This window comes from Trachypithecus francoisi, unplaced genomic scaffold (assembly GCF_009764315.1).
Source record: "Trachypithecus francoisi isolate TF-2019V2 unplaced genomic scaffold, Tfra_2.0 Lachesis_group5, whole genome shotgun sequence".
Classification (NCBI taxonomy): Eukaryota; Metazoa; Chordata; class Mammalia; order Primates; family Cercopithecidae; genus Trachypithecus; species Trachypithecus francoisi.
The window spans coordinates 146,707,952-146,764,583 of record NW_022681470.1 but is presented as its reverse complement, the minus strand read 5'-3'; the positions used below and the strand labels follow the sequence as shown (position 1 = coordinate 146,764,583).

Genomic DNA, 56,632 nt, shown 5'->3' with positions numbered 1-56,632 from the left:
GGCTGTGAGCCAAGGAGGGACGGGCCCTGATTCAGGTTTGAATTCAGTTGTGAAGGCTGGGTATGGTGGCTCATGCCTGTAATCCTGGCACTTTGGTAGGCTGAGGCAGGAGGATCACTTGAGATCAGGAGCTCGAAACCAGCCTGGCCAACATGGTGAAATCCCGGCTCTACTAAGAAATACAAAAATTAGCCGGGCATGGTGGCGCGCATCTGCAGTCCCAGCTACTCAGGAGGCTGAGTCACAAGACTCGCTTGAAGCCAGGAGGGGAAGGTTACAGTGAGCCGAGATTGCACCACCGTACTCCAGACTGGGCAACAGCGTAAGACTCCATCGGAAAAATAAATAAGTAAATAAATAAATAAATACAAATAATTCAGTGTGAATTTAACAGGAAGAGGCTTCCCCACGAAATCCATGTCTGCAGAAACCAGGCAGGAGCTGTCCCTGGCTGTGCGTGGGCATGTCTGTGGATGTGCAGACCTCCCTGGGCTCAGAATCGGCTTGTTTCCAATGCATCTTCCTGGGGCTGACTCTCTGCACGGTCTAATTCAGCAAAGGCGGGGCAGAGTCTGAGCTGTGACCCCATGTCCTGCGTGTTTCCCGAATCATAAGATCAGATGAGCCTGTGGGCAGAAGCTTTGTAGGAGGCCGTGTGCATGGCCAGAGCCTGCAGCCCTGGGTGCAATCTGTTTTGCCCTTACTTGGGAATAAGAAACTCAACCTGCTCACAGGACGAAATGGTTTCTAATGTTTGTTTTTTTTTAAAACAGAAAGTCTTGGCTCAGTTATTTGCCCGAAGCCAGAATTGGGATAATCAAGGAACTTAACCAAAACATTCATTCATTTGTTCGGATTTAGTGCATTTCTTTATTTTTATTTTTTTAGAGACAGGGTCTTGCTCTCTTGCCTGGGCTGGAGTGCAGCGGTGCGATTATAGCTCACTGCAGCCTTGGCCTCCTGGGCTCAAGTGATCCTTCCTCCTCAGCCTCCTGAGTAGCTGGGATTAAGGTGTGTGCTATGGCACCCTGACAGATTTACTATACACACACACACACACACAACACACACACACACACACACACACATATATATTTGAGATAGAGTCTTGCTCTGTCGCCCAGGCTGCAGATCATAGTGTGATCTCGGCTCACTGCGACCTCTGCCTCCCGGGTTCAAGTGATTCTCCTGCCTCCTGCCTCAGCTCCCCAGTAGCTGGGACTACAGGTTTGCATCACCATGCCTGGCTAAGTTTTGTATTTTTAGTAGACACTGAGTGATCCTGACCTCAGGTGATCTGCCCGCCTTGGCTTCCCAATTTTTTTTTTTTGAGACAGGGTTTCCGTCTTGTTGCCCAGGCTCTGATGCAATGGCATGATCTCGGTTCACTGCAACCTCCGCCTCCCGGGCTCAAGTAATTATCACGCCTCAGTCTCCTGAGTAGCTGGGATTACAGGTGCCTGCCACCATGCCTAGCTAATTTTTGTATTTTTAGTAGAGACGGGGTTTCACCATGTTTGCCAGCCTGGTCTCAAACTCCTGACCTCAGGTGATCTGCCTTCCTCTGCCTCCCAAAGTGCTGGGATTTCAGGCGGGAGCCACCACACCTGGCCACAGGTAACTCTTATATCCCTGTTTTGCTAAAAGGAAATGGAGGCTGAGGAAGGCTGAGTCCCTGGTTCAAGGTCACAGCTCAAGGTCATGGAGTTGGGAGGGACCGCAAGGAGGGAGAGTGGGGATTTGAACCCAGGGATTGTGGGTGCAGGGTCTGTGTTGTTATCTGCCCCAAAACTTTTCCACACGTGCACAGCCTCCACCTGGGCACAGCCCTATCCTCCCTCACCTTGACGAGCCAAGTCCTGTCTGCCCTGGTCCCCTTGATGCAGGACAGGTGAGCCCCAAAACTGGGGCTTAGCCTGGGAGGGTTCTTGGCTTTACCCAGGAAAGATTGCAAGGGCAGGTGGAATTAGAAAGGAAGTTTTTGTTTGTTTGTTTGTTTTTTGTTTTTTGAGACGGATTCTCATTCTGTCACCCAGGCTGGAGTGCAGTGGCAAGATCTTGGCTCACCGCAGCCTCCGTCTCTTGGGTTCAAGCGATTCTCCTGCCTCAGCCTCCCAAGAGCTGGGATTACAGGCACGCGCCACCACGCCTGGCTAATTTTTGTATTTTTAGTAGAGTTGGGGTTTTACCATGTGGGCCAGGCTGGTCTCGAACTCCTGACCTCAGGTGATCTGCCCACCTCGGCCTCCCAAAGTGCTGAGATTACAGGCGTGAGCCGTGGTGCCCAGCCTGTTTATTTTTTTGAGACAGGGCCTTGCTCTGTGGCCAAGGCTAGAGTGCAGTGTTGCAATCATCGCTTACTACAGCCTCAACCTCCCAGGCTCAAGCAATCCTCTCACCTTAGCCTCTTGAGTAGCTGGGACTACAGGTGCATGCCACCACACCTGGCTCCTTTTTCATGTTGTATTTTTAGTAGAGATGGGGTCTGGATATGTTGCCCAAGCTGTTCTTGGACTCCTGGGCTCAAACGATTCTCTGGTCTCAGCCTCCCAAAGTGCTGTGATGCCAGGTGTGGGGCACTGGGCCTGGCCAAGCATCTTTCCACGTGCCCATTGGTATACGGAAATTTTTATCACTACTCTTGTTTCACCAATGAAGAGATGGAGATTCAGAGAGGGCAAGCCACCCCCTGAAAGTCACACAGCCTGGGGAGGGTGTGCTAGCTGAGAACCAGAGAGCCGGACTCCCAGCTTCCAGCAGTGTAAACTATGGCTGTTGTTAGTATGGAGCGTAGGCGTCTGTATTTACATGTCTTCATTTCTGTTGGCAAAATAGCTGGGAATGAAATGGCTAGATCCTGTTTACTTACTTAAAATAAATATAAATAGATCCTGTTTATTTTATTTATTTATCTATTTATCTATTTATTTATTTAATTTTTTTTTTTCAGACCAAGTCTCACTCTGTTGCCCAGGCTGGAGTGCAGTGGCATCCAAGCTCACTGCAACCTCTGTCTCCTGGGTTCAAGCAATTCTCCCGCCTCAGCCTCCCGAGTAGCTGGGATGACAGGCGCCTGCCAGCACGCCCAGCTACCTTCCTTTTTTTTTTTTTTTTTTTGAGACAGTGTCTGGCTTTGTCACCAGGCTGGAGTGCAGTGGCGCGATCTCTGCTCACTGCAACCTCTGCCTCCCTGGTTCAAGCGATTCTCCTGCCTCAGCCTCCCGAGTAGCTGGGACTACAGATGCGTGCCACCACACCCAGTTAATTTTTATATTTTTAGTAGAGTTGGGGTTTTACCATGTTGGCCAAGATGGTCTCGATCTCTTGACCTCGTGATCTGCCCACCTCGGCCTCCCAAAGTGCTGGGATTACAGGTGTGAGTCACTATGCCCGGCCACTTTTGTATTTTTAGTAGAGACGGGGTTTTCTCATGTTGGCCAGTCTGGTCTCGAACTCCTGAGTTCAAGTGATCCACCCACCTCGGCCTCCCAAAGTTCTGGGTTTACAGGTATGAACCACAGCGCCCAGCCCTAAATCCTGTTTAAATTTTTAAGAATCCGGCCAGGCGCGGTGGCTCATGCCTGTAATCCCAGCACTTTGGGAGGCCAAGGCGGGTGGATCACGAGGTCAGGAGATCAAGACCGTCCTGGCTAACACGGTGAAACCCCATCTCTACTAAAAAATAAAAAAAAAATTAGCTGGGCGTGGTGGTGGGTGCCTGTAGTCCCACCTACTCAGGAGGCTGAGGCAGGAGAATGGCATGAACCCGAGAGGTGGGGCTTGCAGTGAGCCGAGATTGCACCACTGCACTCTAGCCTGGGCAACACAGGGAGATTCCATCTCAAAAAAAAATTTTTTTTTTAAATGTGCTAGACGTTTTTCCAAAGTAGCCGCACTATTTCACATTCCCACTAGTCACGGAGGAGAATTCCAGTTTGTTTGTTTTTAGATTAGAGGTTCTCATTTTGTATGCCAGGCTGGAGAACAGTGACGTGATCATAGCTCACTGCAGCCTCGGACTCCTGGGCTCAATCGATCCTGCCACCTCAGCCTCCCAGGAAACTGAGACCACAGGCATGCACCACCATACCTTACTCATTTATTATTTTTTGTAGAGATGGGGTCTTGCTGTGTTGCCCGGGCTACTCTTGAACTCCTGAGCTTAGGTGATCCTCATGCCTTGGCCTCCAAGTAGCTGGGACCAGAGGCATGTGCCACATGCCCAGCTTGATGATTTTTTAATTTTTTAATTTTGAGACAGAGTCGCTCTGTCCCCCCTGGCTGGAGTGCAATGGTGCAATCTTGGCTCACTGCAACCTCTGCCTCCCGGGTTCAACCGATTCTCCTGCCTCAGCCTCCCAAGTAACTGGGATTACAGGCACCCACCACCATGCCCGGCTAATTTTTGTATTTTTAGCAGAGACAGGGTTTCACCTTGTTGGCCAGGCTGGTCTTGAACTCCTGACTAGGTGATCCGCCCACCTCGGCCTCCCAAAGAGCTAGGATTACAGGTGTGAGCCACTGTGCCTGGCCTGATGATTTTCTTTTTCTTTTGAGATGGAGTCTCTCTCTGTTGCCCAGGCTGGAGTGCAGTGGCGTGGTCTTGGCTCACTGCAACCTCCGCCTCCTGGGTTCACGCCATTCTCCTGCCTCAGCCTCCCGAGTACCTAGGACTACAGGCGCTTGCCACCACGCCCGGCTACTTTTTTGTATTTTTTTTTAGTAGAGATGGGGTTTCACTGTGTTAGCCAGGATGGTCTCCGTCTCTTGACCTCGTGATCCACCTGCCTCAGCCTCCGAAAGTGCTGGGATTACAGGTGTGAGCCACCGTGCCCAACCTTTTTTTTTTTTTTTTTAAATTTTTGAGACGGAGTCTTGTTCTGTTGCCCAGGCTGGAGTGCAGTGGCGTGATCTCAGCTCACTACAACCTCCGCCTCCCAGGTTCAAGCCATTCTCCCACCTCAGCCTCCTGAGTAGCTGGGATTACAGGCACCTGCCAACATGCCCGGCTAATTTTTGTATTTTTGTAGAGATGGGGTCTTGCTGTGTTGCCCGGGCTACTCTTGAACTCCTGAGCTTAGGTGATCCTCATGCCTTGGCCTCCCAGTAGCTGGGACCAGAGGCATGTGCCACCATGCCCAGCTTGATGATTTTTTAATTTTTTAATTTTGAGACAGAGTCGCTCTGTCCCCCCTGGCTGGAGTGCAATGGTGCAATCTTGGCTCACTGCAACCTCTGCCTCCCGGGTTCAACCGATTCTCCTGCCTCAGCCTCCCAAGTAACTGGGATTACAGGCACCCACCACCATGCCCGGCTAATTTTTGTATTTTTAGCAGAGACAGGTTTCACCTTGTTGCCAGGCTGGTCTTGAACTCCTGACTAGGTGATCCGCCCACCTCGGCCTCCCAAAGAGCTAGGATTACAGGTGTGAGCCACTGTGCCTGGCCTGATGATTTTCTTTTTCTTTTGAGATGGAGTCTCTCTCTGTTGCCCAGGCTGGAGTGCAGTGGCGTGTCTTGGCTCACTGCAACCTCCGCCTCCTGGGTTCACGCCATTCTCCTGCCTCAGCCTCCCGAGTACCTAGGACTACAGGCGCTTGCCACCACGCCCGGCTACTTTTTTGTATTTTTTTTAGTAGAGATGGGGTTTCACTGTGTTAGCCAGGATGGTCTCCGTCTCTTGACCTCGTGATCCACCTGCCTCAGCCTCCGAAAGTGCTGGGATTACAGGTGTGAGCCACCGTGCCCAACCTTTTTTTTTTTTTTAAATTTTTGAGACGGAGTCTTGTTCTGTTGCCCAGGCTGGAGTGCAGTGGCGTGATCTCAGCTCACTACAACCTCCGCCTCCCAGGTTCAAGCCATTCTCCCACCTCAGCCTCCTGAGTAGCTGGGATTACAGGCACCTGCCAACATGCCCGGCTAATTTTTGTATTTTTGTAGAGATGGGGTTTCACTGTGTTGGCCAGGCTGGTCTTCAATTTCTGACCTCAAGTGATCCACCTGCCTCAGCCTCCCAAAGTGCTGGGATTACAGGCGTGAGCCACCTGGCCCGGCTGATTTTCTTTTTTTTTTTTTTTGAGATGGAGCCTGGCTCTGTCGCCCAGGCTGGGGTGCGGTGGCACAATCTCGGCTCACTGCAAGCTCCGCCTCCCGCGTTCAAGCGATTCTCCTGCCTCAGCTTCCCAAGTAGCTGGGACTACAGGCGTCCACCACCTTGCCCGGCTAATTTTCTTGCATTTTTAGTAGAGACAGGGTTTCACCATGGTCTCGATCTCCTGACCTTGTGATCTGCCCGTCTCGGCCTCCCAAAGTGCTGGGATTACAGGTGTGAGCCACCGTGGCCGGCCGCCCGGCCGATTTTCTTTATGCCAGGCAATGACTGCCCATTTCCACCCTGAGGCCTGGAGGGGGCTGCTATTTGGGTGCGGAGGGTGCTGCCCCCTGACTCCGGAGCTGTGGTTCTGGCAACAGGTGCCCCTGCACCCTGCCTGTCCTCAGCCCGGGTCCTCGTCACCTTTGTCCTCACTCGCAGCTCTGTGCCAGGAAATGGCCTTGTTCTCGCCCCGGGCCCTCATAAAATCCAGTTCCTCAAAGTCCGGGAGGCGAAGGCCACAAGGAAGGGAGGAGGCAGTGGGGAGCTGAGGAGGGAGGGACGGGCCTCCAACACCATGAAGGCACTGCTGTGAGTGTGGACTTTGTCACTCTGGGCTGCTGGGTGGGGATGCTGGAGTCAATGTTCAGCTCCGGGTTGGGGCCCAGGGTCAACTTCCCATCTCTTGATGGGCCTCAGTTTCCCCATCGTATCCACCAGAGGCTTTCTGGGTCCTGGCCCAGTTCCTGGCACACAGTGGGCACTGAGAATGGAAGACCCCCGTGTTGCTCTGTTGTTTCTTTTCTTTCTTTCTTTCCCTGCTCCCCTCCCCTCCCCTCCCCTCTCCTCTCCTTCTTTTCTTCCTTTTTTTGAGGAGTCTCACTCTGTTGCCCAGGCTGGAGTGCAGTGGCACGATCTTGGCTCATGGCAACCTCTGCCTCCTGGGTTCAAGAGATTCTCCTGCCTCAGCCTCCCAAGTAGCTGGGATTACAGATGCCCACCACCACACCCAGATAATTTTTGTATTTTTCGGTAGAGACGGGGTTTCACCATGTTGCCAGACTAGCCTCAAACTCCTGACCTCAGGTGATCCACCCGCCTTGGCCTCCTAAAGTTCCAGGATGACAGGTGACAGCCAACACGCCTGGCCTTTTATTTTTCTTTCTGCCAGAGTCTCACTCTGTCATCCAGGCTGGAGTGCAGTGGCACAATCACAGCTCACTGCAGCCTCAAACTCCTGGCCCCAGCAATCCTCCCACCTCAGCCTCCCAAAATGCCGGGATTATAGGCGTGCGTCAATACACCCAGCTACTTTTTAAATTTTTTGTAGAGATGGGTTTTGTGGTGATGGCCAGGCTAGTCTCCAACTCCCGGCCTCTAGCGATCCTCCTACCTCAGCCTTCTGAGGTGCTGGGATTACAGGCGTGAGCCCCTGTGCCTGGCCCAGACTGTTGTTCCTGCTTCCCACTGGATCTCCTCCCAACAATGCCCAGGGCAGCCCTGCAGCCAAGAGAGGGTTTCTACAGAGTTTGTTTAATAAATGCTCAAGGCTGGGCATGGTGGCTCATGCCTGTAGTCCCAGCACATTGGGAGGCTGAGGTGGGCAGGTCACAAGGTCACGAGTTCGAGACCAGCCTGGCCAACATGGTGAAACCCCATCTCTACTAAAAACACAAAAATTAGCTGGGTATGGTGGCACACGCCTGTAATCCCAGCTGCTTGGGAGGCTGTGGCAGGAGAATCGCTTGAGCCCAGAGGCGGAGGTTGCAGTGAGCCAAGATTACGCCACTGCACTTCAGCCTGGTGGACAGAGCAAGACTCCGTCTCAAACAAACAAACAAAAAAATTGCTCAAGGCCAGGTGCAGTGACTCACACCTGTAATCCCAGCACTTTGGGAGGCTGAGGCGGGCAGTTCACTTGAGGTCAGCTGTTCAAGACCAGCCTGGTCAACATGGTGAAACCCATCTCTATTAAAATTACAAAAATTAGGCCGGGCGCGGTGGCTCAAGCCTATAATCCCAGCACTTTGGGAGGCTGAGACAGGCGGATCACGAGGTCAGGAGATCGAGACCATCCTGGCTAACACGGTGAAACTCCGTCTCTCCTAAAAAATACAAAAAACTAGCCGGGCGAGGTGGCGGGCACCTGTAGTCCCAGCTACTCGGGAGGCTGAGGCGGGAGAATGGCGTGAACCCGGGAGGTGGAGTTTGCAGTGAGTTGAGATCCGGTCACTGCACTCCAGCCTGGGCAACAGAGCGAGATTCTGTCTCAAAAATAAAATAAAATAAAATAAAATAAAATAAATTAGCAGGGCGTGGTGGCAGGTGCCTGTAATCTCAGCTACCTGGGACGCTGAGACATGAGAATCGCTTGAACCCAGGAAGCAGAGGTTGCAGTGAGCTGAGATCACACCACTGCACTCCAGCCTGGGCAACAGGCAACAGAGTGAGACTCCATTTCAAAACACACAAAAAAATCAAAAGTAAGTAAATAAGTAAATATCCAGTCTAGTACCTGGCCCATAGCAGATGCTCAATCAATAATCATCAATAAATAGATCCATTTCAAATTGTGACAAAGTCTCTGAAACAAAAGAATGGTATTATGGCAGAGACTGGTTGAGGGGGGAGGAGTGTTTGAGCCCAGGAGTTTGAGATCAGCCTGGGCAAGCTAGTGAGATCCCATCTCTACAAAAAATTAAACAAATTTAGCTGAGTGTATTGGTGGGCACCTGTAGTCCCAGCTACTCGGGAGGCTAAGGCGGGAGGATCATTTGAGCCCATGAAGTCGAGGCCGCGGTGTGCTGAGATCGTGCCACTGCACTGTAGCCTGGGCGACAGATCAGGATCCTGTCTCAAAAAAAAAAATAAAATAGCCGGGCGCGGTGGCTCAAGCCTGTAATCCCAGCACCTTGGGAGGCGGAGACGGGTGGATCACGAGGTCAGGAGATCGAGACCATGCTGGCTAACACAGTGAAACCCCGTCTCTACTAAAAAAATACAAAAAACTAGCCGGGCGAGGTGGCGGGCGCCTGTAGTCCCAGCTACTCGGGAGGCTGAGGCAGGAGAATGGCGTAAACCCGGGAGGCGGAGCTTGCAGTGAGCTGAGATCCGGCCACTGCACTCCAGCCTGGGCGACAGAGCGAGACTCTGTCTCAAAATAAAATAAAATAAAATAAAATAAAATAAAAACTGGGCATGGTGACTCAAGTCCGCATTCCCAGCACTTTGGGAGGCTGAGGCGGGTGGATCACCTGCGGTCGGGAATTCAAGACCAGCCTGACCAACATGGAGAAACCCCGTCTCTACTAAAAATACAAAATTAGCCAGGGTGGTGGCGCATGCCTGTAATTCCAGCTACTGGGGAGGCTGAGGCAGGAGAATCGCTTGAACCCGGGAGGTGGAGGTTGTGGTGAGGTGAGATTGTGCCATTGCACTCCAGTCTGGACAACAAGAGTGAAACTCTGTTTCAAAAAAAAAAAAAAGAAAAGAAAAGAGAAAGAAAGAAAGAAGGAAAGAAAGAAGGAAAAAAAGAAAGAAAGAAAGAGAAAGCAAGAAAAAGACACCCTATATCATGGCGGGAGAGGTAATCAATGAATAAAGAGATAAATAAGATGCTTTCAAGCTGTGAAAAGGCCTATGAAGGCAACTCAACAGGATGTGACAGGAGGGAGGGCTTGGGGTGGGGGTGGCATTAGTTAGAGGTATTCAGGTAGGACCCATTGGAGGAGAGGGTATTTTTAGCCGAGGCCTGAGTGACAATATTGGTGTTGTTTTTAACAGAGACAGGATCTCACTATATTGTCCAGGCTGGTCTCTAACTCCTGGGGTCAAGCCGTCCTCCCGCCTTGGCCTCCCAAAGTGTTGGTATTACAAGCATGAGCCACTGTGCCTGGCCAAGTGAGTGACACTGTTTTGACCACAATTTGCCCTCTGCTTGTACGTTTCACATGCAATTAGAGCTTTTATCTATTGAGGCGGGAACTCCAGGAGCCCCCTGGCTACATGCAGCTGAGGTGGGGTTGGAAGCCCAGAAGATGAGCTTTTCAAGGAGCTAATCTTTCAGCCAGGCACGATGGCTCACACCTGTAATTCCAGCACTTTGGGGGGCCGAGGCGGGTGGATCACCTGAGGTCAGGAGTTCAAGACCAGCCTGGCCAACGTGGTGAAACCCTGTCTCCACAAAAATACAAAAATTTTCCGGGCATGATGTGGGGGTGCCTGTAGTCCCAGTTACTGGGGGAGGCTGAGGCGGGAGAATCGCTTGAACTTGGGAGGTGGAGGTTGCAGTGAACTGAGATCACGCCATGGATTGAACTCCAGCCTGGGCCACAGAGCAAGGCTCTGTCTCAAAAAAAAAAAAAAAAAAGTGAGCTAATCTTCCCACACACCCAAGGAACCGATAAACGGAGACTTTGACCCTCCCTTCGCTCTCTTATCTCAAGACAAGGGAGAAGAGTATATCAAGGTGTACCTCTGAAGATGAGGGATGGGCTCCTGGTATTTGGAACCTGGGAAGGGCCAGGTAGAGGGAGGAGGTGGTGAGGAGGTCAGGTAGCATCAGGGGCTGGGAGAGGTGCCGCAGTCAGGGAAGTTGTGTGCAATGGTGCCTCAGTTCCTTCCTTTTTTTTGTTTTTTTTTTTGAGACGGAGTCTTGCTCTGTCACCCAGGCTGGAGTGCAATGGCCAGATCTCGGCTCACTGCAAGCTCTGCCTCCCAGGTTTATGCCATTCTCCTGCCTCAGCCTCCCGAGTAGCTGGGACTACAGGCGCCCGCCACCTCGCCCGGCTAGTTTTTTGTATTTTTTAGTAGAGACGGGGTTTCACCATGTTAGCCAGGATGGTCTCGATCTCCTAACCTTGTGATCTGCCTGTCTCGGCCTCCCAAAGTGCTGGGATTACAGGCTTGAGCCACCACGCCCGGCCTCAATTCCTTCTCTTTAAAATGAATTTCCAGCTCCAAGAACAATCCAGGCTCTAGTATTCATTTTTAATATCTTCCTTTTTGTCTTTTTTGTTTGTTTGTTTTTTTGTTTTTGTGTAGAGACAGGGTTTCACTATGTTGCCCAGGCTGGTCTTGAACTCCTTGGGCTCAAGTGATCCTCCTGTCTTGGCCTCCCAAAGTTCTGGGATTACAGGCGTGAGCCACCGCACCTGCCTTAATTTCAATTTTTGAGACAGGGTCTTATTCTGTCACCCAGGCTGGAGTGCAGTGGTGCAATCATGGCTCACTGCAACCTTGACCTCTTGGGCTCAAGTGATCCTCCCGCCTTGGCCTCCTGAATAGCTGGGACTACAGGCACATGCTACCATGCCCGGCTAATTTTATTTTGTTATTTTATTTTATTTTATTTTTTGAGATGGAGTCTCACTCTGTCGGCCAGACTGGAGTGCAGTGGTGCGATCCCAGCTCACTGCAACCTCCACCTCCCGGGTTCAAGCGATTCTTCTGCCTCAGCCTCCTGAGTAGTTGGGATTACAGGCACCTGCCACCTCGCCCGGGTCATTTTTGTACTTTTAGTAGAGACGGGATTTCACCATGTTGGCCAGGCTGGTCTTGAACTCCTGACCTCAGATGATCTGTCTGCCTCGGCCTCTCAGAGTGCTGGGATGACAGGCATGAGCCACCGCGCCCAGCCAATTTTAATTCTACTTGCGTAGAGTGTGTGTGTGGGGGGGTCTTGCTATGCTGCCCAGGCTGGTCTCAAACTCCTGGCCTGAAGCAATCCTCCTGCCTCGGCCTCCCAAAGTATTGGGATTACAGGCATAAGCCACTCTTCCCAGACCAGGCTCTTTTATTCCTTTCCCATCATTCCAAACACATCGATTGAGCACCTAGTGTGTGTTAGGGCCTCATTCTAGGTCTCTTTCTGTAAGGGACCATGTAGGAAATTTTTAAGATTTCTTGTAATGCTGCCCTGTGGGGTAACAGTAGCCAAACTCAGTATGGAAATCAATGGATGTGACTGGCTTCCAACAAAACCCTATAAATGGACACTGAAATTTGAGTTCCATATAATTTTTTCTTTTTTTTCTTTTTTGAGACAAGAGTCTCCCTCTGTCACCCAGGCTGGAGTGCAGTGGTGTGATCTCGGCTCACTGCAAGCTCCGCCTCCCGGGTTCACGCCATTCTCCTGCCTCAGCCTCCTGAGCAGCTGGGACTACAGGCGCCCGCCACCTCGCCCGGCACATTTTTTGTATTTTTAGTAGAGACGGGGTTTCACCGTGTTAGCCAGGATGGTCTCGATCTCCTGACCTCGTGATTTGCCCTCCTCGGCCTCCCAAAGTGCTGGGATTATAGGTGTGAGCCACCGCGCCAGGCCGAGTTCCATATAATTTTTACGTGTACCGAAAGTTTACTTTCTTTTGATTTTTAAAAACTGTTTAAAAATGTAAAAGCCATTCTGAGCTTATGGACCACAGGAAAACCTAGTGGTCAGCCAGAGCTGACGGAGGTTTGTGGTTTGCCAGTCTTTGTTCTAGGTGACCCAGACAGGCTCTGACCTCATGGAGCTGATGGCCAATTTGGGAAACTGAGTCTACAGAGAGACGCTCAGAAGAGTATATAATTTCTTTCTTTCTTTTTTTTTTTTTCGGAGATGGAGTTTCACCCTTGTCACCCAGGCTGGAGTGCAGTGGCGCGATCTCTGCTCACTGCAACATCCACCTCCTTGGTTCAAGAGATTCTCCTACCTCAGCCTCCCGAGTAGCTGGGATTACAGGCGTCCACTAATTTTTGTGTATTTTTAATAGAGATGGGGTTTTGCCATGTTAGCCAGGCTGGTCTCAAACTGCTGACCTCAAGTGATTTGCCTGCCTTGGCCTTCCAAAGTGCTGGGATTACAGACATGAGCCACCACACCCTGCATTTTTTTTTTTTTTGGACGGAGTTTCACTCTTGTTGCCCAGGCTGGAACGCAGTGGTGTGATCCCAGCTCACTGCAACCTCTGCCTCCCAGGTTCAAGCGATTCTCCTGCCTCAGCAAAAGTAGCTGGGACTACAGGTGCCCACCACCATGCCCGGGTCATTTTTGTATTTTTAGTAGAGACAGGGTTTCACCATATTGGTCACGCTGGTTTTTTGTTTTATTTTGTTTTATTTTTATACAGGGTCTTACTCTTGTTTCCCAGGCTGGAGTGCAGTAGCTCCATCTCTGCTCACTGCAACATCTGCTTCCTGGGCTCAAGTGATCCTCTCATCTCAGCCTCCCGAGTAGCTGGAATTACAGGCATGTGCCACCACGCCCAGCTAATTTTTTGTATTTTTAGTAGAGATGGGTTTTCGCCATGTTATCCAGGCTGGTCTCGAACTCCTGAGCTCAAGCAATCCACCTGCCTTGGCCTCCCACAGTACTGGGATTACAGGCATGAGCCACCGCGCCCAGCCAGAATACACAATTTCAAGTTGTGGCTCAAGAAAAGGTACCTGGCTTGGTCTCAGGGGTCAGAAGCCTCCCTGAGGAGCTGACGTTTGAACTGAAACGGAGAGGATTTGCAGGGGTTGGCCAAGGAGGCCAGAGAGGGAAAAGGGTTTTCAGTAGTCTGCAAGGTGGTGGGAACACACATGTTTTTACAAATTCTGGTGGCCCCTTCCATTTCACCTGCAAAGTAAGGATAAAGATATGGCTGGGCAAGGCGGCCCACGTCTATAATCCCCACGCTTTGGGAGGGCAGGTCACTCGAGGCCAGGAGTTTGAGACCAGCCTGGCCAACATGGCGAAATCCGGTCTCTAGTAAAAATACAAAATTAGCCGGGCATGGTGGCAGGCGCCTGTAATCCCGGCTACTCCGGAGGCTGAGGCAGGAGAATCACTAGCGCCTGGGAGGCAGAGGGTGCAATGAATCACGCCCCTGCACTCCAGCCTGGATGACAGAGCAAGACTCTGTCAAAAATAGAAAAAAAACAAAAAAAAGATATCACCTGGGTAGGCTTAGCTTAACGGGTTTACAACAGTGCCTGGTATCCAGTAGGCATTTCATTAATGCGTATGCCTGGCGTGGAATAGCACAGGCACTGCAGTAAGGCCTGATTTACACCTGATGTATGTACAGTAGGCACTCCATTAATCTCTGGTCCGTGCCTGGTATATAGAATGTATCTCATTAATGCCTGATACACAGTATGTGTCCTATAAAGGCTTTTTTTTTTTTTTTTTTTTTTGGACGGAGTTTCACTCTTGTTGCCCAGGCTGGAACGCAGTGGTGTGATCCCAGCTCACTGCAACCTCTGCCTCCCAGGTTCAAGCGATTCTCCTGCCTCAGCAAAAGTAGCTGGGACTACAGGTGCCCACCACCATGCCCGGGTCATTTTTGTATTTTTAGTAGAGACAGGGTTTCACCATATTGGTCACGCTGGTTTTTTGTTTTATTTTGTTTTATTTTTATACAGGGTCTTACTCTTGTTTCCCAGGCTGGAGTGCAGTAGCTCCATCTCTGCTCACTGCAACATCTGCTTCCTGGGCTCAAGTGATCCTCTCATCTCAGCCTCCCGAGTAGCTGGAATTACAGGCATGTGCACCACGCCCAGCTAATTTTTTGTATTTTTAGTAGAGATGGGTTTTCGCCATGTTATCCAGGCTGGTCTCGAACTCCTGAGCTCAAGCAATCCACCTGCCTTGGCCTCCCACAGTACTGGGATTACAGGCATGAGCCACCGCGCCAGCCAGAATACACAATTCAAGTTGTGGCTCAAGAAAAGGTACCTGGCTTGGTCTCAGGGGTCAGAAGCCTCCTGAGGAGCTGACGTTTGAACTGAAACGGAGAGGATTTGCAGGGGTTGGCCAAGGAGGCCAGAGAGGGAAAAGGGTTTTCAGTAGTCTGCAAGGTGGTGGGAACACACATGTTTTTACAAATTCTGGTGGCCCCTTCCATTTCACCTGCAAAGTAAGGATAAAGATATGGCTGGGCAAGGCGGCCCACGTCTATAATCCCCACGCTTTGGGAGGGCAGGTCACTCGAGGCCAGGAGTTTGAGACCAGCCTGGCCAACATGGCGAAATCCGGTCTCTAGTAAAAATACAAAATTAGCCGGGCATGGTGGCAGGCGCCTGTAATCCCGGCTACTCCGGAGGCTGAGGCAGGAGAATCACTAGCGCCTGGGAGGCAGAGGGTGCAATGAATCACGCCCCTGCACTCCAGCCTGGATGACAGAGCAAGACTCTGTCAAAAATAGAAAAAAAACAAAAAAAAGATATCACCTGGGTAGGCTTAGCTTAACGGGTTTACAACAGTGCCTGGTATCCAGTAGGCATTTCATTAATGCGTATGCCTGGCGTGGAATAGCACAGGCACTGCAGTAAGGCCTGATTTACACCTGATGTATGTACAGTAGGCACTCCATTAATCTCTGGTCCGTGCCTGGTATATAGAATGTATCTCATTAATGCCTGATACACAGTATGTGTCCTATAAAGGCTTTTTTTTTTCTTTTTTTTTTTTTGAGACGGAGTCTCGCTCTGTCGCCCAGGCTGGAGTGCAGTGGCCGGATCTCAGCTTACTGCAAGCTCCGCCTCCCGGGTTGACGCCATTCTCCTGCCTCAGCCTCCCGAGTAGCTGGGACTACAGGCACCCGCCATCTCGCCCGGCTAGTTTTTTGTATTTTTTTAGTAGAGACGGGGTTTCACCGTGTTAGCCAGGATGGTCTCGATCTCCTGACCTCGTGATCCGCCTGTCTCGGCCTCCCAAAGTGCTGGGATTACAGGCTTGAGCCACCGCGCCCGGCCTTTTTTTCTTTTTAGACAGAGTCTAGCTCTGTCACCCAGGCTGGAGTACAGTGGTGTGATATTGGCTCACTGCAAGCTCTGCCTCCCGGGTTCATGCCATTCTCCTGCCTCAGCCTCCCTAGCTGCTGGGACTAATGGTGCTCGCTAATTTTTTATATTTCTAGTAGAGACGGGGTTTCACCGTGTTAGCCAGGACGGTCTCGATCCCCTTACCTCATGATCCACCCGCCTCAGCCTCCCAAAGTGCTGGGATTACAGGCATGAGCCACCGCGCCCGGCCTTTTTTTTTTTTTTTTTGGAGACGTAGTTTCATTCTTGTTGCCCAGGTTGGAGCGCAATGGCGTGATCTCGGCTCACCGGAACCTCCGCCTCCCGGGTTCAAGTGATTCTCCTGCCTCAGCCTCCCAAGTGGCCCTCCCGGGTTCAAGTGATTCTCCTGCCTCAGCCTCCCGAGTAGCTGGGATTACGGGTATGCACCACCACGCCCGGCTAATTTTGTATTTTTAGTAGAGACAGGGTTTCTCCATGTTGGTCAGGCTGGTCTCGAACTCGCGACCTCAGGTAATCCGCCCGCCTCGGCCTCCCAAAGTGCTGGGATTACAGGCGTGAGCCACCACGACCGGCCTCCATTAACGCTTTTTAATGGATGAGTGAAGGTTCCTGTCAAGCGATGTCAGGGCGCTTCCCGGGCGTCTGGAGACCCAGAGAGGGCAGCGGCCGCGTGCGCGCCTCCAGGACCCGGCCTGGGCCGATCGGGTCGAGCCGAGCGGGGCCGAGCGGGGCCGAACGGAGCCGAGCGGAGCCGAGCCTGGCCGGCCGAGTCCGCCACATTCCCACAATCCCGGGCGGCCCCGCCCCGGCTCCCGGCTGCGCGTCCCCCTTCCCACGTCGGCGCAACCAAACCCGCGGGCCCCCCGCCCTCGCCCCGCCCCGCCCCTTTCGCGCCCGCCGACGCCCCGCCCTGGCCGCTAGTCCCGCCCCCACGGTGGGCGCGCGTGGCCGCCGGCCCCTCCCATTGGCCACACCGTCTGCCCGTCGCGGGCTGCGCTCCCAGCCTGGTAGGTTGTCCGGCGCTGTTGCTCGGTTGCGGCGGCTGCGGTTGGCGGTGGCTGCGGCGGCGGCGCGGGCTAAGTGCGGCCGCGCGGGAGTCCGCGGCTGGCGCGGCCCGAGCGGGGACCCGGCGGCTCGCCAGGCGGCGGCCGAGGCGGGGCGGGCGGCCCGGGGCCGAGGGCCGGGGGCCGAGGCCGGAGGCCGCGGCGGGCGGCGGCAGAGGCGGCTCCGGCCAGGGCCGGGCCGGGGGCCGGGGGGCGGCGGCGCGCAGGCGGCCGCGGCGGCCGGGGCCGGGACGATGACTCTGGAGTCCATGATGGCGTGTTGCCTGAGCGATGAGGTGAAGGAGTCCAAGCGGATCAACGCCGAGATCGAGAAGCAGCTGCGGCGGGACAAGCGCGACGCCCGGCGCGAGCTCAAGCTGCTGCTGCTCGGTGAGTGCGGCCCCCGGGCCTGCCGGCTGCGGGCCCTGCCCTGCCTGTGCCTGCCCTGCGTGTCCGGGTCTGGCTGGGACCCTCTGGGGTCAGCCCTGCCTTTCCCGTCCGGGTTGCGGGACCCTCCGGGGTCAGCCTTGCTTGTGCCTTCCCTGCCTGTCCGGGTCGCGGGACCCTCGAGAGTCAACCCTGCCTGTGCCTGCCCTGCCTGTCCGGATCGGGGCGGGGCCCTCCTGGGTCAGTCCTGCCTGTGTCGTCCAGGTCGGCCCGGGACCCTCCCGGATCAGCCCTGCCTTTGCTGTCTAGGTCGGCACCTGGGACCCTCCGAGGTCAGCTCCGGGCCCCAGATTCCTTTGGGTTCAGCCCCTGCCTTAACTGTTCATATTGGCACCTGGGACCCCTGGGTCAGCCCCTGCCTGTGCTGTTCACGTTGGCACCAGGGACCCTCCGGCGTCGGCCCCTGTCTATCCTGTCTGGATCAGGCCCGGAATCGCTCCTAGGTCAGCTCCCAGTTTCTGCTGTCCACATTGGGCCTCCAGGACTCCAAGATTTGCCTTCTGTCACTTCTCAAGGGACCAGTCCCTCCCTGCTCAGGGACCCTCTGACCTTACCCCACCCGAGTACCCACCCCTCGCTACCCCTTCAGGGCCAGACCTTTGGGCTGTAACCCACAGGGCATACTCGCCTCTCACTTCTCAGGGCCCCGCGTTGACCCTTCCCTCCAGGTAGAGCCCTGTACCCTCCATGCAGGCCCCATACACCCCCCCCCCCGAAGACTCCTCCGTGCCCCCTATCCCCCCATTCCCTTCAGGGCCATTCTCCTGCCTTCCCGTTCCGGGAAACCCCACACTCCTCTTGGCTGGAATGCGTCCTGTGGGAAAAAGACAGTCTTTCCTCTCCTCAGGGTTCTGCTCAGCCGAGGGTGGGGCGATTGACACCTGAGGGAGCCTTTGCCTGTCGTCCGAAGCAGCTGTCTGGGCAGCCTCCCCTGCCCCCTTCCTTAGAGTCTTGGTGGGAGCCACACTGAGTCCCCGTTGGGAGCAGGCCCCCACCTCCCGGCTCCTCCCCACCGTCCTGGAGAAGGCAGTCCTGGAGAAGGTTTGCCGGTGAACCTTCTTCTCCCCAAGGCACACCTGCTGCAGGGAGCCAGTCGGCCAGCTGTAAAGTGTTGTCACCCCAAATAAGGGTCCCTGCAGTCGTTTACAAAACAGAAAGCTCTTGCCCTGCCCCACCCCTGCCCTCCCGAGCTCCTAGGTTAGCTCCTGGCCCGGGGGCGGGGGGCAGGGGCGGTGGGGAAGGTCAGAAATGGGTGCAGAGGCAGCAGTGACGGACGAGGGGGTGTGCTGGTGGCGGTAGCTCCTGGGGAGGAGGCAGGGTGTGTGTTGTGTGGGGAACACGTTGCCTCTCTCCTGCTGTGACCCTCTTGCTGGCCCTCCATGTCCCTGGTTAGAGAGGTGCCTGGATGAGATGCCTTCTTGATTTTTTTCTTCAAACTTGTGTTTTTATTTACCTAAGGGTTCTAAAGTGGGCCATCTTTCCAGGGGACGCGGGTAGGCAAAGCCGTGTCCCTCACATTTGGAGGAAATGTGCAGTGGGCCCGCGTGGTGGCCTTTGCACAGAGTGGCACTGGCTGGCTTTTGTAGTGGGTCATGGACTTTGTTTCGATGGAGGGGAGTTAGGAATTACTGGTGTCATAAAGATCTTACCAGATGGCCTTGCCCTGTGGCTCTGTGATCTCCAGGATCCCCGCCACCTTTTCTGCGTGCACCCAGGCTTCTGTGCCTGCACTTTGGACTTGAGATTGACACAGGGTTCAAGGACGAAGGTCAGGGGCTCCCGTGTCTACAGCCTTGGCTGCTTGGAGCAAGTCGAAGTGATTCGGCCCTTCCTGCATCCTCTGTCCAGTGCCCAACTGTGGCCTGGGGTGTCTGCTGCCGGAGCACCTGTGTCTGCACCCCCACCCCTCCCACTCTTTGAGCCTGGAAGTTGACCTCTATCAGCTGCTAAGATGGGAGGCTGCTGTCAGGCTCAGGGCCAGGCGGGGCAGATAGGACAGTGAGGAAGACGTGAGCTTGTGGACGACCCAAGGAGGACTGATGTCAGTGCCACACAGAGGGCCCGGGCTGCCAGGGGATTGGGAGGGCTGCACACTCTGGGTGTGGGGGCCAGGGACCCCCTTGGGAATCTGATGCGACAGACCCTCAGAAAACTTCCCCTCCAAGCAACCTTGTATCCCAGCTGGAGGGCCCCTTGCTGGGAGGACTTTGACCACCTGAGGTCCAGGGGCTGGGGCTCCAGGGTACAGGAGAGGGGACCTCTGTCAGGCTCCCTGCCTGCTTGTGGGAAGTCATTCCGCTCTCCCAGTAGGCCAGCCCCGAACTTGCGATTGCCCCCATTTTTCAGGGAGCGGCTAGAGGGTGGGGCCGAGGCTCCCCAGGAGGGGGGCTGTTGGGCTGCAGCAGGTGGCTATGGTGCCTGCAGCCCACAGAATGTTCGGAGACCTCTGGGCGGAGGTCCTAGCGCTCCACAGGAGGCCCAGCCAAGCCGGGTCTGCCTCTCCCTAGAATTCTTTCCTCCCCTGCCCCTTAGCAGTGGGGACTCCATCCCTCCAGCTCCCCTATGGCTCCCGTGCAGCGTTGTGGAGGGGATGTCGGGGAGGGAGGCAGGGGCCTGCCACCGCACCCCTGTGGCATCTGCGGCCCAGGAGGGTCTCGTTGATGTGGGTGGTGCTGGTTCCTTCCAGGCTCGGGGGCAGCAGGGCTCTAGGACTCTGCCCTGACTTCTGGGTTTGCAACCAGGTAGAGCATGTTCTGGAAGAATGCCGTGTCTGCTTGCTCTCATCCACTGCCTCCCTGGGGCTGCACACGGCCTGTGAGGTCGGTCAGCCTGGTGAGGACGTTCCATGCCCTGTTTTCGGGGTGGGGAGGGACCTCATGGAGGTCCCTAGAGCTGGACGGGGCTCGCTGCTGTGCTGCCTCTCTTGTGGTGGCTAAAATGTGCTGTTCACGCCTCAAATGGGCCTCTCCATTACACACACAGGTCTCCCCAGAGCCCTGTGCACATTGGGCCGGATCGGTCTCCGGGGTGGGGCCGCCCTGGGCACTGCAGGGTGTGAGCAGTGTCCGAGACCTCCACCCACTCCATGCCAGGAGCTCCCCCAAGTCGTGACAACCACAGATGTCTCCAGACAGTGCAGTGCCCATTGTGCCTTGGGGGGCACGTTGCCCCCATTTGAGACCATTTACTGTGTGGTAGCATACGGTGTAAAATGCTCGTGGCAAAGCTGAGGGATAATCAGTGCAAATTATTTTCACGGTTTTCATGAGTGCTTATAGAGTCTTTTTCTATGCACAATCAAAGCCGTGTGTGTGTGAGTTCGCTACTCAGTGTATGCAAGGGTGTGTATGCATATATTGTTTTATACCCGGGGTGTTCCGGGTTTGTCGTTATGAACCGTCTGTCCATGGTGGTGACAGCTGTGGATGGGAACAGGAGTGGCAAGAGTGTACCGTGCACTTAGCGCACACACTGCTCCAGCCTCCGTGCCGCGCGGCTGCCATCCCGGGGTCCGCCCTGTGGCCCGGAGACCTCTTGCAGGCCCCGCCAGGAGCTCCTGGATCTGGGTTCGCATTCCCCAGGCCCGCTGGGCCTCTGCCTCTCACGGGCAGCCCTTGGCTGCTAGGTTTCCGTCTCACTGGTACACTGTGGAGGGCCCCGTAGAGTTCCTTGTAGCAGGTTTGTGGTGGGAAACGTGGGGACTTCCATGGGAATGCCTGTTCCCGGGGCCAGAGGCTGCTAGCGAGGCTGAGCCGGAGTGGCTCCAGGCTTTCTAAATAAAGCAGGATGGTTAGTTCCGGAGGCTTCCTGTCCGGCCTGCGCCGGCCCCTACGGGGCAGTGACAAGGCCCGGGATCCAGCATGGGGTGCGGTGGCCCCACGGGAAGGGCCGGGCCTCTGTTGGCCCAGTGTTGGGAGGCGTGGAGCGTGGCCTCTGGCGCCTGGCAGGGTGGCTGTGCCGTGTCCCAGAAGACTCTGGGAGCAGGAAGCGCCCTTGGATGGCCTCGTCCAACCTTGACTTCCCAAGCCTTGAGCCCAGGCTGGGGAGACGTGGGGACTCGGTCCGGGCCTGCTCTCACGTCCTCTGCGTTTGTATGTAAGCAGTTATGATGATGGTGGCTGGAAGGGTCTGCTTTTCCCGGGCATGGTCCGGGAAGCTCTCTGGAGCTTCCGCCCGAGCCTCCTGCCCGGCTCTGCCGGTGCCGCGGTGACAGTGGAGGAAGTGCTTCCCTCCGAGATTTAACCACGAGAGGTTTCACTTTCTGAGTCTTGTGGCGGAGCCTGTCTTGGTCTGGGACCGGGACCCTGGGCAGCACGGGGAGGATGCCCTGGCATCAGGAGGTTGGAGAGGTGTGTGGTGGAGTCTGACTGATCTTAAGAGGGGTGCTTGCGGAGCCCGCTCGGCCCTACCCTGTAGACAGAGCTGGTACCTGGCGCCCCTTCTGGGTCCCCAGCAGGACTCTGTTCTCCCCGCTGGGCACCCCAGCTTGTGAGTAGAGGATGGGAAGCCTTGTGTGGCTTGCCCACCTAGGTGACTGAGAGCGGTGGATGCGATTACGGGCGGCCAGGGGCTCTGGGAAGGCTCATGTGCAGGGTCATTATTTGGCAGAAATTAAGTCCTTTTGCAGAACCGGGATCCTAAGTGCCGGGTTGCTCGTGTGTGGGTGGTTGCAGGTGCATGTAGCTTCCGCCACCAGGCCCTGCGTGGAGCATTCCCCCCCTCTCAGGGAGCCTCCCAGTGTGTCTGTCCTCTGTAGGGCACCTGGCAGGTCTTCAGGACTGCCTGGAATTGGCTGTCCTGGATCCAGACTCTTGCTGTCATCGGGGCCTGGGCACATTCCTCCCCCGTCAGGATGTCTGTGGTCCAGTCTCCCACCCTCCATCCGCACTCCCTGCCTCTGGGTCGGAAGCCTCCGATGGTCTCTACTGTGGGGGTTCCTGGTCCAGCCTGGCCTCCTGCGGCTGACCGGCACTCTCAGGACAGCACGGGTGGGTGGCACCTCGGGCCATCCGCAGGGCCTGGGAGCAGTGTGGTGTCTGGGTCAGGTACGTGGCCTGGGGAGACTCAGGTTCAGAGCGCACCCCTGCTACTTGCAACTGTGGGACTTCCGGTCTGCGCCTCAGTTTCCTGAGGGGGCAGTGGGGTGAGGACTCAGTGGTGATCCCCATCCCACTGCAGGTGGGCACCTCCTGAATGCTGGCTGCTGCGCCCGCTGCCGGCGTGGTGATATCTTGTCGCGCCCACAGCACCTGGCGTGTGTGGCACATATTGGATGTCCTGTGAGAAACTGCTCCGTTGGGGATCCCGCCCTGGGATCTGGGACCTGGGACCTGGGACCTGGGACCTGGGATCTGGGACCTGGGACCTGGGACCTGGGACCTGGGATCTGGGATCTGGGATCTGCCTGCAGACGCCTTGGTGAGGATTCCCCGGCTTCAGCTCCGTGGATGTTTGGCACTGGATCACTCTCTGGGGTGGGGCTGTCCGGGGCACTGCAGGATACCGAGCAGCGTCCCTGGCTGCCTCCCACTCCAGGCCAGGAGCACCCCCGTTGTGACAACCACAGATGTCCCCAGACATTGCCCAGTGTCCCTGGGAGCAGGACCCTGGCGCGTGTGTCTGAGCAGCCCCCGTCCCCTCTCGTGGCCATTGTCAGCTACATGCCCTTGGTTCCCTGCTTCCCTGCCCACGTCACTGAGCTGTGCAGCCTCGGAGATGCTTGGCGAGTGACCGTCATTGGCTGACTGAAGGCAGATCACGCAGGGGAGTGGAGAGGAGTGGCCCCGTACTGCTCAGCGCCCTGCAGGCTGGCCCGGTGCACACCAGGGATCTCTGCCGGGGCAGGCTCGGTTGCCACCTGCCGGTGGGCCTGTGCACCGGGCAGAAGGGGTCCCTGAGGACAGTGCGCAACTGGCTCAGAAGCTCCTCCCTGAGTCCCGCCTGTGGCATGGGCTGCCCTGGGCCGCCCAGCACGGGGCAGTGGGGTCACACTCTGGAGGGAGCCAGGGGCAAGTCATTTCCCTCTCCCGGCCTCAGTTTCCCCATCGGTCACTTGGGAAAAATGTTCTTCCCCCTGTAGGATGGTTGAAGGATTAAAGGAGATGAGGCCAGTGCCGCAGACAGCAGGGAGGGAGTCCTCTTGTCCCCTGTGGCCGCCCTTCCTGCTGGCTGCTTTGCACCGAAAAGCTGCGAGTAACCCTGGGCGGTGGTGCTCCCTGGATGGCGTCCACACGGGGACCCCAAGGCCTGGGAGGCTCCAAGAGGGACGGTGGTGGCCCAGTTTCTGTCCCCGTCTGACTGCAGAGTTGGTGCTCTGGGTACCGCAGTGTCTGGCGGTCCAGGCTCTGTTTTCTCGCCTGTCAAACCTGTGGGGTCACAGGTTTGATGTTTCAGGGTACCTCCAGGGATGGATGGGGTGGGGGGCTGAGGGGTATGGTCAAACTGGAGGGCGCTGTGTCTGTTGCCATTGTTAACCGTGTCCACACTGATGGCTGCTGGGCCCTGCCACCGAGCGGCCTGCAGAGATGTGGCTGTTCTGTTGCCTGTCCTAATCCCCAGGGACTGTGGGGCCGGGTCTGAGCTGTGGGATGAATGAAGCCTACAGGGCTGTGGTGTGCCCTGCTGCAGCCCCAAGCTGTGGGATGAAGGAAGCCGCCAGGGCTGTGGTGGGGCCGGGCCCACCCAGCCTGTGGGATGAATGAAGCAGCCCTTCAGCCAGTGGCACTGGCGCCGGTTTGCTCAGCCTCAGTCCTACTGGATGGGGCAATGGTTGACCAGTCAGGGACTTGCTGGTGGCCTGGGCAGGTGTCTGGAGAGGGGCCCTGGGCCTCTGGACTCCCACCCTTCCCCCATCAGCGATCTCATCCCAGACTTCTTGGCGACGGTCATTGAGTTGGGCAGGGGCAGGGGTCTGTCCCTGTCCCCGGGAGGAGACGTTCAGACCAGTGTCCACAACTGGATTAGATGGGCTGGGCAAGGCTGGGGACCCAGTCTCCCAGGCTCTCGGGGGGCTTCAGTAAGGGCTGTGGTAAGACCCAGCGTGCGAGGAGAGGGGAGCTCAGGAATTTTGTGTGGCCAGGTGCAATGGCCCATGCCTGTAATCCAAGCACTTTGAGAGGCCGAGTCAGGCAGATCACTCGAGTCCAGAAGTTCAAGACCAGCCTGGGCAACATGGTGAAACCCCCGTCTCTACTAAAAATGCAAAAAATTAGCCAGACTTGGTGGTGTGCACCTGTAGTCCCAGCTGCCTGGGTGGCTAAGGTGGGAGGGTCACTTGAGTCCACGAGGCAGAGGTTGCAGTGAGTCAAGATTGCACCACTGCCCTCCAGCCTGGGCGACCGAGGGAGAGACTGTCCCAAAAAAAAAAAAAAAAGGCCGGGTGCGGTGGCTCAAGCCTGTAATCCCAGCACTCTGGGAGGCCGAGACGGGCGAATCACAAGGTCAGGAGATCGAGACCATCCTGGCTCACCCGGTGAAACCCCGTCTCTACTAAAAAAATATAAAAAACTAGCTGGGCGAGGTGGTGGGCGCTTGTAGTCCCAGCTACTCGGGAGGCTGAGGCAGGAGAATGGCGTAAACCCGGGAGGCGGAGCTTGCAGTGAGCTGAGATCGGGCCACTGCGCTCCAGCCTGGGCGACAGAGCGAGACTCCGTCTCAAAAAAAAAAAAAAAAAAAGAATAGCAAACATGGGTGAGTGACACCAACCACTTCCAGTGGGGAGGGTCACTCCCACTTGGGAGCCAGACTACATGGAAGCCTCCGCTGGAATAGAACAAGGTGGCATGGCCCCTGGCCATCGAGGGGCAGTTGGTGTCTGCACCTCTGAGGCACCTGGGGACTCTGCTGCTGTGGAGATGGGATTCAGTTCCAGTCCAGAGGCTGTCCTGCCATCGCTGCCCCTGGCTGTCACGCCCCACCTGGGGTAGTGAGTTTCGTGGTGGCTCTTTCTTGAGCCTCAGCAGTGGGGCCAGCCGGGTGCCCTTCCTCTCTCAGGGCGCCTCCTTGTCTTCTCACCTCCCTGCCTGAGGGTGCGTGCTGGAACAGAGAGCATGCCCTGGGCTGCCGGCAATGAGCTGTGGAACCAGGAGAACCGAGTCTGTTCAGGCCCTGCAGTGAGGGGTTGTGGGACTTCAGGGAGGCAGCTTGACCGCTCCGTGCCTCAGTTTCCCCTCCAGTCAATCCGGCACTGAGGTGCTGTCTACCTCCTGGGGTTCTGAGACGGAGGCGGGGCAGGCATGAGGCCCCTTGTGAAGCTGGATGAGGGGCGTCTGTCCTCCGTTGCAGGAGGGCTGCCCCTCCTCGGGCCCCGTGTCAGGTTGGTGCCTGGCTCTGATCCCACACCCGCTGGCACAGCTCGTGGTCAGGGGGTTAGATTTCCAGGCTTTTTCCAGGAGCCAAGATCACAGGCACACACATGCACACGCGTGGGCTGCCACCGGCCCGCCTTCTCATGGGAGCTGATGCACGGTCCTGTGAATTCCCCGGGTGGGGCCCTGCGGCTGTGGCCCTGCTCCCGGTGTGTGCACTGGCCTGGGCCTCCCTGCAGCCCTGTGGGGGCTTCCTGGCTTCTCGGCCCACATCGCACTGTCTTGGGCACTGTGGGGCTCAGCTCAGGCGTCGTAGGCGGGAAGCAGCCTGGAACCCTGGAAGTCTGGCTCCCAGGTGTTGGCTCCCAGGTCTCAGCCCTGCCACTAGGATCATGGGTTACTTACTTGAATCTTTTTTTTTTTTTTTTTTTGAGACGGAGTCTCGCTCTGTCCCCCAGGCTGGAGTGCAGTGGCCGGATCTCAGCTCACTGCAAGCTCTGCCTCCTGGGTTTATGCCATTCTCCTGCCTCAGCCTCCCGAGTAGCTGGGGCCACAGGCGCCCGCCACCTCGCCCGGCTAGTTTTTTGTATTTTTTAGTAGAGACGGGGTTTCACCGTGTTAGCCAGGATGGTCTCGATCTCCTGACCTCGTGATCTGCCCGTCTCGGCCTCCCAAAGTGCTGGGATTACAGGCTTGAGCCACCGCGCCCGGCCACTTACTTGAATCTTTATGTAATTTTTATTTTTATTTGTTGTTTATTTATTTATTTATTTATTTATTTATTTATTTATTTTTGAGACGGAGCCTTACTTTGTCGCTTAGGCTGGAGTGCAGTGGTGCAATCTCGGCCCACTGCAACCTCTGCTTCCCGGGTTCAAGTGATTCTCCTGCCTCAGCTTCCCGAGTAGCTGGGATTACAGGTACCTGCCACCATGCCCGGCTAATTTTTGTATTTTTAGTAGAGATGTGGTTTCTCCATGTTGGTCAGGCTGGTCTCAAACTCCTGACCTCAGTGATCCGCCTGCCTCGGCCTTTCACAGTGCTGGGATGACAGGTGTGAGCCACTGTACCCGGCCTTGAATCTTTTTTTTTTTTTTTCGAGACAAGGTCTTACTTGTCATCCAGACTGGAGTGCAGTGGTACAATCTCAGCTCACTGCAACCTCTATCTCTTGGGTTCAGTTGATTCTCGTGCCTCAGCCTCCTGAGTAGCTGGGATTACAGGCGCCCGCTGCCACACCCAGCTAATTGTTTTTTGTAAATTTTTTTTTTTGAGACAGAGTCTCTCTCTGTCACCCAGACTAGAGTGCAGTGGCGTGATCTCGGCTCACTGCAAGCTCCGCCTTCCGGGTTCACGCCATTCTCTTGCCTCAGCCTCCCCAGTAGCTGAGACTACAGGTGCTCACCACCACGCCCAGCTAATTTTTTGTATTTTTAGTAGAGATGGGGTTTCACCATGTTGGCCAGGATGGTCTCGATCTCCTGACCTCATGATCCACCTGCCTCGGCCTCCCAAAGTGCTGGGATTACAGGCGTGAGCCACTGCGTCTGGCCATTTTTGTAAATTTTTTGGTGGATGGGGTTTCACCATGTTGGCAAGGCTGGTCTCGAACTCCTGATCTCAAATGATCCACCTGCTTCGGCCTCCCAAAGTGCTGGGATTACAGGCGTGAGCCTCCATGCCCGGCTTTGAATCTTGAGCGTGAGATGAGCCCCCAGCTCCTGCTCTCCAAGCTGCACCCTCTTGCGGGGCGTGGGGCTTCCTTTTCTTCCGTTTTCCTTTACTGCGGTTTGGGGATGTTTGCCGGGAGCCGGGAGCCAGGGCACAGGAGAACCAGGTTCCTCCTGGTTGGCCTCTCCAGATCTTGGCCAGCGGGTCCAGTCCGGAGGGTGGTTTTCTCCTGTGGAAGCTGGCTCAGTGGGAGCAGTGGGCGGACTCTGGCCCCTCCTAGTGGTGACATGCTGAGTGCACCTGAGCGTTGCCTCCTGAAGGCTCCCTAGCATCTGGGGTCCGCTGTGGGGCGGCCTGTGGCAGGCCCACCAGGAACCATGCTTGCAGAGGCAAAGCACCTTGCTTGTGGTCGCATGGGGCCCTCCTGGAGACCTAGGCTCCCTCAGGTGTGGGAGATGTGGGCCCCATTCTCCCAGGAGCCGTGGCTGGTGACACGCAGTCAGGTCCATCCTGACGGGCACTGGAGTGCAGGGGACCCGATGGGGACATGAGGGATCCAGCACCGTGGACCAGGGCCAGGTTCATTCAGTTCGCTCAGGAAACATGTACACAGCGCCTTCTGCGTAGGGGCTAGGGATGCAGGTGGGCAGGGCAGCCACAGCCCCTGCGCTTGGGAAGCTGGCGCGGCAGGCTGCAGACGGGGACTGCGACTCTCACACCTCCCTGAGGAGGGAATGGCAGAGCCACCCTCGAAGGTCCCGTGCTGCGGGGGTGCTGGGCGCTTCCTGAACACCAGGCTTTTGAATTTCTGCAATGGGAGCTCCCCGGGCATTTGGGGAGGGGAAGGGCTTGATTGAAGGGGTAGTTGATATTTAACCCTGGTGCTGAAGCAGGCGTCGCACACAGCTGCCAGTGCCCGCGGCGGCCTCCTGGTAGGCTGAGCTCACCAGCTCCAGACCCAACGTGAGGCAGGAACCTGGGGGTCTCACAGCGGGACCCGGTGGTGGGTGCGGCCTCGTGGCGGGGAGGGAGGATGGGAGGAGTGCATGTGAAGCTGGGTTTGACTCGTCACCTGTGGAGTGCGTGCTCCCCCGCCACAGGCAGGGGCTAGGCAGCATCTGCCCTGCAGGACCCTCCCAGCTGCCCTTTCATGCTGGCCCTGGCTGGACCCCTGGCTTCCCCCAGTGTCCTCTTTTCCTAACATTTGTCACTGTCTCAGTCAGCTCGGGCCGCTGTGACAACACTGCAGGCGCAGTGGCTTGTGAACTACCCGAGTTTGTCTCCCATGGTTCTGCAGGTTGGACGTCCAAGATCAAGGTTCTGTGGATTCGGGGGGCGGGTGACAGGGAGCGGGGGTTGCGCTTCCTGGTACACAGATGGCGACGCTGTGGATTCCGTGTAGGGGTGGTTGTGTTTCGCGGTTCGTAGACGGCGGTACCTTCTTGCTGTGTCCTCACGCGGACGTGATCCCTCCTGGAATCGTCAGTGCACTCACGAAAGAGCCCCCAGAGCTCCGCCGCGGAAGGAGCTGACCCGCCTCCCAACACCACTGTCTTAGGGGTGAGGATTTTAACACAGGAATCTGGGAGGATCACAGACATTCAGTGCTGTGGGTGGGACCATTGGTGCGTTGCCCTGGGGTGGTGGTGTGGTCCGTGGTCCGTTCCTTCCCCGTGCTGAGCGGTGGTCTGTGCGTGGGGTCCTTGCGCCCGTGCACCTGCTGAAGGGCCTGTGGAGCTTTGGTTTTTTGGCTTTTAGGAGAAAAGCTGCTGTGGTGCTTGGTGTGCGGTGAGGAGTGGACTGAAGGCTGTGCCCTGGCGGGTGGCCTGAGACGGGGAGATGAGGGCCAGCAGGGGCTGTGGACGCGTCCAGAGGAGTCCAGAGTGAGGCGGAATCTCGGAGGGGCTCACACATGGTCTCGGGAGGAGCGGGCTGGCGTTTCTTTCCAGTGGGCAGCTGTTGAAGATTTTGGAGCCAAAAGAGCCTTCCAGCTCAGACGTCTTTCAGGAGGAGTGTGGCTGTCGGCGGGGCAGGCTGGCTCAGGGTGGAGCCATGTGGGCTGAGGCCTGAGTTGGGGCTGCTGCTTTGGGGCCACATGGCGGCTGGTCAGGTGGGAGCCAGCCTTTGCTGAGCAGGATCCTTAATGTGGAGCCCCAGCCGCGGGGTGTGAGGGCTCAGGCAGGAGTCAGGCATCCAGACATGGAGTCTGCTGTGTGGGGACCCCCGCATCCCAGCTGCAAGGTACTGTGTGATGGGAGGCGGCAGCAGCTGAGTTGGCGCAGGGAGACAGGGCGACTTGAAAAGCAGGCTGGGGCCAAAGCATCTTGAAAACCCAAACCTAGTGGCGTGGCCTGGCTTGAGTGCTGTCCAGAGCCTTGCCCTTGGCCCCTGCATTGCCAGGCTTAACAGTGGCCAGTACCTCAGGGCCACCAGAGGCCTGGGGCCACCTGGCCTGGCTTGGCTTCCGGTGGCCCAGAGCTCCTGCTGGGCTCCTGCCCCCCTCTGTGGCCTCTCCTGGCTTTAGTGGGTTACGTGGGAGACACGGGTGGCTTCCACCCATTGGGAGTGGTGCACATGGCTTCACATGCAGCTGCCTAGCTGTGTATGGGCTGCATGTGTGTGTACATGTACATATGTGTGTGCATACATGCATGCGTGCATGCAGTGTGCACGTGTGTGCTGAGGTACACGCATGCACACGTGTGTGGGTGTGCACATGTGTGCATTGTGTGCATGTATGCACGTTCATGCATATATATGTGTGCATGCAGGGGTGCATGGGTGTGAACCGCCTCCCACCCCATCAGTGTACCCATATTGCCTCTGCAGAGCTCCATGGGGGTCCTTGGCCAGCCAGGGCTGTGGTTGTCATTTTTGCCTTCCTTATGAAACCCAAAACAGGCCGGGCGCGGTGGCTCACGCCTGTAATCCCAGCACTGTGGGAGGCCGAGGTGGGCGGATCACCTGAGGTCACGAATTTGAGACCAGCCTGACCAACATGGAGAAACATCACCTCTACTAAAAATACAAAATTAGCCAGGTCTGGTGGTGCATGCCTGTAGTCCCAGCTACTCAGGAGGCTGAGGCAGGAGAATCGCTTGAACCCAGGAGGCGGAGGTTGTGGCGAGCCGAGATTATGGCACTGCACTCCAGCCTGGGCAACAAGAGTGAAACTCCATCTGAAAAAACAAAACCCCAAACAGTAGTACCGAGCCAGTTCTCATCTGGGCAGTGACCTCTGGCATTTCAGACTCCTTCTCGGCCGTCTTGGTCTTCCCAGCATTCTCACTGAGAGCTGGGGCTTGCTTTTCTGTTTCATGGTTGAGGTGTTTATGGCCTGAGGGACCTTGTGTCTTGGGTGCAAAGTTACCAAGGGGTGGCGCCTTCTGCCAGGAGTGCAGGGCCCTCCTCGCCTCCCGTGCTATGTGGGGCCTGTGCCGGGGTGCGGGCTTGAAGGGTGTGCTGGTCTCGCGTCGGTGTGGCCTTCAGTGTGTGTGAGTGTTGGCTGTTTCCAGGTGTAGCATCCTTCCAAACAGACCCACGGAACAGCCATGTTTTGTAATAGAGTTTTGTTAAACAGAGTCTCATCTGGGGGCAGTCTTGACCCACGGGACACTGGCTGTGTCTGGGGACATCTGTGGTTGTCACAGTTCGCGGGGTGCTCCTGAGATGAAGTGGGTGGGGGCCGGGGATGCTGCTGAGCACCCCTCGGGGCCCAGGGTTCACACCCGTCTGTAGAGCTGAGGCTGCTCAGATCACATCCCCTCCATGCCACCACTCTTCTCTTCAGGGCGCGGTGAGGGAAGGGCGTGTGGGGGTCCCTCTGGGGAGAAGGTGGTCTCACCTGCACACTCTCACCCCTCGTGTCCCGGAACTTGGGTGGGTTTGACCTTTTGTGGATGAGGTGAGGGCTGGGAGGCGGATCACTACCTGAGACAGAATCAAAGTCAATTTTCTTTCTTCTGAAAAGGACGCAGCGTGGTTGAGAAAAGTACTGGGAGGAGGCAGCTGCCTCTGGGGCTCCCCACTCGGGATGTGTCAGGTGTTTTGTGAGACCCCCCCAGGGAGCACAGGTGCTGTGGGCAGTTCCTGGGCTTTGTCGAGGGCCTCCCGAAAGCAGCACTGTGACCACTGTGGGACCCACGCAGCCTGTCTCACCTCCAGGAGCTGCCAGGCGAGGGGGCCTGTGACAGGCACCTGTGCAACGATGTCCACTGTGGGCAGCAAGGAAGGTTCCAGAAAGCACAGGAGGGAGACTTGTGTTGGGGCTCGGGGGCTTTGTGGAGCAGAGGCTGTGAGAGGAAGTGAGCTGGATCCCAGCACCAGGCAGCCTTCAGGCAGCAGTGATTGGGACAGCACTGTGGGCAGAGGGCACAGTGTATGACATGTGTGGAAGTGGGGAGGTGCCGGAAGATTCAGAGACACAGGGTGGTGAAGGCGAGCCTGGAGAGGTGGGCTGGGGGCATGCAGGGAGGGGCGGTGACACTTGAGTCTCTAGGCCAGTGGGGGCCTCAGCAGGGTTATTACTTGAGTAGGGAGTTGAGGCAGTTTCTTTTTAGAAATTAGAAGTTAGCTACTGTGTGTAATAGTTTGCAACTTAAATTAACAAAACTTTGCAACTTAAATTAAGAAAACTTACTTCAGATAGTTTCTGAGGGTTGGGGATTTGGGAGCACTTGGTTGAGTGGTCCTGGATTGGGCTCTCTCAGAAGTTGTAGTCACGATACCAGCCAAGCAGGGCCACATCATTCGAAGGCTGGACTGGGGCTGGAGGAGCCTCTCACAGGCGGGCTCCCTCTAGTGGCTGTTGGTGGGAGGCCTCAGTTCCGTGGAGCTGCTGGAGGGTTCTCACAGCAGGGCGGCTGCCTTCCCCAGAGCCCGAGACCCGAGAGTGAGAGCAAGGAGCAGCCCTGTGCCTTTCGTGAACTAGCCTTGGAGATGGCACGCTGTCACTTCCATTCTGTTTGCTAGAAGCGGGTCACTAAGTCCAGCCCATCCTCAAGGGGAGGGGAATTAGCCTCCAGTATTGGAAGGGATGAGCATCAGAGATTTGTGGACACATTGGAAAACCCAGCATTGGCATCCCAGCACGTGAGGGTGAAGAAAAGCGGGAGACAGAGTCTCTGCCCAGGCGGTGACCAGGTAGTGAGAGGCGGAGGCAGGAGATGGGCTGGAGTAAGGACCCCCCTGTCACCCAGAATGCGTGGGGGGCTCGTCTGGAGGCTGGGGTGGAGAGACAGCTGGCCACGTGGGCCCCTTTCCCGATCGCTTTTCCAGGCTGACTTGCTGGTCGTTTTGATTCTCTGGGGCCTTGGGACCCTCAGTGTGCCCATCGCAGAGATGGGGTGGTAGCGTACTCCTCTCTGGAAGCATCGTGGGTATTAGCAAGGTCATGGCAGACATGGAGACGTAAAGGGGTTCAGGCACGTGCTCAGGGCCACGTGCGGCAGGCACGACTGTCTTGGCTGACCCCGCCGCAGCACCAAGAGGGAGAAGGGAGAGCCTCGGGGGTGCTTGGCGCACGGGGGCAGGGTGGCCGTGGCCACTGAGCAAAGCTCTGAGGAAGGGGGCGCTCAGCCCTTGGGGTGGTCTGTGCAGAGAAGCCCTAGGGGTGATCCCATCTGTCGGGGCACCGCCGCCGCATCTGTGCGCTGTCCCTCTGGCGGGCACTGATCATGAACGGGTGTGGCCATCGGGGAGCTGTGCAGTCCCAGCCGGGGCCGGTGCCGTGCGACTTGATTTGGCCTGAGACCGTGTGTTTTTGACGTAAATACCAAGTTGGCCCCCAGGAAAGCGTGTCCTCGCAGAACTTCTGGAAAAGGGGTGGTTCCAATAAGACCCTGGCTTGGAGGAGAATGGGAAGGGCGCTTTGTAAACTCTTTCTGAGGAGTCAGGAGGCTGCGGCGTCTGCTGGAGAGACGGTCAGCCTCACGCACTTTGGTTTCCTATGCTGGGCGCTGCAGCGTGGCGGGGTCTGGGGGAGAGGGGGCAGCGGCACGCGAGTCGGGCCCCGGCTGCCACCCGCCCTCATGTGCCCCGTCCCCAGGCACGGGCGAGAGCGGGAAGAGCACCTTCATCAAGCAGATGCGCATCATCCACGGTGCTGGCTACTCAGAGGAGGACAAGCGCAGCTTCACCAAGCTCGTCTACCAGAACATCTTCACCGCCATGCAGGCCATGATCCGGGCCATGGAGACGCTCAAGATCCTCTACAAGTACGAGCAGAACAAGGTGAGCCGCAGGCGCCTGGGGAGGGGAGCATCTGGGCAGCTGTGGGCTTGGCGGTGAGCACGGTGGCCGCATTGCCAGGGTGGGGCCGTGCCGGGGGTCCCGGCCGGCCCAGGCTACCCCTGGTCATCCATCCGTTCCTGTCATGGACATGGAAACAGCAACCACTGCCTTCCTGGAGGCCAACTGGAGAGTTGTGATGGGCATTGCGTGGCCAAGCCCCACAGCCTCCCTCCCAAGTAGCTGTGGGCTCCGGTGATCCCACCTCAGCCTCCTGGGTAGCTGGGACTACAGGTGCATCACCACGCCTAGCTAATTTTTGTAATTTTTGTAGAGATGGAATTTCACCATGTTGCCCAGGCTGGTCTTGAACTCCTGGGCTCAAGCAGTCCTCCCGCGTTGGCCTCCCACAGTGCTGGGATTACAGGTATGAGCCACCATGCCTGGCCTCCGCCCTGGTTTTTTTGTTCTTTTTTTTAATCAAGTAGAGGTTGTTTGATGCCCTGTTTTTAAATCACAGCTTTATTGAGTTATAATTCATATTCTATGCACTTCACTTGCTTAAAGGGTGTAATCTGGTGGTTTTCGATATGTTTGCATAGTCGTGCAGCCATCACCGCTGTCGGATTCCGGAACATTTCATCTTCCCAAAGGAAGCCCCTTCCCCATTGGTCATCACTTCCACCCCCTCCTGCAGCTCCGGTACCCACACGTCCCCTTCCTGCCTCTGTGGATCGGCCTGTCCCGAACATTTCATAGAAATAGGATTGCACCCTGTGTGGCGTTTTGTGTCCAGCATCTGTCACTGAGCGTGACGTCCTCAAGGTGCATCCACACTGTGGCGTGTGTCAGAGCCTCGTCCCTGTTCATGGCTGAGTCATGTTCCAGTGCATGGAGGGACCGTGTATGTGCCCGTTTATCCCCTGGCGGATGTTTGAGCGCCTTCATGTGTGTGCTGTTGGGAGTGGAGCTGCTGTGACCGTCTGTGGACGTGTGTTTATGTGACCACGAGTTCCCTTCCCTCAGTTGCATGCTACGCCCGGGAGCGGAATCGCTGGGTCCCAGGGTTACCCTGAAGTTGTCCTCTGAGAAGCCTCCAGACAATTTCCCCCAGTGGCCGCCCTAGGGGGCAGGCCCAGCAGCCGTGCAGCTGTGGCTCCTGCCAGTGGCCTCCCTGGGGCCTTCCAGCCGAGGGGCCGTTGATCCCGCTTTTGTAGCCCTGTTTTCAGGGCTGGGGCTCTTGTGTTTAGATCTTGGTTTGCCACTTGCCCTGTCTCTTCCAGCTGTGGCCCCCCGAGAGTCCACATTCATATTTGGGCTTAGATCTCCATCAACATCTGAAACAGGTGTCTGCAAACTACAGACTGATTTTGTCGATAAAGTTTTATTGGTACTTACCCATTTCTGCCATGTTGCCCATGGTGCTTCAGCAGCAGCAGCAGCAGCAGCAGCGGCAGAGCTGAGTGCTGGAGACAGTCCGTGTGGTCGGGAAAGCTGGGTGTGCTCTCTGGCCTCTGCAGAAGTAGATTGCTGATCCCTAATCTGGAAGTTTCCAGGGAGTGGGATTTTGGGGGTTTGTGCCTCTTTTTCCAAGTCCCCCTAGGTGTGCTTATCCCAGCCCAGGTTGAGAGGCTGGGGGCAGGGCAAGGGGAGGGCTGAAGTTGGAGTTGGGGCGGGGGAGCGTTGCTCAGCGGGGACAAGCAAGGGCTGAGTCTCCACTCTGGGGGGCCTGGGAGGGCCCCCTGGCTCCCAGAGCCCAGGGCAAGACTCCCTTCTTTCCCATCTGGGTCCCACCCAGTATGTCCCCTCCCCAGTCCCTCAGCCAAACTGTGGCTGGTCATGTCGGCTTGTGCCCCCAGGGGACCGGGATACGGGGCATGGACCGTCCCCCACGGTGTCTGCCCCTGAAGGGTGTGCGTGTGTGTGTGCAAGCACGTGTCTGTGTGGTCGGCCTTCCTTTGTGACAGGGCAGCAAGCTGGGGCCTGACGCCGCCCACTGCCCGGGGTTGCATGAGAGGAGGCGGCTCATGTTGGGGCACCGGGTGAACTGTTGGTAAACTGTTGAGTGCGGCGGCTCGGGGCCGCACGCCGTCCTTAGCACCGGGTGTGGGGCCTGCCCTAGATGGTGTTTGATAAGCATTTTTTGGATGAAAGAGAGAAGCCAGGCGGGGCAGAAACTGAGTCTGGAGCTGCACACTGCGGGCGGTGCCGCTGGCTGCAACGCCCTGGGACGGGGCTTCCTGCCTCCCGGTGTCTCTGGAGGCAGTGAGTGCTGGGGCTGTTCGCCCGCTCTGGGCGCCGCTGCCGTCTGTTCTGTTGTCGTGCTCCATCGTGCTCGGTGCTGCACTGCCCTCCTGCGGGCCCCGGGCTTGAGGCGCGTGTGTCCCACGCGTGCTTGTTCCCCACGCCATCCCCTCCCCACCTCTGAGGAGTGAGTCGAAGCCCAGCCTCCCCGGCACCCTGCAGACAGCGCCACTGGGAGACTTTGGTTTTGGGGCCTTGTTGGAGGAACCGCACTGCAAGGCAGCCTCGTGTTTTTCTGACACGTGCTTACACGAAACTGTCAGTGGTCCTGACTGCGCAGCCTGCAGAATGCTGCCCAGGCCAGCCGAGGCTTGGAAGAGGGGCCGTCTCGAGCTTTCTGGTGGCTCCGTGGACCTTGGCGAGCTCTCGGCCTCTCCCCTGCCCGCCCTCGCAGGCCAATGCGCTCCTGATCCGGGAGGTGGACGTGGAGAAGGTGACCACCTTCGAGCATCAGTACGTAAGCGCCATCAAGACCCTGTGGGACGACCCCGGCATCCAGGAGTGCTATGACCGCAGGCGCGAGTACCAGCTCTCCGACTCTGCCAAGTAGTAAGTGCAGCCGCACCGCAGGCAGCATGCGAACGGTGGCTGCGGGCCAGCGCCCAGGACCCTTCGGGAAGCCCTCCGCAGCGCCTGTGGTGCCCCCTGCCCGCTCGCCTGGGGCAGGGACATGGTGGGCCCCGGCCACCTGGCCGGACTGAGGGACCAGAGCAGGACATGACCCTGGATGGGCCATGCTTTGGCAGGAGCCCATGGACTCTGGTATGACACTGGCCTCCTTGTACGCCTGGCCCTGCCACTGCCTTCCCTGGGTCAGGACTGAGCTCCTGGCCACCCTCGGTGCTGGAGCCTGGCCTGTGGTCTGTGGGGGCAAACCCACAGTCTCCTAGAAGGGCCGTGGGATGGGAGGTGTATACACCCTGGGCTGTCGCACTCCTGCCTGTGGTATCATCCCCAGAGCCACGTCTCCCACTAGTGACTGTTGTGACCTTGACTGATGTCGGGGTTCTCCCAGTCTCTGGGCCTGGGATAGGGGATGACTTGTGTGCTGACAGGTGGCCGGGCCGTGGCTGCAGATGGAGGCCCCCGCGCGGCAGGCTGTGCACTGCTGCCCTCCATGCTCAGCAGGCAGAGACCCTAAGGGGACAAGGACAGGCCCATCCCCCACCCCTCCTGCTCGTCTTCCATCTGTTCCCTGCCTCTGGGAGGCTGTGGGAGGGCCCAGATAACCAAGCACTTGCAGCCAAGTGCCAGGGCCTGCAGGTGGTGCCGGAAAGGTCTGCGCAGGCACCCGGCCTCCCCAGGCAGACCACTCGAGAGTCACCCCACTCAGGACTGCCCAGGGCGTCAGAAATGGGAAACTGTCACAGCCCAGAGGGCCTCAGGAGACCCTCTGATGCCAGATGGGGTCCCAGAGAGGGGTCGCGGGCTGGGCAGGAAAAGGCACGAGGGGAACCGAGAAAGCCGGAATCAGGCGTGGACAGTAGCTAGCTGTGCTGTGTAGACGCTGGCTCGTTGCTCCGGGTGGGTGCCGCACCCGCGGACGGGGAGCAGCGGGGAGACGGGCGCGGGGTCTGCTGGGACCTCTGCAGCCTCCTCTGCAGCTGCGACTCTCCTCATGAGGTGCTTATTTGTGAAGCCTCCTCCTCGGGGCCAGCCAGGCCTCGCTTGGGAAGTCCCCTGCCCTGGCTCACCGTCTCCCTCCTTGGTGGCCGTCTCTGAGCAGCTCTACTACAAACCCCCCAAACCAGCTGGAGTCCTCCTCCTGGAGCTTTCTCTTGTGCTGGGTCCTTTCTGTCCCCTGAGACCCCAGAGAGGACAGAGGCTGGGAGGTTCGCATCCCGACCCCAGGGTCTCCCTTGGCCCAAGCCCCCCGGGCTCTTCAGACTCCACCGTGGGTGGTGCAGTGCGCGGTCCACCCCTCCCTGTGGCTTCCCGTCCGTCCTCCAGCTGGTTTGGGTGCCCTGTCCCTGTCGTGCCCCCGGCAGCTGGCCTGAGCGACCCCCGCTGTGTTGCAGCTACCTGACCGATGTTGACCGCATCGCAACCTCGGGCTACCTGCCCACGCAGCAGGACGTGCTGCGGGTCCGCGTGCCCACCACCGGCATCATCGAGTACCCTTTCGACCTGGAGAACATCATCTTCAGGTACCGCCTGGGCCGCAGTGGGCAGGGTGGGGGGGGGCACTGAGAGGCTCATTTGCCTGCTGTGTCAGCTCACGCCTGCACACCCAGCGCTTTGGGAGGCCAAGGCAGGAGGATCACCTGAGTCCCGGAGTGGGGGACCACCCTGGGCAACATAGCAAGACCTCGTCTCTGAAAAAATGTAAAAAGTTAGCCGGGTGTGGTGGTGTGCACCTGTGGTCCCAGCTACTCAGGAGGCTGAGGCAGGAGAATCGCTCAAGCCCAGGAGGTCAAGGCTGAAGTGAGCCATGGTGGCGCCGCCACTGGACTCCAGCCTGGGCGACAGAGGGGGACCCTGTCTTGTCTTATTAAAGAAAAAAAAGCCCGTTGGTCTTCATCCTCAGGGTGTGTTTGACCAGGCCAGGAGAGAAGATTTATCTCTAAGTATGTGTGAGCCAGGGCCACACAGGGAAGGAGCTGTGGGGTTGTGGGGGTGGTGGTCACATCCATCCAGACTGGCAGCCGAAGAGACCTGGCGGGGAGGACATTGGACGGGGTCTCCACAACGGGCCAGGGGCCTGGATGGAGCAACCATGGGGCTGGGGTCTGGAGTGTTGGCTGGAGGAGGGGGTGCCACAGGGTGCGGGAGGGGTCATAGGGACTGAGGCTGCTGGGGAGGAGGGGTCATGGGAATTGAGGCTGCTGGGGAGGAGGGGTCGTAGGGACCAAGGGTGTGAGGGGAGGGGGGGTCATAGGGACCGAGGCTGCCAGGGGAGGGCGGGGTCATAGGGACCGAGACTGCGAGGTGAGGGGTTCATAGGGACTGAGGAGGGAGGAGGGCTCCAGGCTGGGGTGGAGGCGCTGGGTGGTGTGGGGTGGAGGCGCTGGGTGGTGTGGGGTGGAGGCGCTGGGTGGTGTGGGGTGGAGGTGCTGGGTGGTGTGGGATGGAGGCACTGGGTGGTGTGGGGTGGAGGCGCTGGGTGGTGTGGGGTGGATTCTGTTCTTTACGGGCTGCCCCTGTGGATCCCGTCGGGTCTCCGGGGCTCCAGGTCCACTGTGGCTGGGGGCCGGCCAGCAGAGCAGAGTTCTCCCTGGGGACCCTCCGTGGGTCATATGCCGGGTAGGCTGAGCAGCTGGCTGGACTCTGCTGTCCCCGGGAGTGTGGACGCTGTCTGCCTGGCTCCTGGCCCCGTACAACATCTCCAGGGCTAAGGCCCTGGCCGCTGTCGAGCCGCTGAGGGGCAGGGCTGTGCGTGCCTGTCCTGGGCTGCTGGGGCCAGGTGTGAGACTCCCTCCACAGGCCTTATTCCCGCCCGGTGCTTGAGGCCAGAAGGCTGAGATGCAGGTGTGGGTGGGGCCGGGTCCTTCTGAGGCGGAGGGGATCTGCCCAGGCCTCACCTGGCTCCTAGTGGTGGCTGCATCCTTGGCTTGTGGCCATGTTGCCCCCTCCTTGCCCCCTCTTCATGCGGCGTCCTCCCTGCCTGCGCCTTTGCCTCTGTTCTCTTATAACCTGTCCTTGGCCAGGGCCACCCTACATCTGTGTGACGTCGTCTTAACTGGTGACATCTGCACAGACCCCGTTTCCAGATCAGAACCGTCCCCGGGTTCTGCAGGGGACGGTTCTGCAGCGCAAGCTCGCCCTGGCACTGGCCCTCATGAGGGAATGATGCCTCCCTGCCAGGGTGTCCCCACCCAGCTGGTGTACTGCCGAGGCCATTGTGAGGGTTCCGGGAAGTCTGGGGGATTTTCCTTGAGGGCCCTGCCCTGAGACCCACCCCAGGGCTGGGGGTGCCACCCCCTGCTGTCCGTCTGTTCTCCCCACCTGTCCTCCCAGCTCGGCCTCGCAGCGCAGGCAGGGAGGGTGCGGCGTGAGGATGGAGGCAGGCATGCAGCAACGTGGCCACAAGCCAAGGAACGCCAAGCTCTGGGGTGGCTCCCGGGGACCCGCGCCGGCGCCGGGCCTCAGAAGCTGTGGCGTCCTCTCTGGACATGGCGATGGTATATGTTGTTCAGGAATTCGAGTTTTTCTTGTTTTTTATTCACACCAGGCCCATGAGCCCAGGATAAAGCTGAGGCTAGCTGGGCACAGGCCAGGGTGTGACAAGACCATCCCCTCCCCACCTCGTGTCTCAGGGTCCCCTCGCAGCCCCACGCTGGCCTCTTCACAGCGCAGGCCTCTATGTCCTCTGTCAGAAATGTCCTGTCCCCTCCCTGAGCTCAGGCCGGGTGTGTCACCTCCTCCCCACCATCTTCCGGGCCCTTCCCAGCTCCGGCTGTGCCCTCTGTGCTGGCTGCAGAGCCCCATCCTGAGCCCAGTCCTCTGCCGCCGTCGTTTCTCTGCCAGCTGCCTCTGTCCGCCATGAGCCAGCAGAGGGCCGGCCAGGTGCTCTGGGATGCAGCTGGAGGCCAGATCCCTGTCTGGAGGCCTTGAAGGCTCGTGGGATCGCCCCAGTGCATGAGGAGGGTCTCCTGCCCTCTCAGGTGGGTACAAGACACAAGGGGACCCGGAGCCCAGCCCTGCCGGCTGCCACAGGCATGCAAGAGAGGCCTTGCACTCCAGATGGGCTGTGGCCTGGTGTCGGCACACCCATTGCCCTCCCGCCTGACCGCAGCTGCTGGTGTGGGCCTTCTTGTCCCTTAGAGTCACCTGGCACATCTGTCATCCACCTGTGCCTGCTGGACTCCTCTGCAGACCAGACCAGGTGGATTTCACGGCTCACATGCCCAAGGCAGCCCGGCTGTCCTCGGCAGAGCTGCAGGGACCCCGGCCTTCCCTGGGGTCTGGGGCCGAGGCCTGAGCGGCACTCTCCGCCTCTGCCTTTGTATTCTTTCAAGAAGACCAAAGTGCCTTTCCTCATTCCAGAAAACTTAGAAAAGTCACAAGTAGAAAGAGGTAAACCTCCTGTAAGGAACCCACGCCCGCAGGCACCGTCTGAGCTGAATTTTTCTCCCGCTTGTGTGTGGTCTGAGAATGTGAGGTTGAGCTGCTCACCAGGCGGGGCTGGTCTCCTGCCCCAGGACGGTACTGGCAACTCTGCCCTCTGCAGCCGTCACTGGGGGGTCCTGCAGGGAGCAGCTGTGGCATCTGTGTTGACTCTTGCGAGCGACACTTGGTGAACGTCTGTGTCCCTGACCCCAGCGAGGGGAAAGGCTGCTGTACTCAGGTGACATCCAGACGCCGGACGTAGGGTCCCTGGTCACCACCCATCGCAGGTTCCCGCAGCAGCTGGCGCCCAGAGTCCTCTGGGTTCTCGCACCCCCACCTTAGTGCCCGCTCCCCTGGGCCCAGTGGTCTTGGGCCCCTTTGCCAGTGAGGGAAGGCTCTGCGGTGGTGACTTCTGGAGGCGGGGGCCACTCTCTGAGAGCGTCCTTGCCGGTTCTAACAGTGGGGGCTCTTCCTGCTCCAGCCGCTGTCAGTCTGGTGTGGCAGGAGGGTCCTGTGTGGTGGCCGTCCCGGGATTGCAGACTGGGCCTTGGGGCCCCAGGTGGCTGAGTCCTGGCGCTGTGTTCTTTCAGGATGGTGGATGTGGGTGGCCAGCGGTCGGAGCGGAGGAAGTGGATCCACTGCTTTGAGAACGTGACATCCATCATGTTTCTCGTCGCCCTCAGCGAATACGACCAAGTCCTGGTGGAGTCGGACAATGAGGTGGGCCCTGCCCTGAGCAGGGGCAGCATGGGGGACCGGGCCTTCTCTACCTACCGAGCCTGGGTCCCCTCACTTGGGTCCCCTCAGCTGCCCCTCGGGCTGTGTGCAGGGGGGAGGTCCCCTCTGATCCCCGCTGCCTTCGCTCCCGCCAGAACCGGATGGAGGAGAGCAAAGCCCTGTTCCGGACCATCATCACCTACCCCTGGTTCCAGAACTCCTCCGTCATCCTGTTCCTCAACAAGAAGGATCTGCTGGAGGACAAGATCCTGTACTCACACCTGGTGGACTACTTCCCCGAGTTCGACGGTGCGCGGGGCTGCGGCACGGGGAATATCGGGTGGGAGGGGTCTCCTGGGGTGGGGGATCTCGGGTGGGAGGGGTCTCGTACCAGGAGGGCACCATGGGGAGGGGGAGTCTTGTGTCGGTGGCTGTCATAAGGGAGGGAGTTGTTGTATGGGGGTGTCCTGTATAGGTGATCCCGTATGGGAGGGTCTCACAGGAAGGGTTCATGCACACTGTCAGCGCAACCCCGTGGGGACCTTGGTGGGAGCCCCTGCGTCCTCCTCTGTGCCTAAGTGCCCGCACGCTTGGGCCCCTCCCTTACTGTGTGGCCCCCGCCCCACGGGGCGGTCAGGGCAGCTGAGCACTGAGGCTCTTCACATGCCCCGCCCTCTCTGGGCCTGGGGATGACGGCCAGGGGACGGTGTCGTGTGCCCTTGTCTGTGTGGTCAGTGGCTGCCGTTAGCACTGTCACCACTCAGAGCTGTCCCCGCCAGGCACGGTGAGGCCCCGGACAGCTCTGGTGCCCTCGCTTCCACCTGGGATCTGTGCTCCTCCCGCGAGTCTCGGGTGTCATCGTCAGGAGGGCCCCTCGGGGTGCCCTGCCTCTGGAAGGGCAGTGGGAGGGAGGGGTCTGGCGCACGGTGTGACCTCGGTCGCTGGCTGCAGGTGCAGGGCCCTGCTGTTCCTGGGCAGGGGAGTGGCAGGGGGTGCTGCTCCTGCTCCAGCCACACGTGGCCCCTGCCTGGCAGCCTGTCCTGTGGGCTCAGGGAGCCCTGGTTGGGGGAGGCCAAGGGACTGGGCATGGAACCCTGTCCCACCAGTCCCCAGAGCAGTCCCCTGAACACCCCAGGGGCCTTTCCATCGGGGCAGTCAGGAGTTACTGGGCGGGGTGCCGAGTTGTCCAGGGTGGCGGAGAGGCAGGGGTAGCGGGTGGGAAACAGCGCCCCTGCTGGAGCCCCTGGGACGTCTCCGAGGCCCCGCCTGCAGCAGCGGCACTGTTGGGGGGATGGGGGCCGCTGTTCCATGCCAGAGGCCTGCCCTGCCCTAGAAGGCTGTGGCTGTGGAACTGAGTGGGTAGAGGCTGAGCAGAGGAGCAGTGGGGGTGTGGAGCCCCAGGTCGGAGGCCTGGGCCCTGACAGCAGTGCCCTGGGGCTGCAGTGGGATGGGCACCGCAGCTCACCCAGGGAGGGACAGGAGCAGCAGCCCGTCAGGCATGCAGTGGGCTCTGGGCGGGGGGTCGAGCCGGGTGGGCTGTGGGCCTTGCTCACTCATTCCCTGGGAGTGACAAAGGGACCCACGCGTCCCTTGCCCTGGGCTGGGCCGGGCCGGGCACAGTCTCACCCTCCGCCCTCCCCCAGGGCCCCAGCGGGACGCCCAGGCGGCGCGGGAGTTCATCCTGAAGATGTTCGTGGACCTGAACCCCGACAGCGACAAGATCATCTACTCACACTTCACGTGTGCCACCGACACGGAGAACATCCGCTTCGTGTTCGCGGCCGTGAAGGACACCATCCTGCAGCTCAACCTCAAGGAGTACAACCTGGTCTGAGTGCCCAGGCCCAGGGAGACGGGACGGAGACACGCGGCAGGACCTTCTTTCCACGGGGCCTGCGGCTGCCGGGCAGGTGGCGCTGCCGAGCCTGGGCCGGGGCCTCTGCCCGCGGGAGGAGTTTCTTTTTTTTTTTTTTTTTTTTTCATATTTTTAACAAATGGTTTTTATTTCACAGTTATCAGGGGATGTACATCTCTCCCTCCGTACACTTCGCGCACCTTCTCACCTTTTGTCAACGGCAAAGGCAGCCTTTTTCTGGCCTTGACTTATGGCTCGCTTTTTTCTAAAAAAAAAGAAAAAAGAAAAAAAAGCAACGAAACATAAAACACACACACGCCCCATGCCCCACGCCCCCAGTGACTCCGGGCCTCACAGAGCCCCTGCCAGCCAGCATGGGGGCCCCCGCCTCGCAGCCCCCCACGCTGTCCTTCCAACCCCACGTGCTGCTGCTTTCTCCTTCCTGCTTCTGTTCATCACGAAAGGCATGGAGACTCGGAGACTGACATTTTCCCCCTTTTTTAAGTTATTGACGCCCCGTGCGCCTCGCCTCTTCACGAATCAATGCTGTGCTTTGCTCACTGGACTCCTGAAGAGGGGGTGGGGGGCTCCCTCAGTCGCCCACCCTGGAAGTGCCTAACTTTTTTTTTTTTTTTTTGAGGAAAAAGAACGCCTGACTCACAGGTTGAAGAAACGCCCTGGCCCTCTCTCATGGCAGGGTCCCCCGTCCCTCTGCAGAGGCTGGGAAGGGTCCCCGGGCTGGAGCCATGGGTGCTCCTCTGGGCTGTGCCTCCAGGGCCAACACTGGCCTCTTGGGGCTGCCCGAGGACCCTGCCCTGGCTGGAGCGCACCCCACCGGAGCCCACATGGGCTTGGCAGCTGGAGGGATGGTTCCCTGGTGACACTGGGAGACAGGCCACTTGGATGGGGGCATTTCTTTTCATTTTGTTCTGCTTTGTGTTGTCACCAATTTGGAAACAGTGAGGGTGGGGTGAGGACTTTTTACAGAATATTCTCAGGTGTGTACCCGAGAGGCAGAGAGAGGGACGTGGCCGGCAGCTCTGTGCGTGGCCTTGTCCCAAGCACTTGTGCCCGCCCCCGAGCCCCGCCCCGGGGGAGCGGAAGCCAGCACTTGCACTTTGGCCAGGGGCGCGTGGAAGGTGGCAGCAGGCACCGGCCTGGGCGGCTTCCAGGCCTGGCTGGCCACGTCCCGAGGGGGAGCCCGCCAGGCCACGCCGCACTGAGCCACGGCCCCGGGGGCCGCTCCCGGGCCCCCTTAGGCACTGAGGCACCGAGACTGGCTCTCCCCGAGACTCGGAAGGTGGGGACGAGGGGCCTGTGTTTGGGGAGGTGGCTTGTTTGTCCGCTGTTGACTGAACACCGCGGCGCCCTGTGGGTCCGGGCTTCGCACAGCTGTCCCAGGGATGGATTGCCCGTGCTGCCTTCGCCCGCCGCCACTCGGGGACCCTGCACGGCCGCTTCGACAGACGACAAGACACAGCCCCAAAGACCAGCAGTTCCTGCCCGCCCGCCCGCCGCTGTCAGGCCGCGGGGCTGTCTGCTGGCTTCCGGGGGAGAAGAGGGGGAGCCCCGTGGAGGGGGCAGGGGAGACGTGTGCAGGTCAGGGCAGCTACATTTCTGATCAGCCCCACGGGGAGACGGGGCCGGCGGGACCCCCCCGGCTTCCCCACGCCACTTTTCTTCCGCCTCACCCAGAAGCGTCCTTTTTTATGCCAGGTGTCTGCCTAAGGGTTGGCTCCAGAAGCCCCCCGTGGCGAGTGCTGGGGCCCGGCGATGCCTTGGGGGAGCAGATGGGGCCACCCCTGGCAGGGCCGCTGCAACCTTTTCCAGCAGCAGAGCCCTCTGGGGGCCTGTGCTTGTGGCACCTCTGAGGGCCCAAATCGCATAAGGTGACCCGGTCGTGGCCTGAGGGTGGAGTCGTCCAGCATGCGGGCCAGATCGCTGCCGGGCTAAGTATCAGCCCTTCCCAGGGAGGGGGCCGTGCCAAGCATCCCAGAACCGGGCTGGGGCCGCCAAAACGTCTCGGCCTGGGTCCTCTGGGTCTGAGTGCCTGATCCCCTGGTACCCCAAAAATGGAGGTGGGTGTCGCAGGCCCGGGGCACGGTGCCTGCTCCAGGAGAGTCCCAGGCGGTGGTTGTCGTGCCAATGGCGCCCAGGGGCAGGGACAGCCGACCCCACCCTTGCCACGTGTAGGGTGTGTGTGTTTACCTTGGTGATTCTCACCTGCCAACGCTTTCTCGTGAATGCCGACCACCTTCTCCCATCATGTCACGCCCAGGCGGCAGCAGCCCCCAGCCACCGCAGGACCCACACCCTGGGTCTCCTGGCTCCCACGGAGGGCCATCCCCGTGCCAATGTCCCCAGTGGTGGCAGCGGATCCTGCAGCTGGCCTGGTGGACGGGACCGGTGATACTTGTATATTACACAGTCCTGATTTCAGACAATTTCAACCTTAATCTATTTAAAAAAATATTCTATACAAGCTGTTTTTAAGCCTTTTACCATTTGAAATGCATGTGTTGTGCGCGTTGAGGGATGGGAGGAGGGGCTGAGGAGCGGCTCAGTGTCACCTCCCACAGCCACCAGCCCTGACCCTTAATCCAGACACCGATGGAAGTCGACTTTTCATATCTTTCTCCTGAAATGAACTCTGTTTTAAATTGGAATAAATTTTGTTCCTAAATGTTGGTGGCCCCTTCTGGTTTATTTCCTGTTGCCCTTTGAAGGGGGCTGGGGGGAAGTGAGCAGAGGCCTGGCCCCAGGAGCCCTGGAGTTGCCTAGGCCATTGCCTGCCCTGAGTGGGGGACACCGCCCCCGCACGGTGTCCTGGGGCCCCTGCCCGTCATCGTGTTTGACCCTTGGCTTCAAGTTCATTTCACTAGCACCAGGCCAGAGCAACCCGCTGGGGAAACGCCGCCTTGTTTGGGGGCTGGGGACAAGGAAGTGAGACGGGGAGGATCCCAGGTCCCAGGCCGGCCTGCCCCTCAACGTCCAGGGCGCCTGTGGGGAAGTCATGCTCTCTGGGCCTCCATTTCTTTAAGCTGCGAATGTGGTACTTCTGCAACCTTCCTTCAGTTATTTTTTTCCTTTTGAAAAAATTAATTGTAAAATACAGATAACAAATTTTTCTTTTTTTTTTTTTTGAGGTGGAGTCTCCCTCTGCCGCCCAGGCTGGAGTGCAGGGACACGATCTCGGCTCACCGCAACCTCCGCCTCCTCAGTTCGAGCAATTCTTCTGCCTCGGCCTCCTGAGTAGCTGGGTTTACAGGTGTGTGCCACCACGCCCGGCTAATTTTTTTGTGTATTTTTTAGTAGAGACTGGATTTCACCATATTGGTCAGGCTGGTCTCGAGCTCCTGACCTTGTGATCCGCCCGCCTCGGCCTCCCGAAGTGCTGGGATCACAGACATGAGCCACTGCGCCCGGCCGCAGATAACAAATTTCTGAGTGCACAGCTCAGTGGCATTAAGTGTATGCACACGGTCGTGCAGCCATCACCACCATCCTCTCCAGAATTTTATCTTCCCAAATTGAAACTCTGTCCCCACAAAAGACTCACTCCCCGTCCCCCTCCCCAGCTCCTGGCGCCCCCATCCTCCTTTCCATCTCTGTGAATCTGACGGCTTTATGGACCTCCTAGGAGCGTCCTGTGTCTCTGGCGTCTCACTGAGCGTGAGGTCCTCAAGGTGCATCCACACTGAAGCCTGGGTCCAGACTCCCTTGCTTTTCTTTTCTTTTTTTTCTTTTTTTTTTGAGACGGAGTCTCACTCAATCCCCCAGGCTGGAGTGCAGTGGCGCCACCTCGGCTCACTGCAAGCTCCGCTTCCCGGGTTCACGCCATTCTCCTGCCTCAGCCTCTCTAGTAGCTGGGACTGCAGGCGCCCGCCACCTCGCCTGGCTAATTTTTTTTGTATTTTTTTAGTAGAGACGGGGTTTCACCGTGTTAGCCAGGAGGGTCTTGATCTCCTGACCTTATGATCCGCCCGCCTCGGCCTCCCAAAGTGCTGGGATTACAGGCTTCAGCCACCGCGCCCGGCCCGGATTCCCTTCCTTTTCATGACTCAGTAATATTCTACTGTGTGCATGAGCCACGCTGTGTTGATCTGTTTGTCGTCCATGGACGCCTGGGGCGCTTCCACCTTGTGGCTGTTGGCAGTTGTGCCGCTGTGCACCTGCGTGTGCAAGCTTCTGTTTGAGTCCCTCCTCTCAGTCCTTGTAGGTGTGCATCCAGAGGTAGCATTGCTGGGTCCTCTGGTCCTTTTTTTTCTTTTGGATGCACCTTGAGGAGTCTCGTTCTGTCGCCAGGCTGGAATGTAGTGGTGCGATCTCGACTCACTGCAGCCTCCACCTCCCAGGTTTAAGCAATTCTCCTGCCTCAGCCTCCCGACTAGCTGGACTACAGGCGCCCGCCACCATGACTGCTAATTTTTGTATTTTTAGTAGAGATAGGGTCTCACCGTGTTGGCCAGGATGGTCTCTATCTTGATCTCGTGATCCTCCCGCCTCAGCCTCTCAAAGTGCTGGGATTACAGGCATGGGCCACCGGGTCCGACCTGTATTTTAATTTTTTGGGGAGCCGCCCGACTGTTCCCCACAGCAGCTGTGCCATGTCACATCCTGCCAGCTGTGCACAAGGGTGCGATTTTCCCACATCCTCTTTCAGTTTCATTGAGTCCGATAGGCCTGTCCGTCAGGTCTCGAGGACGCTTGCTGTGCCCGACACTGCCCTAGACACTACAGTACAGCAGAGAAAGTGGCACTTACCAGCACAACTTCATCTAGGAAGAGAAATGAAGCAGGGAAGTGGGACAGGACGGGGAGATGGTGGCTGTTTCTTTCTTTCTTTTTTTTTTTTGAGACGGAGTCTAGCTCTGTCACCCAGGCTGGAGTGCAGTGGTGCAATCTCAGCTCACCTCAACCTCTGCCTCCTGGGCTCCAGCCATTCTCCTGCCTCAGCCTCCTGAGTAGCTGGGACTACAGGCGCCTGCCACCATGCCCGGCTAATTTTCGTATTTTTAGAGTAGAGATGGGGTTTCACCATGTTGGCCAGGCTGGTCTCGAATTCCTGACCTCTGGTGATCCACCCGCCTTGGCTTCCCAAAGTGTGGAATTACAGGCATAAGCCACAGCCCCCAGCCAATGGTGGCTGCTGTTCCTCGTGGGCTGTACGGGAAAAGCCTGAGAAAGTGGTGCATGAGTAGTATCCCGGGAGACAGGAAGAGAAGGAGCCACGCTGCAGCCTGAGGGTGAGCCAGGCAGAGCCACAGATTGTGCAAAGACCCTGGGGCAGGACCACGCCTGGTGTGTTGGAGGAGCAGCGAGGAGGCCCGTGTTGTTGCAGTGGAGGGACGGGGAGAGAGGGAGCGGGCAGGGCAGGGGGTTGGGCTTTTACCCTCAGAGGGAGCTGGGAGCCGTGGAGGGGTTCGGGCAGAGCAGGGACAGGACCTGACAGATGCTCACAGGCGGCCTCTGATGGCTGCTGCTGGGAGGACAGACGGGCGAGGACGGAAGCCAGGGGACTAGGCTGGCGCAGGTGGCGATGATAGGGGTGGACCAGGTAGCAGAAGCAGAGGTGGGGGAGTCAGCTAAGGGGCGTTGAGTGCTGGGGGGCGCTGGGCCAGCCATGAATATTGCAGGTGCGTGTTGTGCCCCCAGTGGCCAGTAGGAGTCGCCCCAGACAGCTCCTTGCCTGCCCCCAGCCCCCTGCCCATCCTAAAAGGAAAACTGAAGCACAGAGGGTGAGCGTCTTGCCTGAGGCAGCTTGCCCTGATGGCTGGCCGGCCCTTCCTACGACTTGCCAACAGCCCCAGCCTGTTTAGCCGGCAGGCAGCTCCAGCACCCCATGCAGAATCCATAGGGCCTGGAGCAAAATGAAAACAGAGGACCCCTGTTTAAAAATTCTGAGGAGGACGGGTGCAGTGGCTCATGCCTGTCATCCCAGCACTTTGGGAGGCCGACGTGGGCGGATCACTTGAGGTCAGGAGCTTGAGACCAGCCTGGTCAACAAGGTGAAACTCCGTCTCTACCAAAAATACAAAAATTAGCCGGGCGTGGTGGCAGGAGCCTGTAGTCCCAGCTACTCGGGAGGCTGAGGCAGGAGAATCGCTTGAACCCGGGAGGCAGAGGTTTCAGTGAGCCAAGATCGTGCCATTGCACTCCAGCCTGTGTGACAGAGTGAGACTTAAAAAACAAAAAGGTGGCTGGGCGCGGTGGCTCACGCCTGTAATCCCAGCACTTTGGGAGGCCGAGGTGGGTGGATCACGAGGTCAGGAGATGGAGACCTTCCTGGCTAACACTGTGAAACCTGGTCTATATTAAAAATACAAAAAATTAGCCAGGTGTGGTGGCGGGCGTCTGTAGTCCCAGCTACTCAGGAGGCTGAGGCAGGAGAATGGCATGAACCCAGGAAGTGGAGGTTGCAGTGAGCCGAGATCGTGCCACTGCATTCCAGCCTGGGCGACACAGCGAGACTCTGTCTCAAAAAAAAGGAAAAATCTTGGAATTATTGGAAGTGTAAATTGGTGCATGCACTTTGGCAAAAGATAGTTAATATCTAGGAAATACTTTATAACCCAGCAATTCGACCATTGGGTATTTACCTATAGAAAGCCACACATGTAATCACAAAAGACAGACATGTACCAAATGTCCATAGCTGCCCTATTCATGATAGTCCCAAACTGAAATTTAACCAAATGTCCATCAACAGTAGAATGAATAAATAGATTGTCGTTTATTCATCCAGAGGAATAGTCTATGACAATCAGGATTAATGAACCACAATCATGTGCAAATATGAGTTCATCACACAAACGTCACGTGGAATGATAGAAGCCAGACGCACCTGAACTCTATTTATTTATTTATTTATTTACTGAGACGGAGTCTCGCTCTGTCGCCCAGGCTGGAGTGCGGTGGCGCCATCTCAGCTCACTGCAAGCTCCGCCTCCTGGGTTCACACCATTCTCCTACCTCAGCCTCCCGAGTAGCTGGGACTACAGGCACCCGCCACCTCGCCCGGCTAGATTTTTGTGTTTTTTAGTAGAGATGGAGTTTCACCGTGTTAGCCAGGATGGTCTCGATCTCCTGACCTCGTGATCCGCCTGTCTCGGCCTCCCAAAGTGCTGAGATTACAGGCTTGAGCCACCGCACCCGGCCAATTTTTTGTATTTACTAGTAAAGACGGGGTCTCACCATGTTAGCCAGGATGGTCTTGATTTCCTGACCTCGTGATCCACCTGCCTCGGCCTCCCAAAGTGCTGGGATTACAGGCATGAGCTACCGCACCTGGCCAAACTCATTTTATGTAATTCTGTGTGCATAACGTTCAAAACTGGCAAAAATTCACTATATTTTGAGGATTTTTTTTTTTTTTTTTGAGATGGTGTCTTGCTCTGTTGCCCAGGCTGGGGTACAATGGTGCGATCTTTGCTCACCTCAACCTCTGCCTCCTGGGTTCAAGTGATTCTCCTGCCTTAGCCGCCCGAGTAGCTGGGATTACAGGTGCCCACCACCACACCCAGCTAATTTTTTGTATTTTTAGTAGAGATAGGGTTTCACCATGTTGGCCAGGCTGGTCTCAAACTGCTGACCTCATGATCTGCCTACTTCAGCCCCCCCAAAGCTGGGATTACAGGCATGAGCCACCACTCCTGGCCGATTTTTAGGATTTAAAAAGTCGATTGTAAATCTATAAAGAAAAGCAAGAAAGAGGGAACATTACATAATAAACAGTAAGAGGATGAATTCACAAAAGGACATATTAATCTTTCTTTTTTTTTTTTTTTTTGAGTCTTGCTTTGTCACCCCAGCTGGTGTGCAGTGGTATGATCTTGCCTTACTGCAACCTCCACCTCTCGGGCTCAAGTGAGCCTCCCACCTCAGCCTCCCGAGTAGCTGGGACCAGAAGCGCATGCCACCATGGCCGGCTAATTTTTTGTATTTTTGGTAGAGACGGGGCCTTACCATGTTGCCCAGGCTGGTCTCAAACTCCTGAGCTTGAGTGATCCACCCACCTCGGCCTCCCAAAGTGCTGGGATTACAGGCTTGTGCTACTGTGCCCGGCAGGACATATTAATCCTAAATGTGTATTTGTAAACTAGATGAAGCAAGAATGGATGGAATTAAAGGAATAAATATTGAGAGGCCGAGGTGGGCAAATCATGAGGTCAGGAGTTCAAGACTAGCCTGGCCAACATGGTGAAACCTCGTCTTTACTAACAATACAAAAAATTAGCTGGATATAATGGCGGGTGACTGTAATCCTAGCTACTCAGGAGGCTGAGGCAGGAGAATCACTTGAACCCAAGAGGCGGAGGTTGCAGTGAGCCAAGATCGCGCCGCTGCACTCTAGCCTAGGTGACAGAGCGAGGTTCCCTCTCAAAAAAGAAAACAAAGGAGAAATAGACAAATCTACAGTTATGCTTTCAGAGTTCAACATTTCTCTCTCAGTAACCAATAGGAGAAGCAGACTGAAAATCAGCAAGAATACAGAAGATCTGAATGCCACCGTCAACCACACTGACCTGACGTTTATATAGAACACACCGCTGACTAACAGCAGAATATACGTTCTTTTCTTGTCTTTTTCTCTAAAAAGAAGGGTCTTGTTTTGTCTCACAGGTTGGAGTGTGCAGTGGCTCACTGCCTCTTCTAATTCCTGAGCTCAGACGATCCTTCTGCCCCACCTCCCGAGTCGCTGGGAGCTATAGGTGTGTGCCACCACACCTGGCTAATTTTTCCATTTTTTGAGGAGATGGGGTCTTACCAAGTTCCCTGGGCTGGTTTCAATCTCTTAGACTCAAGCAGTCCTGCTGCCTCAGCCTCCCAAAGTGCTGGGATTACAGCCGTGAGCCACAGTGCCTGGCCTGTATGTTCTTTCCAAGAGCACATGAGATATTCCCCAAGATAGGCCATATTCTGGGTCACAAAGCAAATATTATCAAATTTTAAATAACCAAAGTCAGGCCGGGCACGGTGGCTCACGCCTGTAATCCCAGCTACTCGGGAGGCTGAGGCAGGAGAATAGCCTGAACCGAGGAGGCAAAGGTTGCAGTGAGCTGAGATTGCACCACTGCACTCCAGCCTGGCAACAGAGCAAGACTCCATCTCAAATAAATAAAATTGAAATAATTCAAAGCATGTTCTTTGACCATAAGAGAATCAAACTAGAAATCCATAACAGAATGATTGGTATTTGAAAAGTCTTTAGGCCAGGCACAGTGGCTCACGCCTGTAATCCCAGCACTTTGGGAGGCCGAGGTGGGCGGATCACGAGGTCAGGAGATTGAGACCATCCTGGCTAACATAGTGAAACCCTGTCTCTACTAAAAATACAAAAAAAATTAGCTGGGCGTGGTGCCGGGCGCCTGTAGTCCCCGCTACGCTACTCGGGAGGCTGAGACAGGAGAATGGCGTGAACCCGGAAGGTGGAGCTTGCAGTGAGCTGAGATTGTGCCACTGCACTCCAGCCTGGGCGACAGAGCAAGATTCTGTCCCCCCCCCAAAAAAGAATAAAACTTTAGACCTGAATGGTTTTAGTGGTGAATCCTACCAAACATTTAAAGAAAAAATAACATCAAAATCTTCACAATCTGTTTCAGAAAATAGAAGAGGGTGGAATACTTCCCAACTCATTTTATGAGGCCAGTATTATCCTGATACCAAAATTAAAAACAGTACAAGGAAATCACAGCTCAGTATACTCAAAACATAGACACCAAAATCCTTAACACAGTATTAGCAAATGAAATAATGAAATCCAGTGATATATAAAAAGAAAGCTACCTCACTACCAGGTGGCATTTATCCCAGGAATACAAGACAAGCTTAACATTGGAAAATCAGTCAATATAACTTGCCATATTAACAGCCTAAAGAAAAACCACATGATCGTATCAATAAAGAAAATGAGTTGGATACAATTCAACATTCATTCATGATAAAAATTCTAAGCAAACTAGGAGTAGAAAGGAACTTCCTCAACCTGATACAGGGCATCTGTAACAAATCACAGCTAAACAACAGCAAAAATACTATTGGCTGGGTGCCGTGGCTCACGCCTGTAATCCCAGCGCTTTGGGAGGCCGAGGTGGTCAGGAGATCAAGACCATCCTGGCTATAACTGTGAAACCCCGTCTCTACTAAAAATACAAAAAATTATCCGGGCGAGGTGGCGGGCGCCTGTGGTCCCAGCTACTCGGGAGGCTGAGGCAGGAGAATGGCATGAACCCAGGAGGCGGAGGTTGCAGTGAGCTGAGATGATGCCACTGCGCTCCAGCCTGGGCGACAGAGCGAGACTCTGTCTCAAAAAAAACAACAAAAAACAAACAAACAAACAAAAACTCATAGAACCATACACCAAAGAAGGTAAATATAATGCTACATAAATTTAAACAATTAAAAACAAAATAAATCTTTTTTTGAGACAGAGCCTGGCTCTGTCACTCAGGCTGGAGTGCAGTGGTTGGATCATAGCTCACTGTAGCCTCAACCTCCATGGCCCAAGCAATCCTCCCACCTTAGCCTCTGGAGAACCTGGGACCACAGGCAGGAGCCACAAACCCCGGCTAATTTATTTATTTTTTGTAGAAGTGGGGTCTCACTGGGAGGTGGAGTTTGCAGTGAGCTGAGACCGTGCCATTGCATGCCAGCCAGGGCAACAAGAACGAAACTGTGTTTCAAAAAAAAGAGAGAGAGAGAGGGAGGGAGGGAGGGAGGAAGGAAGGAAGGAAGGAAGGAAGGAAGGAAGGAAAGAAAGGAAAGAAGGAAAGAAGGAAAGAAAGAAAGAAAATAGAAGAAAGAGAAATACGGTCTCACTATGTTGCCCAGGCTGGTCTTGAACTCCTGGGTTCAAGCAGTCCTCCCACTTCAGCCTCGAAAAGTGCTGGGCTTATAGGCGTGAGCCAACATGCCCAGCTGAAATAAATCTTATTAGCAAAAAATACCCCCCAAACCTGGAAATAAATATTAATACCATAGAAGTCAGAATGATAGTTACTGCTGGGAAGGTGGAGATCACTATGCGGAAAACACTAGGGTCTTTGTCGGGCTAAGTCTTTATTTATTTATTTATTTATTTATTTTGAGATGGAGTCTCGCTCCGATTCTCCTGCCCCAGCCTCCCGAGTAGCTGGGATTACGGGTTCTCACCACCACACCTGGCTAACTTTTGTATTTTTAGTAGTGACGGGGTTTCACCATATGGTCCAGGCTGGTCTTGAACTCCTGACCTCAGGTGATCTGCCTGCCTCGGCCCCCCAAAGTGCTGGGATGACAGACGTGAGCTACTGCGCCCGGCCTGATAATGTCCTTAGTCTTGGCCTCAGTGGATCCTGTGGATACTGGCTTCACAACAATTTATTAGGTGATACATTCAGGTGTTATGCGTTTTCTGAAAGAAACATTTTCTGCACACACAAGCTCACCCTGGTGTTCCCAGCTGAACTAATAATACACAACAAATGCTCAGTACAGCGGCCAGCATGTGGCGAGCAAGTAGCTCTGCCCGTTTAGGGAACTGCGAGGGAGCTTTGTTCAGAAGCCGGAGAAGTGGGCAGAGCCTGGGCCCTGAATCCAGGCAGCTGGCTCATTTATTCTGAAGCCAGTGGGAGCCACAGAGGGTCTGCCACCCTGGTCCAGGCTGTGAAGATGGCGGGTGCTGGCGTCCTGTCCAAAAATGCCAGCAGGGAGATGCTAGGAGAGTGGCCCCCTGGGCCCGCCCTGTGGTGCCTGTGGCTCAGCCTTGTCTCCCAGTTTTGCCGGTCATTTCTGTTTCAGCCGCCCTGGAAGGTCTGCACGGCCACGACCTATTTCTGCATTTCTTCCCCTGACCCGGGTGGGAGTGCCCCTCGTTGCCGCCATCCGGTTGGGGGCGGGAAGGTGGGTGACTGCATGGGCAGACGGCACCTGCCAGCCTCAGTGACCAGATGGGGGCCCCTATCGTCCTTCCCATCTGTCATTCGTTATGAATCAACCGTGGAGAAAACCGCACGTTCGTACTGGGCGGGTGAAGCTGCGTCAACGGCTGTCACCGAGCCCAGGTGTTGGGGAGGAGGTGGGGACGGTGGCTGCCAATGGCTGTGTGACCCTGGGCACATCACTTGCCCTCTCCGAGCCTTGCCCTATCTGTAAAGGGACCAGAGGCCCCCGAATTACATGTATCTCTTGGGGAGGAGAGTTTTGATCCAGAACTTTCTAGAATTTTCTACAGACTCTAAATGGGGGTGGGAAATCTTCACCCAAACGCTCTGGCTCTGCGTATCTAGGAAGCAGCAACATTTTTACCAAGCTGCCAGCCGCCAGCCCACCCCTAGGGCCCTGAAGTCCCAGAGGGATCAGGACAGGGTGGCCTCACTGCCCTCCTTAGGAAGGTCTCCTTGACCAGTGAGGTCCACTCCCAAAGTCCCTTTTACACCCAATTTGCCTGACTTCTCCTGATCCCGAATATCACTTGTCTGTGCGACCTTTGTTGATCCATTTAGAGCAACAACCTTGAACCTCCCCCAATAACATCCCTGCTTAATTTTTCTTGCAGAATTTTTTGCCATCCAACAGGCTCAGGTGTATAAAATATATATATATTATATTTATGTGTATATATACATATATGTATATTTTATGTATAATATATTATATTTATATATTATAATTTATGTATATTTTATGTATGATATATTATATTATTTATATATTATAATTTTAAATAAATTCTATTATATAAATAATAACATAAATTATATAATATATTATACATAAAATATACATATATGTATATATGTATATTAATATATATTTTATGTGTGTATATATGTACATGTATATACATACGTGTGTATATATATATGTGTATATGTGTATACATATATACATATATGTATATGTGTGCATATATGTGTGTGTGTGTGTGTATATATAGAGAGAGAGAGTTTTGTTTTGTTTTGGAGACAGGGTTTCATTCTATTGCCGAGACTGGAGTGCTGTGTTATGATCTCAGCTCACTGCAGCCTCCACCTTCTGGGTTGAAGTGATTCTCTTGCCTCAGCCTCCCAAGTAGCTGGGACTACAGGAGAGTGCCATCCATGCCCAACTAATTTTTGTGTTTTTAGTAGAGGCAGGGTTTTGCTATGTTGGCCAGGCTGGTCTCGAACTCC

General features: G+C 56.6%; 1 protein-coding gene across 1 annotated transcript; it reads left to right on the top strand.

Moving 5' to 3' along the window:
- The first annotated feature begins 16,876 nt into the window (after nt 1-16,876).
- On the top strand, nt 16,877-46,165 carry GNA11 (G protein subunit alpha 11). The gene is made up of 7 exons (XM_033195792.1): nt 16,877-17,294; nt 33,375-33,559; nt 36,255-36,409; nt 37,879-38,007; nt 41,500-41,629; nt 41,782-41,935; nt 43,270-46,165. The coding sequence occupies exons 1-7, from the start codon at nt 17,159-17,161 to the stop codon at nt 43,458-43,460; spliced, it is 1,080 nt and encodes a 359-aa protein (XP_033051683.1). The 5' UTR covers nt 16,877-17,158; the 3' UTR covers nt 43,461-46,165.
- Nucleotides 46,166-56,632: the final 10,467 nt, after the last annotated feature.

What these genes read in the sequence shown, in the direction of transcription:
- GNA11 (XM_033195792.1), top strand. Translation starts at nt 17,159, where the DNA reads ATGACTCTGGAGTCCATGATGGCGTGTTGCCTGAGCGATGAGGTGAAG. An exon ending in GCTCAAGCTGCTGCTGCTCG is followed by an intron (nt 17,295 to 33,374) that starts GTGAGTGCGGCC and finishes CCCCGTCCCCAG; the next exon opens with GCACGGGCGAGAGCGGGAAG. An exon ending in CTACTTCCCCGAGTTCGACG is followed by an intron (nt 41,936 to 43,269) that starts GTGCGCGGGGCT and finishes GCCCTCCCCCAG; the next exon opens with GGCCCCAGCGGGACGCCCAG.